Genomic DNA, 70,247 nt, shown 5'->3' with positions numbered 1-70,247 from the left:
CCGTTCGCCCAGTGCAGTGGGAAAGGGCCCTCCCACTGCTCCTGTATAGACATCGGGAATCCCATGGCCTCTGATTTCTCCCAATTAATGCGAAAACCCGAAATACCACCATAGTCCCTAACCACCTCCAAAAGGGCCGGCAAGGAGTCTCTTGGATTAGTAAGGAATACCAAGAGATCGTCCGCAAACGCGGCATATTTGAAAATCTCCTTTTTCCCCGGCGCCTGAAATAACACCCCTCGGATCGCTCGGAACGTTTGAATAGTCAGTAATAGAGGCTCCAGGGTCAAGAGAAAAAGGAGGGGGGATAAGGGACAGCCCTGTCGGGTACCCCGAAAGACCTGGAATTCAGGGGAAAATTGACCATTCACCATTAACGAGGCAACCGGGCCCGAGTATAGGAGTTGCAAGGCTTGATAGAAAAAACCTCCAAATCCCATGTCTCTCAATAGGGCAAACATAAACCCCCATTCCACCCGGTCGAAAGCCTTCTCTGCATCTAGACTAGCAATGAGGAAGGGAATATTGTGTCTGGTGCAGAGATCCATAGCAATTGTTAGCTTCTGGATATTAGTCAAGGCATAGCGTTTTTTCAGAAAGCCTACTTGGCCCGGTTGAATCATCTGTGGCAAAACGGCACTCAATCTATCTGCCATAATTTTCGCCAACAGTTTATGGTCCACATCTAATAAAGAGATAGGGCGATAGGAAGCAGGGTGCAGGGTATCCTTCCCAGGCTTGGGAATTAGAGTGATGTGGGCCCTATTCCCATGCACCGGAAAACTTCCCTTCGAGATTAGTGCTGTAAAAACTAATGGCAACAAGGGGGAGAGGGGCTCTGAAAGACACCTATAAAAGTCTGCACTATATCCATCCGGCCCTGGGGCCTTAAACCTTGGGGAACTCCGAATAACCTGTCGAACCTCATCCTCCATAATGGGTCGGGTAAGCCCCTCTTGCTGAGCCTGGGTCAGGATAGGGAGGTTTAACGCTGCACTAAATGAGTCCCATTGACTTGAGTCCCAGCCCTCAGCCCGATACAACGCCGCATAATAATCCCGAAAAACTTTTAGGATTTTAGGGGTTTCATGAACTATGTGGCCTTGTGGCGTACGAAGAGCCGTGATAGGCCGGGACCCTCTATTAGACTTAACTAAGTTGGCCAGAAGCTTCCCAGATTTGTTACCATATCTATAGAGCCTATGTTGGTGATATAGAATGCTGTGTTTAGCCCTCTGGTGTAGCAGCGAGTTCAAAGCTGATTGAATGGTTCTATAATCACTCTTGGTTACCGATGTGCAAGAACGATTTAGTGCCCCTTTAGCCTGTTGCAATTTCTTTGTCAGGGTCAATAATTGATTATTTAACACTTTTTTCCGATGTGATATATACGAGATAATATCTCCCCTAAGGACAGCTTTAGCAGTGTTCCAGAACAGTACTGGATCACTGCTATGTTGGGCATTTAGGGTTGCAAAATCTGTCCATCGTTCCAATAAAAAGGTTTGAAATGCTGTGTCCTCTGCCAGATAATAAGGGAAGCGCCAGCCCCTACAGTCACTCACTTGAGGGAGCACTGCCAGATCCACCCAAATTGGGGCATGATCTGAGACAATAATGTCTCCAATTCCTACTCCTGAAATTTTGGAGAAGGAATGTGTGCTGACTAACCAATAGTCGATACGGGATTGTGTGGAATGAGCTCTGGAGACATGTGTAAAGTCCCGCTCAAAAGGGTTTAGAGCTCGCCATGCATCAACCAGGTGCAAACTCTGTTCAAGGAGCTGTATCCCCGACCCTTGACCCCCGTCCGCCGCAGAGTGGCAGAGCTATCTAATTCGGGGTCCCGTAAAGAATTGTAATCTCCCCCCACTACCAGGAATTTGTCCATATATGAAAGTAACATTTTATGTATATTCTGAAAGAAAGGCATTTGCTGAGAATTCGGGGCATACAGGTTGCACAACACCACAGGCATCTGATTAATTGTTACTTCTAAAATAAGAAAGCGACCCTGAGGATCTTTATGTTCAGTAGGGATGTGAATCGTTTTTTGACGATTTAAAATATCGTCTGATATATTTTAAATCGTCAAAAATCGTTAGGGCCACGATACAATACCAATTCCCCCGATTTATCGTTAAAAAATCGTAAATCGGGGGAAGGGGGAGGGCAGGAAAACCGGCACACTAAAACCCCCTAAAACCCACCCCCGACCCTTTAAATTAAATCTCCCACCCTCCCGAACCCCCCCCCCCAATGCTTTAAATTACCTGGGGATCCGGCGGTGGTCCAGAATGGCGGCGGTCCGGAACGGCCCCCTCAATAGAATTGTGTTGTCTTCAGCCGGCGCCATTTTTCAAAATGGCCGCCGCGGCGGCCATAGACAAAAACGATTCGACAGAGGAGGTCGTTCCGGACCCCCGCTGGACTTTTGGCAAGTCTTCTGGGGGTCAGGAGGCCCCCCCAAGCTGGCCAAAAGTTTCCTGGGAGTCCAGCGGGGTTCCGGGAGCGATTTCTTGCCGCGAATCGTTTTCTTACGGAAAATGGCGCCGGCAGGAGATCGACTGCAGGAGGTCGTTCAGCGGGGGTTCCGGACCGCCGGCTGAAGACAACACGATTCTATTGAGGGGACCGTTCCGGACCGCCGCCGTTCTGGACCACCGCCGGATCCCCAGGTAATTTAAAGCATTTGGGGGGGTTCGGGAGGGTGGGGATTTAATTTAAAGGGTCGGGGTGGGTTTTAGGGGGGTTTAGTGTGCCGGCTCACGATTTTAACGATTTTTCACGATAGTTTACACACCCAAACGGCAACAATACGATTCCCTCCCCCTCCCAGCCGAAATCGATCGTTAAGACGATCGAGGACACGATTCACATCTCTAATGTTCAGAAAGAACTTGTAGCGGGAGATTTTTGCGCACCAGGATAGCTACCCCCGCTGACCTCGTGGTGGCGGAGGCATAATACACCGAACCCACCCAAGACTGACATAATTTCAGGTGCTCCACATCTGTAAGTTGGGTATCCTGCAAGAATGCTATATCCGCAGCCTGTCTCTTCAAGGCCTATAATACCTTCGACCGTTTGACAGGTGTATTAATACCACATACATTCCAGGATATCAATTTGAGATTACGCATAGCCATTTACCCCATATCACGCCATAGAAAAGTAATTTGAACAATGAGAATTTCCCAACTCCAAGGGAATGATGACCACCCCAGCTCTGGCCATCTCCCTGTGAATGTGATTTCCCCACGCCACATGCCACTAAAATGTTTGAAATCTGTATCATGCCAGCACCTTGTATCTTTCCCTGACCCTCCTCCCCGCTCCATTCCTCCCCCCTTCCCCTTTCCCCCCCCCCCCCCCCCCCCCCCCTTCCCCTAACTAGACTCCCCAGAAGTCTCATCTCAACTAATTCCCCACCTAAGAGATCCTGTTAAGACACTCGGGCTCCTCTGCCCCCTCCCCCCTTTCTTCACCCCCCATCCAGCTTGCAGCAACATAACAAGGGATGGGACTCCATAGAAATAACATAACATAAAAGTTGAACAAATAACAGCTTTTGTTCCCCCCTATAAACAATTTCACAATACAATATTGAAACACCTATAGTATACCAATATCCCATTGCAGCACAAAGTGGAGACCTGTTCACACCGCTCCAGCATGTGCCAGAAACTTGGAAAAAGAGAGAAAAAAAAACCAGTGAACAGACTTAACTGTCAAATATTAAGTAACCAAAGGGTGCAGGTCCCCCTGCCCCCATAAGCAATAGATTAGGCAATGCTTGCCATGCCGGTAGAAACTTCTCAGCTTAAGTAGCTGGCTGCCTGTCCTGTACATTTATCCAGTATCCGACCCAGGGCTGCGTCCGCCCGGTCTCTCTCCAGCCCCACGATCCAGGGTTCCAATGTAAGCTTTTAAGTCAGCGACCTCACTAAACCATCTGGGTCCTCCAGGTGTACTTACACGGACCTTCGCTGGGTATACTACCACAGCTCTCTGACCCAGATTAAACAACTGTGTACACAATGGGGAGAAAGCCCTGCGCTGTGCAGATAGGGCCCCTGAAAAGTCTTGGAAGATCAGAATCTTCTTTCCCTCATACAACAACGCTTTCCCCCGACGGCTGGCCTGCAGGATCGCTACTTTGTGAGCATAATTTAACAGTTTTATTATTACTACTGGTGGTTTTTCTTGCTGAGCCCTTTTCTGCCCCAACCGGTGAGCTCTTTCTATTCTCAGGGGACCATGCTCGGTGCCCAGAGACAGTTCGCGAATCAACCAGTTTTCTATTTTTTGGGGCAAATCTCGATCCGCAATTTCCTCTGGGAGGCCTACCAGACGTAGATTGGACCTCCTGGACCTGTTTTCAAGGTCTTCAATACGCGCTGTGTGTCGGGTGATCTCCGCTACCTCTGACCGCGTGGCCTGGGCGCCATCTTCGCCGTCCGAAACCCGTTGCTCTAGGGCTGAGAATCGCGCTTCATAGCCAGCAAGCGCTGCGGTCACCTCGCCGAGTTGCGACGAAAGTTTTTTAAACTCTGGCTCCAGTGCCTCTACTACCGCGGTGCGAAGATCTGCCCAGCTCGCTGGTGCCGGTAGGTCCGCCATGCTGTGTTCCTCCTCAGAGGCCAAGTCAGTAGGCCTGACTTTTTCTTTTGCCGAATCCTTGTCCCTGCGCGCCGTGCGGGTCGACATCTGGCTACCGTTCCGCTCACCAATAATAGCCGCTGGGATATTGAGAGACTTCCACGCAAAAATGAACAGCAAATAGGGCCGGATGGGGTTAGATTAGAAATCAGGGAGCCCGAGAGGGTCGGCTACATCCGCTCCCTCTCACGTGTCACGTGATCTCTCCCCGATGCTTTTTAATATATTTATAAATGACCTGGAAATGGGAACAAGTGAGGTAATCACATTTGCCGACAACACAAACTTATTCAAAGTTGTTAAATCACAAGTGGATTGTGAGAAATTGCAAGAGGACCTTGTAAAACTGGGAGACTGGGCATGCAAATGGCAAACGAAATTGAATGTGGACAAGTGCAAAGTGATGCACTTAGGGAAGAGTAACCCAAATTATGGCTACACAATGCAAGGTTCCACATTAGGAGTCACCACTCAGGAAAAGGATGCAGGTGTCATTGTTGAAAATACCTTGAAATCTTTTGCTCAGTGTGCAGCAGCAGCCAAGAAAGCAAATAGAATGCTAGGGATTATTAGGAGAGGAACGGAGAATGAAACTGAAAATGTCATGCCTCTGTACTGCTCCATGGTGCGACCTCATCTTGAGTAGTGGGTGCAGTTATCGACCCACAGTTATCGACCCTTCATCTCAAAAAAAGTTATAGCAGAATTAGAAAAGGTACAGAGAAGAGTGACCAAAATGATAAAGGGGGTAGAACAATTCCCCTCTGAAGAAAGGCTAAAAAGGTTAGGACTCCAGCTTGGCTGAGGGGAGATATGATAGAGGTCTATAAAATAATGAGTGGAATGGAATGGAATGAATAAATGTTAATCAGTTATTTACTCTCAAAAAGTACAAAGATTAGGAGATTCACCATGAATTTACTATTAAGAGAAAATAGTTAAGCTCTGGACTTCGTTGCCAGAGGATGTGGTGAAAACTATTAATGTAGCTGCATTCCTGGAGGAAAAGTCCATTAACTATTAAGGTGGAGCTGCAAAAATCCACTGCTTAGTCTTAGGATAAGCAGCTTGCAATCTGTCTGCCCCTTGGGACCCTGCCAAGTACTTGTGACCTGGATTGGCCACTGTTGGAAAAAGCAAGTTTGCTTACTGTAATGGTGTTTCCGTAGATAGCAGGATGAATAAGCCATGCTGTCTGGGAGCACTCGCGACCCAAAATAGGCGGAGTTTCCTCAGTGAGTCACAGAGCTTTGACTCTGTGCGGCTGTGCGGTCGTCTTCCCACACGATTCCCCTCTTCTCAGTTTCTTTGTAGCCAAGCGAGAGGTAATAATTAAGTGTCCTTTGTGGGACTGTCTAGGGAGGGATCGCAGGGCTAATTCATCCTGCTATCTACGGAAACACCGTTTACGGAAAGCAAACTTGCTTTTTCCCGTTGATAGCAGGGCTGAATTAGCCATGCTGTCTGGGAGTCCCAAGCTCCCGGGTTGTGTCCATTTGGTAAGTCTTGAAGGACAGGACAGCAACCCATAGTGTAGTAGACAGTCTCATCGGTTTTGAAGAGTCAACAAGACTGCTGTGCCCAGCGCTGCATCGGAGGTTGCTTGCTATTGTAGACAATAGTGTGACGTGAAGATATGGATGGAGGACCAAGTTGCTGCTTTGCAGATATCCAATAATGGAACCTTGTTCAAGTAGGCAACTGATGCTGCAGTGGTGCGTATTTGGTGCGCCTGAGGCTTCTTGTGAAGTTTGATTGATCGTTTGTTGTAACAAAACAGAATGCATTGTGATAACCAACTAGAGACTGATTGACCAGGATCATTTGGATTAAAGGAACGGAAGAGCTGAGAAGGTCTTATGGGAGATTGAGTCCTTTGTTTATAGTAAGCCAGAGCCCATTTACAGTCCAGCAAGTGGAGTGATCGAGAGAAACTTCTCCACTTGCTGGACTGTAAACGGGCTGAAAATGGGCAGAGTGATGGTTTGATTGAGATAGAATGCAAAGACCACCTTGGGAAAGAAAGTGGGATGAGAACGAAGGGTAACTTTGTCATGGTAGAATTCTAAATAAGGAGAGTAGTGAACTAAGGCTTGTAACTCACTTACTCTCCTAGCTGATGTGATGGCCACCAGGAATACTGTTTTCTGTGTCAGGTATTTAATGTGACTTGTGTCTAAGGCTTCAAAGGGAGGCAGCATTAGCTGCTCCAAGACAATGTTCAGGTCCCATGGTATAGGTGGCTTTGTCACCGGTGGTCTGAGGCGAAGCATGCCCTTCATGAATCTGGAGATGGGCAGGCCATTATGAAAATGATGAAAAGCTGCAATAGCACTGATATGTACCCGAACTGACGAAGTGGCCAGACCCGCTTGGTAAAGCGTATGAAGATACTCCAGTAGTTGGATGGCGGTGGAGGAGAATGGATCTAGGTTCCGTGGTTTACACCACGTCTGAGGCCATTTGCCAGCATAGCTACGTCTGGTTGAAGGCTTCCTGGATGTGATAAGGATATCTTCTACCTGCGAAGGTAGGCCAAGATGGTTTAAATTTGCCTTTCAATCTCCACGCCGTCAGATAGAGGGATTGATGCATTGGATGGAGGAGGAAGCCTCCTTCCTGTGTTAAAAGTCGCGGATGGTTCTCCAGCGGAATTGGTGGGCATTTGGAAAGTCGCATGGGATATGCATACCATGGTTGTTGCGGCCATGCTGGAGTTATGAGGATCATGTCTGCTATGTCTTGAATGCATTTCTGAATTGTCCTTGATATTAGCAGAATGGGAGGGTAGGCGTATAGTAAGCCCGTCGCCATGGGATGAGGAAGGCATCCGGGGCGTATCGAAGTTTGCTGGGGTAGATGGAACAAAAGATCCGCATCTGATGGTTGCTTTCAGTGGCAAAGAGGTCAATTGTTGGGCAGCCCCATTTTTGGAAAATGGTGAGGGCCACGTCTCGATTTAAAGTCCATTCGTGTGGGTGAAAAACCCTGCTTAGGCAGTCCGCCGTGACGTTGTCCAGACCCGGAAGATATGTGGCCTGGAGGGATATCTGGGCTGTACTCGCCTATTGGATTATTCGAATTACTTCTTGACACGGTGTCCATGAACCTGACCCTCCTTCTTTGTTTTTGTAAAACATGGCAACTTGGTTGTCTGTGTACACCATAAGATGTTTTCCTGGGACTTGAGAAGAGAAGGTCTGAAGCGCGCTCCAGATTGTGCGTAACTCTAGGAGATTGATTTGGTATGTGGATTCTTGTGGAGACCAAAATCCTTGAGTTTTTAGGTCGTCAAGATAGGCTCCCCAACCTTTCCTGGAGGCATCCGTTGTGAGTGTTAGCTGATGAGGGGGCAACCTGAAGGGAGCTCCTGAGGATAGATTGCTGGGAGAGAGCCACCATTGAATGTCTGCTTTCATTGGTTTGGTGAGTTGAACTCTGGAGTTGAGGGGCTGCAGGAACTGTGACCATTGAGTTTTGAGGCCCCATTGCAAGTGGTGCATGTGAAGTCTCATGTGGGGAACTACATGGATGGCTGCTGCCATATGGTCCAAAAGTTGAAGAACTTGGTGTGCCGATGCTTGATTTTGGCTGCATAAGTTCTGCGCTAGGCCGGAAAGCATTTGCATTCTGTCCTGAGGAAGGTAGGCTCTCTCCTCTACGGTATTGATGAGAGCTCCTATGAATTGCAGAATTTGCGTAGGTTGTAGATGTGATTTCTCGTAATTGATGAGGAACCCCAGTGTCTGGAGACAGTTGATCGTGCGTACTATGTGTGGGTGTAACGTATTTGGATCCGACGCCACTAGCAACCAGTCGTCCAGATATGGGAATATTTGGATCGATAGTTGTCTGAGATGAGCCACTACCACTGCTAAACATTTCATGAATACTCTTGGGGCCGAGGACAGGCCAAACGGGAGAACTTTGTATTGGAAGTGCATGTTCTGAATTTGAAAACAAAGGTAGCACCACAAAGATGGGTGCATGGGTCTATGGGAGTATGCATCCTTCAGGTCGATAGAGCATGGCCAGTCATTGGGCTGTAACAGAGGTAAGATGTTTTTGAGAGAGGTCATCTTGAACTTCTCTTTCTGGATATGTTTGTTGAGGTTTTGTAAATCCAGAATGGGGCGGGGAGACCCCCCCCCCCCCCGACTTCTTTGGGATGAGGAAGTATTGGGAATATAATCCCTGATTTTGTTGTTGAAGAGGGATTGATTGAATAGATTTCTGAATCAGCAGATTCGTAATTTCTGTGTTGAGGGATGATGTGAGAAGATGTATTCCGAGGAGGAGGTATATGGGGAAGGGATGGAAGAGTCAAGAAGTTCAGACGATAACCTTCCTTGATTATGTTGAGTACCCATTAATCTGTGATGATGGACTCCCAGTTGATGTAAAAGTAGCACAGACATCCTCCTATGAATGCTGGTGATGGTGGCTCTCTGGCACTCAAAAAGCAGGCGGTTGCTTTTGCGGAGCTGCAGCCCTGTTTAGGTTGTCGCTGTTGGCATCGCCTGCCCCTTGACTGATGGTGTTGCGACAAAGGTCTTGGTTGACCATAGTGCTGAGACCTATAAGGTATAAAAGGTCTAGAGGGTGCTCTTGGATAGGACCTCCTGCGATAGGATGGATAGAATCTTCGAGGGCCCGTGTGTCAGAGGGGGTGGTGAGAGAAAGTACCACCATGCTCTGCTCCTTTAGATGGGACACCGTTTCTCCAAACTTGTCACCAAACAAGTTATCTCCCATACATTGAATATCTGCCTTTTCGTGAACATCCTCACGAATTGCACTCGCCTTTAGCCAAGCAAGACGCATGGCTGCTATGGCAGTTGAGGAAGCTCTTGCAGAATATTCGAATGCCTCATAGACTGACCGAAGTAAGTGGCGGAGACCTTCTTCTGTATCTAGGAAGGCTTGTGGTAGGGTGTTATCCTCAGCCAGACAAATAGGGCGCAGTCTTTGGAGACACTCATATAGGTATTGTGTCATGTAAAACTGATAATGTTGTATTTTTGTGGACAACATTGCTGAATGGTACACTCTTCGGCCAAAATTGTCCATGCATTTGTGATCCTATCCTGGGGGTGCGTCGGCATGGATCTTGGAGCGCTTTGCTTTTGCTAGTGCAGACTCAACTTCGATGGAGTTGTGGGGAAGTTGAGTGGAATCGTAAATGGCAGAATTTCTCATTCTGTATTTTAAATCTGTCTTACAAGATGCAGCAGTGGTGGAAAAAGGGGTTTCCCACATCTTGTGCAGGACCCACCATCAAGGACCGAATGAGGAAGTAAGGCTGTTGGTTCTGCTGGTATCTCGAATATTTTGAGAATTCTCAGCATCTCAGCTCTGGGATCAGGAATTTTGCCTGTCTCCACCTGAAGAATATTTCCCACGTTTTCGATAAATTTTGCTTATGAGAGGTCCTCCGGTGGTGAATACAGCTCTGGTTAACCTTCTGGCAGGTCAGAGGGCATGCCCGTGGAGGAATTTGGGGAGGATGAGGTAATTTGTGAATCCGGGCTGTCTGGGAGAGCCGGTGAGGGAAGGTTGGCTGAAGCAGGAGGTCTAGGAGCAGGTGATGAAGGTGGAGTGTGGTGAGGAGACTCCACCAGTGGATCAGACTTTGCATGCTCAAGATCTTCAAAAACGAACTTAATGCTTGCAAAATTTTCATCATGGCCGTGGATGCCAGGGTTCCTGATTGTGGGGGTAATTGCCCCAGCGTTGAGGATGGTCTTGTAGGTAATGCAGCCAACAAGATATCCTATGGAGTCGTTCTTCTGAGTTGAGGAGTTGGTGGAATAACCGGAGATGGTCTGTGCAGCTGAGGTGATAACCTTTTGCTGCGAGACACCGAAGACAAATCCGAAAAAGAACCTCCGCTGATTGATGCATCCCTTGAAGACTGGGAATCAGGGTCAGAAAGGAGCTCAATTATCTACATCTGAACTTTCACGTCGACGTTTAGGTGTTGTAGAGCGTCCAGAATGAGTAGATGAGGCTCTATGCGTGTGTTTGTCCCTGTGAGACTTCTTGGGAAGCAGTAGCTGTAGTTTCTGGCATGGTTGCGTCTGTATCGTCGAAGCATACGTCGCGGTATGCGCTGGATACTTGGCGTGCGTCGTTTGCGTCGAGTATTTTTTATGTGCCGTACGCGCCATGTGCTTCGAGTGCATCGATGGAGTTGACTGCATCGAAGTTGGCCCGTGCGTCGAGTGCGTCGGCTTTTTCTGATGCTTCGATTGCGTAGAGTCCTTCGGTGCCGGGGAGCGGGGTCGACCAGGAACAGGGCCCTGTGGCTCGATCGATGCACTCGTGGCTCTTTTGTCCCTCTGAGGTACCTCTGCCGGCGTACCGGATTTTTTGGGAGGCTCCAAGGGTCTGTCAAACCCAGGCCTGGTACCTGAATTGGCGCGGCACAGCTTACTTGGGCCAAGGGATGAGGCCCTCTTCATGGACGCCTTCCCTTTCTTTGCCAGTCCCGGCAATGACTGTGTGGAGCCCGTTCTTAGACGCTCCATATTTTCAGCTCGCTGAGCCCTTGGGGACATAAGACCACAGTCTCTACATATACGTTGCTGGTCCCTATGCCTGGAACTCCATGCCACCTGAACTCAGACTGAAGCAATGTGCACAGAAATAAAAAAAAAAAAAAAACCCAAACATGGTTATTCAAAGAAGCCTACCCCTAACCCCACACATCTCAATTCCCTCTGGATCATTTCTACATAACCTCACCTTCCCACCCATCCCAATCTATTTACAAGTAATGTTTTGAACACTCTAGATACCTTTTCACCTGCCTCTGCCTTACGCCACTTAAGACAGTGACACAGGATTTGTAAATAGTTCTCTACTGTTATATTCTGCCATTGTAAGCTGCTGTTCTTATTTTTAGTTTTTTATGATATCCTACGTATGCATCTATCCCTGTCTCTCTATGCTTTTCACGTTCACTTCTCCCTGTTCACTGAGCCCTATTTTTTGTAACTGATTTCGCTTTCTTTTCTCCCTGTTTTGCAATATAAACCGGCATGATGTCTCTGACGAATGTCGGTAAAGAAAAGTCATAAATAAATAAATGAGGCTTGGTCGTGGTCCGGGCCTAAACAAATGTAGCAATAGTTATGTCCATCAGTGATGAACATAACTTTGCTACACTGGCAGTATTTAAATCCAGATGGCTTTGGAGCCATCTTAGATCGAAAAAATCGCAAAAAAGATCTCCAAACAGGAATAAAAGGTCTGAGAGGAAAGCCCCGCGTGCGAAATGGCTCGTGGAAAAAAAGAAACTGAGAAGAGGGGAATCGAGCGGGAAGATGACTGCGCAGCCGCACAGAGTGAAAGCTCTGTGACTCACTGAGGAAACTCCGCCTACTTTGTTTCGCGAGCGCTCCCAGATAGCATGGCTAATTCAGCCCTGCTATCGACGGGAAACAGGATACAGGGCTTGATGGACCTTTGGTCTGACCCAGTATGGTAAGTCTTATGTTCTTGTTTATCTCCACCAACCCTAGAATATTGAGTATAGGAGGCCTCTGTGTTTCATCTTTCCCCAAACCTAGAATAACAGGCATTCACGTCTTACTCAACTCCTTACAAAAACGGATAGTTTTAATGTCCCTTAATTACAACATCTTGCTCTGTTAGCCTCATTTGTCACTGTAGGACATTCTGGAAGTGGAGGGAGATGAGTGACAGCAAGTTGGTTGGTTCCAATGGAGCTTAGTGTGGCCACATGCTGCTCACCTACTGTGCCAGAGTAGATATGGGATGGTACAGTGGGTGGCAGTGGAACCCTGCATGTGACATATTCAAGTGTGGCTGGAGTGCAGGGCAGGAGCATCATGATGTAATCAAGCCTTGTTAAAGCTGCTCTCTGATTGGTCAGTGGCATTGGAAGCCTGTGCCAGTTGATTGTAGAGGAATGCAGAATGTCTTATAGCGAGAAGAGAATGGTAGTGGAAACCCAAATCCAGAGCCAAAGCTAGCCTATGGCCAATGTGGCCATGGCCATAGATGCCATCCACCAGAGGCGCTATTGTGCAGAAAGCATTGGCCTCTCCCCCCTCCTGTATCAGCAATGAGGAGCACAGCAGCCTACATGGCTCAAAAAACTTCCAGCGTCCTCCTCCCTTTTCCAACTCAAGCAATGAAGATCAGTGTGGCCCCATCCTCTTTCCTCTCCCTGCACCAGCAATAAAGAGCACTAGAGCAGACTGACCCACAGGGTAGCAAAAAGCATCTCCTCGTTCTGGCAATGAGAAACTGCTCAGCCTGCACCCCATGGGGCCTCATTGGCCTCTTCTGTTCCCCCTGTCCCAGCAGTGAGGAAAGACGCAGCTGGTAATATCGTAGGAAGCATCGTTCGTCTTTCCTCACCCTCACAGAGAGAAGTAGCATGGCCCAAGAAGCATTGACCTCCCTTCTCATGCTTTAGCCTCCCTCCCCATAGTCGGACGTAGGAGCAACAAACCTGGAGGCTAGAAGAAAGAGGAAGTCTGGTGGGCCCTAAGGGCTGAGGAGGAGACTGCTGCTGCTGCTGCTCCTTTGCTTCCAGAGGTGAAAATAACGAGCATATGTATGTGTGTGATTGTGCATGTGCGAGCATATGAGCCTGTGTGTATGACTGAAAATATGCGAGAGTATATGAGCATGTGTGCGTATATGATTAAGCATTTGACAGCATGTGTGTATGACTGAGTATGTGAAAGAGTATATGAGCATATGTGCGTATATGATTAAGCATTTGACAGCATGTGTGTATGATTGAGTATGTGAAAGAGTATATGAGCATGTGTGAATGACAGAGCATGTGAAAGAGTATATGAGCATGTGTGAATGACAGAGCATGTTAAGTGTATATGAGCATGTGTGTATGATTAAGCACAAGAGCTTATGAGTGTGTATGCGCATGTGAGAGAGCATATGAGTATGTGAGAGTGAACAAGCATGTGTGTGTATGGGCAGGTGAGAAAGCTAACGAGCAAGAGGGTATTATTGAACATGCAAGAGAGCAAATGTGTGTGTTTGAGCATGTGAGAGAAAGCAAACGAGTAGGTATTATTGAGCATGCAAAAGAGAAAATGAATGTGTGTGTGTGTATATAATTGAGCATATGAGAGAGTGTGACTGAGCATGTATGTATGACTGAGCACGTGAGAGAACGGACAAGCATGTGTGTGTTTGGTTGGCCATGTACACAATAATCCTCTCCCTGCTAATCCATGAACATCTCAGGAAATCTAGAAATCAAAATTTGCCAGGTATGGACAGCAGATTTATTTTATCCTTAGTTTTAATTATTAGGTGTTTGGTGTATCAGCTGTTTTGAAATATTTTATTAGCATTTGGAAATGTTTCATATGAATTTTTAATTTGCATGTTCTAGTCATCAGTTTTTTTTTAATATTAGCATTTTTATTAGTATGGTTTTACTGTTATGATTTATATTTTTTTATTTTGTTTGTTTTATGAGGAATGATGATGTTTCTGTTTTTCCATAGCTTTACTGCATAGAGTCTGGCTTGTTGCAATTTCCAGTTCAGTTTTTGTCTGCATGTTTCTGTTTATACTATATGGTCTCTTTATTCAATATTTGGTGAGGGTCTGTGTTCTGCATGTGTGAACAAGGGGAGGTTTTCTGCTAGAGTGTAGTTTCTGTGCAGGGATCTATAGTAGCCTAGCTTGTTTTGTTTTCCTAATAGGAGGTGCATTTGTGTTTTAGGACCTGGTGCAATAATTACAGTGTTGTCTTTTCATAGGTAGGTTGTTACTGTTTGAGTGCACTGAGGGCCAAGCCTACTTATAACAACACGTTATTGTTATTATTTATTTCTTTTATATACCAAAGTTTGTTTGCACATCACATCTGTTTACAGTGAAACAGCTTAATGAAGATTTGGAAAGAGAATAGGTAAAAAGAAAGTTACATTATAACATTTTAGGAGAAAATACAACAAATTAGGCGAGATGGCTTATAAGTACAGGGTGCTAGTAATACAACAACAAGGCTTTTATGTATTTATAAGGTGTTTTAACATAGGGAAAGATGTATTAGCAAAACTATGTACAGGAGTTATTGACTTGTGAAGTCTGGATAGGGGTGCTTTATTGTCTGGGTTGGGGGGGGGGGGGGGGAGCTATGTAAAGGCCTTGGTGAATAGCCAGGTTTTCAATTTTTTTTTAAGGTTTGTGTGTTAGATTCTAGTTTTAGGTTTGGTGGCGTTGAGTTCCAGATGGTGGGGCCGGAAAGTGAAAGGGTGCGTTCTCTGGTGGAGATAAAGTGAGTTGCTTTGGGGGATGGGGTGTGTATGGGTTGTGGGCTGATCTGGTGGCTCTTCTTGGGGTTTGGAAATGGAGGGAGGAGTTTAGCCAGTGAACATTTTGATTGTGTAGGGTCTTGTGTATAATGGTTAGACTCTTGAAAAGGATTCTGTGTTGGATTGGGAGCCAGTGGAGGTCTTTTAGGATTGGTGTGATATGGTCATTTCTACGGGTGTTTGTGAGGACTCTGGCTGTGGCGATTTGAAGCATTTGGAGTGGATTTAGAGTTGAGGCTGGGAGACCTAGTAGGGTGTTGCAGTAGTCAATCTTCAAGAAGATTATTGCTTGAAGGACGATTTGGAAGTCATTTTGGTGAAGGAGAGTCTTAGTTTCTTTAACATGTATAGTTTATAGTAACAGTCTTTCATTGTTGTGTTTATGAATTTTTTGAGGTAAAGTTCTCTGTCTAGGATGATGCCTATGTCTCTTACGTGTTGTGCGATCATGTGATTGGGAAGAGTGGGTTGGATGTCGTTTAGGGTTTTTTCATGTAGTTTGTGGCTTAGTAATAGGAGTTCGGTTTTGGAGGTGTTTAGGGCAAGATTGAGTTGGGTGAGTAGTTGGTTGATTGCCGTGAGATAGGTGTCCCATAGTTGGAGGGATTTGGGAATGGATTCAGTGATGGATATTAGAGTGTGTGAGTCCTAAGTCGGATAAGAGTTTGCATATGGACAGCATATAGATGTTAAAGAGTGAGGATGATAAGGAAGAACCTTGTGATACGCCGCTGGTGAGTCTGATAGGTTCAGATTCGTTATTGCCTATTTTGACCTTGTATTGTCTGTTTTCAAGATAAGATTGGAACCAGAGTAGGGCAGAGCCTGATATGCCAATTTTGATGAGTCTGTCGATAAGGATTTTATGACTGGTGTCAAAGGCTGCTGAGATGTCAAGCATTGCTAGAATGTAGGATTGGCCTTTGTCTATTCCTTGGAGAATAGTGTCAGTGAGGGAGATTAGAAGTGTTTCCGTGCTGAAGAATTTGTGAAAAATGAATTGTGATTGCTTTAAGATGTGTTTTTCTAGGTGTTCGGTTAGTTGGGTGTTAACTACCTTTTCGAGTATTTTAGCTAGGAAGGGGAGGGTGGATATGGGTATGTAGTTTGTTGGTTCGGCAGGGTTTAGATGGGTTTGACCATGGCTTGTTTTATTGCGAATGGGATGATTCTATGTGTGAGGGATGTGTTGATAATGTCAGATAGTGGTTTGGCTACTATGTTTGGTTTGGATTTTAGGTATTTAGTGGGGATGCATCGGCGGGGTGAGTGGCAGGATTTATTTTTTTTTTATGATTGTTTCAATTTCTGAGGAGGAGGTGGTTTCGAAGGCATCTAAGATGGCATCAGGGTTTTTTGGAAGGATAGGTTTGTTTGTGTTGGAAGTAGGAAATTTGACTGTGAGGTTTGTGATTTTATCATTGAAATAGAGGGCGAGAACGTTGCATTTGGTTTTGGATTCTTTGTCAGATATAGCTGGAGGGGATGTCATAGGTCGGCTACATATGAGAAGAGGGTTTTGGCGTTGAATTGGAAGTCATGAATTTTCTTACTGTAAAAATCACGTTTAGTTGTGAGGATGGTGGTTCTATAATTGTGCAGTGTTTGTAAGTGGTCAGACTGGGGGTGGGGTTGTTGTGCCATTTTTTTTCTATGTTCCTTAGGGAGCGTTTTAATTTTTTTAGTTCGGTGGTGTACCAGGGTTGTTTGTTGTTAAGTGAGGGGTTTACTTCTTTAATTATTAGAGGACAGTATTTGTTTGCTGTGTTGTTTGTGATATTGTTCCATGTTGAGAGGGCAGAGTCAGTGTTAGTAAGGTCTAGATCATTTAGAGCTTCGGGGAGAGATTCAATCAGGTCGCTTATGTTGCATGGCTTTCTGAATTGTATTGTGTGGTTGGGAATGGGGGGGGGGGAGGGGGGAGGGAGATGGGGGTTTTGTTTATGGATAGGTTTGCTTTTATCATTGCGTGGTAGTCCATGGGACAGGAGTGCAGGAGGGTGTTTCTGAGTGTTGTATAATTTATGAAGATTAAATCCAGTGAGTGACCTGCTTTGTGTGGGGGGGAGTTGGTGATTTGTTTGAAACCCATGGCATTAAGTGAGGTCAGGAGGGCTTCACAGTTGGTGGTTAGGGGGAGGGAGTCAACGTGTAAGTTGAAGTCGCCTAGGATGATAGTTGGGGTGTCCAAGTCAATGGTTTCGGTGATAAATTTGATAAGGGGGGAGGCATTGCTTTTGAGGAGTCCTGGGGGGGGGGGGGGAGTATACTAGACAGACTTGGAGATGGGAGGATTTGAAACCTATTTCAAATCCTGTAACTATCTTCGCTGTAACTAAATCCCTATCACTCCATGTCTACCTTTGCTTATCCTCTCCCCCCTTCCCGCGTAGAGCCTCTGTCCTGATAGCCCCCCCTCTCCCTAAAAAAACTAAGCTAAGTTAATCTCAGAGCTAATTTCTAATCACCTTTTTCTCTAGGTTTCTTCTCTAGGTTTACTTAAGTTTTTCGTTTTGATTCCTCCACCAGTTATTTATAACTTATTTTTGATTATCTTGATTATTCGTCTGGTTATTATACATGTTGTTGTAAGCTCATGCTGTTGTATTTTGTGTCAAGGGTGAGGGTGCACGCTTTCACATGGCTGTAAGTGCCAAATGGCCTGGCTACCGCTCTGCCCAAATCCTGCAACCCACCCCCCACCGAGTCATGTCTCATGGTAGGGGAGAGTATGTGTGTTGGGCTGAGGTGGGGCCTGTGAGTACCCCTATCAGAAGAGGGGAAGGAGACTAGGAGAAGTGGAGGCTTGCACATATTTCAGTTGGGGGGGGGTTTCCAAGGTTGCTTCATAAGTGAAGTCTGGCGATGTTTCCCCTCTCCTTGATCGTTGCAGGGGTAAATGGAGGAGGAAAGAAAAAGGGAACTTTTTGGGAGCCATTTTCTGGCATCTTGCTTCTGATCTGGGTGTAAAAGGTAACCTAAATCCTGCTCTCTCTCTATTACCCAAGCAGCCGGAAGAGTCCACGGGGACTACTGCTCACTTGCCAGTGTAGCCTAGCTGTGTCAGATGACCTTGTTTACAACGGCGTAAGAATCCTGTTTTGGCCAGGGCCCAAAGAGTGGGGGCAGGTGGCAAGGCGTTAATCCCCCACATTATACAGCTTCTCGCCCAAATGCCAAGAAGACGCCGAGCTCAGCCCCTGGGTTTGGCGCTCGCTCAGAAGCGACGAGGGCCTGAGGGGAGGGAGAGCGAGAGAGAGAGAGAGAGCGCATCCTCGCGAGAAGAGGGGTGGTCTCATTAACCATGCACTTGGACTTGTTAAATGGAAAAACGTACCAGGAACTCGAAGCTTTTGAAGTCAAATGCAGTATCAGTAAGCAAGAGCAAGCCCTTCCCCTGTAATCTGATTGGCTGTATGCAAATAAGCCTGGCTACAGAAGCAGAGCTCCGCTTTTGTCAGGTCGAAGTGTCCCTGTGACGCTTTTCTTCCTGCCCCGCCCATCTCGCAGAAGGACCGGAAACAATGTGACGTTCTAGTCTCATTTAACCCATAATATCCCTGCACGGGCCAATCCAGTGACAACTGGTTTAATAGCTTAATGTGCCGTTGACCCCGACCCCAGCCCAAGGTTACCCGCACAAATTAATGCCGTAGACCTGCCACACCCCCATCGCTGGATTTCTAGCACAGATTCATGCCGCTCAGGTTATCCACATAGATTAATGTTGCTTTATAAACCAGTTTGTATACACTGATCTCTCTATCCCTGGGTTACCTGCTCAGATTAATATTGGTCTAGGCACAGATTTTCACTTCCGTGGATTACCTGCACAGATTAATGTTGTTTTATACACTCATCCTACACCCCCCCCCCCCCACACACACACACACAGAGTAATAATGGTGGTCTACTCTCTGAACTCCCTTCCCTGGATTACACGCAGAGATTAATGTTGTTTTATACACAAATTCCCTCTTTTCTGGGTTACCCGTACAGATTAATGCCCCTGTATACACTGATCTCCCTATCCATGGGTTACCCACATACAGTTTCAGCAGTAACATTAGACAGCTGTATGCTTTACTCAAAGCAGCACATTATTTGATTTGGAACCACATATTTCTCTAGTCTCTGGTTGTGCATTTTTAAATTTTAAACAAGTGCATAATCTTTGTCCTTTTTAGATCTTAAGGCTTTTAGGACTGTTGAACAAGTAAGAGTTATTGCACAAGTGGACTACTGCAATAGCCTCTGTATGAGTCTGTTAGTAAGATTTGTATGAAGATTTCAGGTTACTCAAAATATGGCAGCCAGAGATATTTTGGGGTGTTAAGGTAGGACTGAAGCTATTCCTTTGCTCAGTAAACTTCATGGGCTTCTTGTAATGGCCTGTGTCAGGTTTAACATTTTGGTGCTGTTTTTTCTGGTTATGAGAGGTCATAGGGTTATGAGGGCTGTATGTGATTTATTTATTTATTTTTATTTTTTTATATACCGAAATTCTTGTAAGGATACAAATCAATCCGGTTTACATAAAACTAGGATACCAACGGGCTTAAGTGATGGGCTTATGTGATGGGGTGAAAGACTCATGTGCACAGACTGGGAGAAGGACCTTGGGGTGATAGTGTCTGGCGATCTGAAGGCAGCAAAGCAATATGACAAGGCAATAGCTAAAGCCAGACGAAAGCTAGTCTGGCTGCATAGAGAGAGGAATATTCAGTAATAAAAAGGAGGTGATAATACCCTTGTACAAGTCCTTAGTGAGGCCTCACCTGGAGTACTGTGCTCTGTTCTGGAGACCGTATCTAAAAAAGGATAGAGATGGAATGGAGGTGCTCCAGAGAAGGGCAACCAAAATTGTGTGTGGTCTGTATCAGAAGACTTATGAGGAGAGGCTGAAGGACCTGAATATGTACACCCTAGAAGAGAGGAGGTGCAGGGGAGATATGATGCAGACCTTCAGATACCTGAAAGGTTTTAATGATGCACGACCCTTGAACCTTTTCCATTGGAAAGCAAAGCAGTAAAACCAGGGGTCATGAAATGAAACTCCAAGGGGGATGGCTCAGAACCATCATCAAGAAATATTTCTTCACAGAGAGGGTGGTGGGTGTCTGGAATGCCCTTCCAGAAGTGGTGAAGACAAAAACAGCAAATTTAAAAAAGGCATGAGATAAACACTGTGGATCCCTAAAGGCTAGAGGTGGAGATGAAGAAAAGGGTGTGTGGGGATAACTTGCAAGGAATGGCAGCAACTGCAACATCGCTCTCCGCTTCGACAGTGGGGGGGGGGGGGGATAGTCAGGACCCTGACTTTTATGGCCTGGGGTACCAATATGCAGACATTAAGGAAAAAGTGCAGGCCTGCTTCTACAGCCAAGTCCAAAAGCAAAGCACGTTCAAGCAGCAGCATTGTCTGAATTATCAGGGAGGCTGCTCACCCTGTAAAAATGTTGCTAGAAGTCATTTTGTTATGGATTTGATAGTTACTTGGTTTTGATTGTTAATATTACTACTCTTGGCATAAGGCTTGGGGGGAACCTGCACAGAGCAGCACTTACTTTCATAAGAAGCTTGCTGGGCAGAGTGGATGGACCATTTGATCTTTTTCTGCTATCAATACTATGTTACTGTGTCTAGCTTATTTGAGATAAAGATTGGATTTGTAATAATTCCCTGAATCTTTTCGATCCACTCAAGGTGAATTGTTGTGGATTTCATCAGAGAGATTCAGAAGCATAAAATCAGGGCCACAGCCTTCTCAAGTGCTGCACCTGGTAGAATGCAGCTCCATTGCATATCATGTCAGAATGGAACTAAAAGGCCTTAAATAGTAAATGAAGGCAGATAAAGACCACAGGGCCACCCAGTCTGCCCAGCAATTTGTTTTTGGTAGTAAGTGCCACTCTGTGCAGTTATGCCCCTGCCTATTGTTAAGGGTAGTAACTGCTGCTCCGTGCAGTTTACCCACACGCAGAAGAGTTACTCCAAAGGTTAATATAGGTTCACCCCATTTTTAAATTTCCATCCTCTAGTCTATAGGGATCTATGTGGCTGTCTCCCCAGATGTTATCTGGTTTCTCTGATGGCCAGGCTACAGTGGCTGGGGTGGATTCCTCAGATTCTTCGGGGTTCCGGCCTTTACTGGGTCTTGGTAGTCATGAGGCTTTGATCTCTCCACTTTGTGATTTATTTCTGGTAGGTGCCTGGGGTTAGGGTGGCTTGGTGGTTTCTTAATTGGGTTGTTTTTGATTTATGTATTTTTTTTTTTAATGTCGTGGGCAATTTTGTACAATTGGGAATGCAGTATAGAAACTATTACATGAAATGATATATTACATTGAAGTGTCCCATACCCAAAGTGGCACCATGGAATATTGCAGTAATATTATTACGTTGCAGTGTATTGTACCTAAAGTAACACTATAGGAGTACTGCAGTAATAGTACACTTGAATGTGCCATACCCAGAGCAGCACTATAGGAATAGTGCAGTAATATTACATTCCAGTCTATCATACCTAAAGCAGCCCTATAGGATTGCTGCATCCAAGGCAGCACTATAGGAAGACTAAAGTAATAGTATACAATTCTCTCTCTATATCAGTACTGACTATTGAGCCAGGGCTGCATATTTTTATAGTGGTGCTATAGAAATAATAAAAAGGAGCTGTTCAAGGGCCGAGGCTTCAGATTTTTGGGTCCCTCCTGATGCATTGTGGTTCCTGTAGTGCTGCGCTTTCAGGGGGCGGTTCTATAATGAGGCAGGGTGAGGCGGCCACTTCAGGCGGCAAGATTTTGAGGCGGCAAAATTGCCCCCCTGAAACCTTCCTGCCACAGCCGCCTCACCCACCATTCAGGCAAACAACTCTGCAGGCAGGAAGACCTGCAGCGCTGTCGGCGTGGAGACAAAGAGAAGAGAGACCCGGAGAGATCCGGAGCCCAGGTCGGTGGCGGCCAAAGAAAGGGAAAGGAGACCGCGGCCCGCTGCCGGATCCCAGACAGGCAGCAGCAGGGAAAAAAAAAGGCGGTGGGCAGCCTCCGGTGTTCAGGTCGCCGGCGACCAAGAAATTAAAAGAAGAGCGCGCGGGCGCAGCCAAGGTAAAAAAAAAAAAAGTCACTGCGGGAGCTGGTGGTGGCCAACGAACAAGAAAGGGGCCACATGCGTGTGCCGCCACCACCAGAGCCCAGGCTGGCGCTGGCGGAGAAAGGAAAAAGAAGCTGTGGGTCATCGGTGCTGGCCAAAAAAGAGACCGCGGGCTGCCGCCAGAGCACAAGCTGAAAGCAGCCAAAAGAAAGGAGGGTGCAGCGCAGGCTGGATGCGGCGAAGAAATAAAAAAAAGAGCTGTGGGCCGCTGCCGGATCCCAAGCCGGTGGTGGCTGAAGAACAAGAAAAGGTACCATTTGTGTGTGTGTGTGTGTGTGTGTGTGTAAGGAGCAGCTAGCTTGGGGGGGGGGGGGCAGGGATGCAGCTTGTGAGTATGAGAGGGGGTGTGTATGCATATGAGAGGGAGGGTGGGAGTGTCTGTATGAGAGAGGGTGTGTCTGTATGAGAGGGTATGTGGGGGTTGGTGTGTGTATGAGTGCGTTTGTGTGTATGAAAGGGATGTGTGTATGAAATGGATGGTTGGTGTGGATGGGTCTCTGTATGAGAGGGGGTGTGTCTGTATGAGAGGGTATGTGGGGGTTGGTGTGTGTATGAGTGCGTTTGTGTGTGTATGAAAGGGATGTGTGTATGAAATGGATGGTTGGTGTGGATGGGTCTCTGTATGAGAGGGGGTGTGTCTGTATGAGTGAGTGTGTGTGTATGAGAGGGTGAGTGTGTACGTATATATGAGAGACTGTGTGTGTGTGTATGTTTATGTATATGAGAGGGTGGGTGAGAGCGGGTGTGTGTGTGTGTGTGTATGAGAGGGTGTGTGTGTGTGTATCGTGTGTATGGAAGAAGGAGAGAAGTGAATGAGTGTATATGTGAGTATGGAAAAGGGAGGGGGTCGGGGGTGTCATCTCATCCCTCACCTCATGCAGCAGATCGCCTTGAACCGCCCCTGTGTGTTCTGGTGGCAGAAGGAGGCTTACAAATAGTTTACTTGGATTAATTCAAATTAACTTACCAGGACTGGCCAAAATCTCCCTCTAGATACAAAATTGTTTGACAGTGAGTTAGCCATGGGATACCACCTCTGCCTTAGTGCACTTCCATAGCAGTCACTGAGAGTTCCAGCAGTAACAGTTTGGTAGGGCTATGGGTAATGGTAACAGAAAGCCAGGGGCCTCACCTTTGTGACACTGCTGCAGTGACACAGACTGAAGTGAGATGTCTGACTAGGTGTTGTTATTCCATCCTGCTTACTGGCATTACTTTCCAAATTCTGTCACGTCTGTGCTGGAGACTCCAGCAAAATGGGTACCTCAGTCACACACGCAGCCCACAGACAGACCCTCACCAAACACAGACAGGCCGATGAGGTATCGGCACGCGAAAATGCTAATGCACCTCTCCAGTGCATTTAAATAGGTTGCTGCGGTAAAAAAGGAGGCGCAAGGGGAAATAGTGCGCCCCTAGTGCCTCCTCGGCAGCGGGCGCCCAGGAGAGGGGGCTACCAGCGGGTTAGGATAATGGACGCTCAATTTTACCAGCATCCGTTTTCCTAACCTGTACACAGCCACGGGTTAGGAAAATGGCACTCGTTAATTAAGCGTTCCTTTTCCTAACCTGACTGCTGGCACACTTTTTAAAAAGATATTTTTTGACAGTTCTCCTTTTTCAGTTCCTCCAACTTAATATCGCCACGATATTAAGTCGGAGGAACTACAGAAAAGAAGTATTTTCTGCTTTTCTGTACACTTTTTGGGCTCCTCAAGCATTAACGTTTGCTCCAGGGCAGGTGTTCATTTTTGAGGGTAAAAACGTGCACATTGGGAGCACTTTTTTTCTTTTTTGCCTCATCAACATGGATTTACATGTGATGAGCACTATTAGTTACGCGCTTGGTTGGATGCACGTTTTGGTCACGCTAACCCCCATTTTTGCATCGTCCAAAATGCGCATCCAATCGCGTCTTGAGCCGTGCACTGCAGCCAGCGCACGGTATTGCATTCGGCCTGCGAATGAGGGCCCACAAACTAGAAAGAGAAAGGTGTTGACAAAAACTGAACAGGAAACCCCCAACGATGCATTACTGGAGAAACAGAAATGCATTTTCTCTTGTACTGTGCAAAGTACAAAGATATACAGCTGCACATTTCCTAAAACTAAAAGAGTAAATCAGAGAGGTCCCACAAAAGGGAGGAGCAGATAAAACTGTCTAATCCTGGGAGCAACAAAATATGTGGGAGCCCTCCCACAGGGCCAGAAACATAATCTGACTGGAGACAATACCGACCAGCAGCATAATCAGGGAATCATCCCTTCTGTACCCTGTAATTTTATTTTACTGTGATTAGCACTATTGTGTATTTTTTTTCTCCTTTAATTTTACCACTTTCTGTATTACTTTGGCAACACTTGTACAAATCGTCATGCCAATAAAGTTTGCTGTTTTCTGCCAGCTCTGAGCGGGGTGAGGAAAGCTGCTTGATCTCTGTGCTGTGGCTCCGCTCACTGCATGTGTGGGTGGGTGGGTGGTGGCTGCTCAGGCAGGTTTCTGATTGAAGGTGCTGTGTTTAATGTTAAAGGGATGTGCTCCTCTTGCTAAAGCCTGATTCATGGCTAACAGCAGAGCCTGCCTCAGTGAGATCAATGTGCTGTAATTACACTATTCAGCTACTTCGGGGAGGGGAAAAGGCTGACAGGCATGGGGGCAGCCGAGATGCAGCCCCACGTTACTTTGATTGACAGCTGGGCCGGTTGTGGGAAATGTAGTTTTCGGGCCAGTGATCTGCCAGCTCTATATCGAGTCTCAAGCCTCGTGCAGAGATTCATAGCCCTCACATTTCTACCTCAAGTGCAACGACAGGCGGATCAGTCCAATCGAGCGCAGGATTCACCAATTCCATCTAGACAGCAGCTCTCGATGTAGAAAACGGACTACGACTCCCAGAATGCCGAGCCTCTCGGCTCTAGCTCTAGCATGTGTGATGTCATGGACCCATGTGGGAGCTCTGACATCTGATTGGCTGGAGCAACCATTGGACAGCAACCAATGAAGAGTTTGCACAGAAGCAGAGGTTGAAAAGCTCTTTTAAGGTGGCTCTGGAGGTCCCTGATTCATGCAACAGAGATGAGAAGGAGCCTCTGGGTGACTCTACAGGACCGCAGTACTCCCCATTTCATCCCCCTTCTTCTGAGGAGATTGAATAATCACTCACTGCATCTGGACAGTAATTGCTGACAGATTGAGAGAATGCCATATATATAAATGCATAAGGGGCATATAATGGCGACTGTGTGGAGGGAGCTCACAGCTCTTCCAGCACTCCCTTCTATAGGGAATGGTACAGAAGGGTGAGGGGAGCTCACAGCTCCTGCAGCCCCAGCCTCTTCCAGCAGGAGGTGCTGTAGGAAAAAAGTGAAGGAGTTGGCTGTGGGGAGCTCACTGCTCAAGCAGGAGCTGCTGGTTATGGTGAATTTCATGGATCCTTCTTCTAATAAGAAAACCCCACTATTTGGTAAACAGTTTAACAAATGTGTTTTTTAATTGATTGAATAGATTATCATCAAGCAAGAGAAGATTTATGCTGACAGACAGGCTGATGGGACCAGCTCCCCCCCCCCCCCCCCAAATCAGTGACCTCACATCCAAACCAAACCAAAAATAAACGTTCAGGTAGAAAATCCAAGATGGGTTTCTAGATGCACAGACACAACTCTTTTGCTAATAAGAAATGCATTATTCACCTAAGGGCGGATAGCCAGACTCCCATCACTGAGTACTATAGGTCACCTTAGAAGCACACATCCAAAGGATTATTATGGTTAGAGCTTGCTGCCATTTATCAGCCCTCCTAGTGGCATGCCATTTGTAAAGGGGTGGGGTGGGATGGGGGGTGGAGAGCATGTGGTCTGGGGTCCAGCACTTTTCAGAGTGACCTTGGAAGTCAGCAGTCTTAAACTGGGAGGAGTTCTCTGTACAGGGCAGATTCTGCTCCAGCAGGGAGCACCTGGCACAAGGGCTGTGTATGGTTCAGAAGGAGGCCCTGTAGTGTGGGATTTGGGGAGGGGAGGGGGAGAAGCGCCAGGCAGCAAAGGGCGTCTTGTAGTGCTGGGGGCCGTCTCTCTCATCACTGTCTCCCTCTTCAGTCAGGTTCCAGAGGGGATGCTATGGAGTCCCAGCTGGCACTGACTGGTACAATCATAGTAACAAAATAAATGACAGCAGGATAAGGACCAAAAATGGCCCATCCAGGCTGCCCAGTAGCGATTGAATGTACAGACAATGATTTAGCACATGTTCTGCCTCATCCCTGACAACCGGATTAGTCTACCTCATATCTCTAATCATATCTGGTTATGTCCCCTCCCTTTCCTCAGGGTCCAAGCTCCTGAAATTATTATATGTTTCTCAACTAAATTGTAAGTGTCATTTCTGATAGCAATCCACCTTTTCGTGGGCAAAAGGCGGAATATCAAATGTTTACAAATAAAAATACGATGCCCACGGTAAATAATTCCCACCCACACCCACTTCTTTTGGATGCCTTTTAGGGCTGTAACTGCTGCTGCTCCGTGCCATGGAGCCCCAGTCATGGAGGGGCTGCTCTGGAGTCCTGGCTGGCATCACCAAGTACAGTCACAGAGAGGGGGGGGGGGGGGGTGCTGTGGAGCCCCAGCTGGCAGCACCTGATCCAGGTACAGAAGGGGTGCTGTGGAGTCCTGACTGGCATCGCCAGGTGCAGGCACAGAGCGAGTGCTGTGGAGCCCCCCCCCCCCCGGCACCATCACGGAGGGGGTTGCTGCGGTGCCTCAGCTGACACTGCCTGGCAGGCTGGCAGAGAGAATAGTGCGGAGCCACCTTAAGAGCGTGCTGTGCAGTCTTCTCTGCCGTCTCCTGCCAGAAGCCTCTTCGCCCTGCAGCCAGGGGCTGCTGAATTGTGACCAGCTTCTCCTCTGACCTTCTGCTCCTGGGCTTCTTCCTCTTTTCAGTCAGATTACTGGCAGCGGGAGAGGGGAGCGGAACCCCACTCCCCCACTTGCAGGAGGTTTATTTCTGAGATAGAAAGGATGTCTGTGCAAAACACAGCCAAAGAAAACGGAAGAGAAAAGGAAAAGCAACCTGCAAGTCTGGCCACAGGCTTTCCTTCAGAAAGATTTTCTAATGTGTAATTTTGCTTTTTTGGAGAGGGCGCACGGATTCTGCAAAGGTTCGGTGATAAGGGGCTGTTTGCAAAGTTTTTTTGAGTCTCCTTGGGAAACTGAGAAGTGGCTTGGGATGTACCCCCAAGGGAGGCACCCGGTAAGTGTCAGAAAACTCTGAGCTCCAGGTGGGGGAAAGGAGGGCAGAGAGAGGGAGAAGAGAAAGCTCAGGGATGGGGGTGATTCAGAGAAGGAGAGGAGGAAAGCGGAGGAAGACATAAGGCAAGAGAGAGAGAGGGTGACGGTGGGGGAGACACAGGGAGAGAGGTGAGAGAAGCAGGAGGAAGGAGAACGGGCAGAGAGAGAGACGGTCAGTGTGAGAGAGACTGACCCAAGAGAAAAGGAGGGAAAGGGAGGGTGATGGGGAGACAGGGACGGAGTGGTTGCTGTAAAGTTGGGTCCAGGCTTGCATTTGGGCTGCTTAGGGGACAGAGATTATTAACTACAGGGTTAATTGCTCTTTTTATTGCTGTAGGCTCCTCTCCAGTCTGGGCAGCCCTTCAAGTTTTCAATTTTGGAAATGTGTGATCGAATTAAGGAAGAATTCCAGTTTCTGCAGGCTCAGTATCACAGGTAAAGCAGGAGACATCCTGAGGTTGGAAATAGAAGGAAAAGGGGGGAACAGAGCTTGAAAAGACAAGCCAGATATCAGAGCCAGTGAACTCACGTTACAGGAAGAAAAGAGAAGGTAGGGAGGAAGGCAACAGATGCAGAGACTTTAGAGGGTAATGGAGGGTACAGTGAGATACAGAAGCTGAACTCTGGGGGCGATGGAGGCCTCAGTGAGACAGGAGCAAAGACTGAGCTCAGGGGGTGATGGAGGCAGCAGTGAGACAGGAGCAAAGACTGAGTTCTGGGGGCGATGGAGGCAGCAGTGAGACAGGAGCAAAGACTGAGCTCAGGGGGTGATGGAGGCAGCAGTGAGACAGGAGCAAAGACTGAGTTCTGGGGGCGATGGAGGCAGCAGTGAGACAGATGTAGAGACAGAGCTCTGGGGGCAATGGAGGCAGCAGTGAGACAGGTGCAGAGGCTGAATTCTGGGGGCGATAGAGGCAGCAGTGAGATAGGTGTATAGCCTGAGCTCTGGGGGCAATGGAGACAGCAGTGAGACAGGTGCAGAGGCTGAGTTCTGGGGGTGATGGAGGCAGCAGTGAGACAGGTGTAGAGCCCGAGCTCTAGAGGTGATGGAGGCAGCAGTGCGACAGGTTCAGAGGCTGAGTTCTGGGGGTGATGGAGGCAGCAGTGAGACAGGTGTAGAGCCCGAGCTCTGGAGGTGATGGAGGCAGCAGTGAGACAGGTTCAGAGTCTGAGCTCTGGGGGTGATGGAGGCAGCAGTGAGACAGGAGTATAGGTTGAGCTCTGGGGGCAATGGAGGCAGCAGTGAGACAGATGTAGAGACTGAGCTCTGGGGGTGATGGAGGCAGCAGTGAGACAGGAGTATAGGTTGAGCTCTGGGGGCGATGGAGGCAGCAGTGAGACAGGTGCAGAGGCTGAGCCCTGGGGGCAATGGTGTAAGAGGTCTAAATAGTTGTAAGTTCTTTCTGAGCAGCAGTTTATATCAGGAGAGGTTGTGGTAAGGAAGCGTAAGGTGTACTCTGAGTGGGTGGGAGTCCAGGCCTCTCACTTCTCTTCACTGGGGAGGGATGGCGTTTCCACACTGAGGTCTTGGAAGCTGGCATTTCCAGTTCGGTCTGTTAAGACAGGAAAAGATAATGAAGTGTGTCCTATCCCTTGCTAAATGACTCCTCTCTGTTGGGTTTTAAGGCAGTCTTTAGGGGAAATGAAGAATCTGCAGGGCATGGCCAGTTAATCTCTAGGGATTAAGTTCTCTGCTAGTTTTAGGAAAGAGTTTGCCAGGGCATGAATTCCTTGAAAGGTAGTGAGGATGGATAGCAGGAAAACAAGGTGATAATGTTTCTGTGCAGGGTGTTGAGGAGACCTGGAGGCTGAAACTCTGAAAGGATTTAGACAGCTGGGCATAGTGCAGAAAAAGGCAACCAAAATAGTGCAGGTTCTGCACCAAAATATCTATGAGATGAGATTTAAGGACCTAAGTATGTATATTCTAGAGGAAAGGAGAGTTGGGGACATATGTTGACACATTCAGATCCCTCAAAAAGTATGAATTGGGCACAAAAAGCAAACCTTTTTCAGAGAAATGAATTCTTTAGAACAAGAGGAGAAGGTAAGAGGTCCAAGGAGGGTGAGATTCAGGAGCAGTGTCAGGAAATATTTCTTCATGGAAAGGGTAGGATTCATGGACCAGTGTTGGAAACAGAAAATAATTCAAGTAAGGCTGGGAGAAACACAGATAATCTGTAGAAGGGAAGGAGTGAGGATGACACCAGAGGTCAGCTGGGGTGTACGGCATTGCACTAGGAGCAACACTAGGGAGGCTAAATGTGCCTAATGAATCTTAATTGCTGACACATTCTGTGTTTCCTTGTGTAGTGAGTGTGGGTCTCTGGGAGGTGATTACTTGGTGGGTAGTGAGTGTGGGTCTCTGGCAAGGGATTACTTGGTGGGTAGGGAGTGTGGGTCTCTGGGAGGTGATTCCTTGGTGGGTAGTGAGTGTGGGTCTCTGGGAGGGGATTCCTTGGTGGGTAGTGAGTGTGGGTCTCTGGGAAGGGATTCCTTGGTGGGTAGTGAGTGTGGGTCTCTGGGAGGGGATTCCTTGGTGGGTAGTGAGTGTGGGTCTCTGGGAGGTGATTCCTTGGTGGGTAGTGAGTGTGGGTCTCTGGGAAGGGATTCCTTGGTGGGTAGTGAGTGTGGGTCTCTGGGAGGAGATTACTTGGTGGGTAGTGTGGGTCTCTGGGAAGGTGTTACTTGGTGGAGAGTGAGTGTTGGTGTCTGGGAGGGGAGTCCTTGGTGGGTAGTGCAGGTCTCTGGGAAGGGTTTCCTTGGTGGGTAGTTAGTGTGGGTGTCTGGGAGGGGATTCCTTGGTGGGTAGTGAGTGTGTATCTCTGGGAAGGGATTCCTTGGTGGATAGTGAGGGTGGGTCTCTGGGAAGGGATTACTTGGTGGGTAGTGAGTGTGGGTCTCTGGGAAGGGATTCCTTAGTGGGTAGTGAGTGTGGGTCTCTGGGAAGGGATTCCTTGGTGGGTAATGAGTGTGGGTCTCTGGGAAGGGATTCCTTGGTGGGTAGTGAGTGTGGGTCTCTGGGAAGGGTTTCCTTGGAGGGTAGTGAGTGTGGGTCTCTGGGAAGGGATTCCTTGGTGGGTAGTGAGTGTGGGTCTCTGGGAAGGGATTCCTTGGTGGGTAGTGAGTGTGGGTCTCTGGGAAGGGTTTCCTTGGAGGGTAGTGAGTGTGGGTCTCTGGGAGGTGATTCCTTGGTGGATAGTGAGGGTGGGTTTCTGGGAGGGGATTCCTTGGTGGGTAGTGAGTGTGGGTCTCTGGGAAGGGATTCCTTGGTGGGTAGTGAGAGTGGGTCTCTGGGAAGGGAATACTTGGTGGGTAGTGAGTGTGGGTCTCTGGGAAGGGATTCCTTGGTGGGTAGGGAGTGTGGGTCTCTGGGAAGGGATTCCTTGGTGGGTAGTGAGTGTGGGTCTCTGGGAGGTGATTCCTTGGTGGGTAGTGAGTGTGGGTCTCTGGGAAGGGATTCCTTGGTGGGTAGTGAGTGTGGGTCTCTGGGAGGTGATTCCTTGGTGGGTAGTGAGTGTGGGTCTCTGGGAAGGGATTCCTTGGTGGGTAGTGAGTGTGGGTCTCTGGGAGGGGATTCCTTGGTGGGTAGTGAGTGTGGGTCTCTGGGAGGTGATTACTTGTTGGGTAGTGAGTGTGGGTCTCTGGGAGGTGATTACTTGGTGGGTAGTGATTGTGAGTCTCTGGGAAGGGATTCCTTGCTGGGTAGTGAGTGTGAGTCTCTGGGAAGGGATTCCTTGGTGGGTAGTGAGTGTGGGTCTCTGGGAGGTGATTACTTGGTGGGTAGTGAGTGTGGGTCTCTGGGAGGAGATTACTTGGTGGGTAGTGAGTGTGGGTCTCTGGGAGGAGATTACTTGGTGGGTAGTGTGGGTCTCTGGGAAGGTGTTACTTGGTGGAGAGTGAGTGTTGGTGTCTGGGAGGGGAGTCCTTGGTGGGTAGTGAGTGTAGATCTCTGGGAAGGGTTTCCTTGGTGGGTAGTTAGTGTGGGTCTCTGGGAGGTGATTACTTGGTGGGTAGTGAGTGTGGGTCTCTGGGAGGAGATTACTTGGTGGGTAGTGAGTGTGGGTCTCTGGGAGGAGATTACTTGGTGGGTAGTGTGGGTCTCTGGGAAGGTGTTACTTGGTGGAGAGTGAGTGTTGGTGTCTGGGAGGGGAGTCCTTGGTGGGTAGTGAGTGTAGATCTCTGGGAAGGGTTTCCTTGGTGGGTAGTTAGTGTGGGTGTCTGGGAGGGGATTCCTTGGTGGGTAGTGAGTGTGTATCTCTGGGAAGGGATTCCTTGTTGGATAGTGAGGGTGGGTCTCTATGAGTGTATTCCTTGGTGGGTAGTGAGTGTGTATCTCTGGGAAGGGATTCCTTGGTGGATAGTTTGGGTCTCTGGGAGTGTATTCCTTGGTGGATAGTGAGTGTGGGTCTCCTGGAGGGGATTCCTTGGTGGATAGTGAGGGTGGGTCTCAGGGAGGGGATTACTTGTTGGATAGTGAGGGTGGGTCTCCAGGAGGGGATTCCTTGGTGGATAGTGAGGGTGGGTCTCTGGGTGGGGATTCCTTGGTGGGTAGTGAGTGTGGGTCTCTGGGAAGGGATTCCTTGGTGGATAGTGAGTGTTGGTCTCTGGGAGGGGATTCCTTGGTGGGTAGTGAGTGTGGGTCTCTGGGAAGGGATTCCTTGGTGGGTAGTGAGTGTGGGTCTCTGGGAAGGGATTCCTTGGTGGGTAGTGAGTGTGGGTCTCTGAGAGAGGATTCCTTGGTGGATAGTGAGTGTTGGTCTCTGGGAGGGGATTCCTTGGTGGATAGTGAGGCTGGGTCTCTGGGTGGGGATTCCTTGGTGGGTAGTGAGTGTGGGTCTCTGGGAAGGGATTCCTTGGTGGATAGTGAGTGTGGGTCTCTGGGAGGGGATTCCTTGGTGGGTAGTGAGTGTGGGTCTCTGGGAAGGGATTCCTTGGTGGGTAGTGAGTGTGGGTCTCTGGGAAGGGATTCCTTGGTGGGTAGTGAGTGTGGGTCTCTGAGAGAGGATTCCTTGGTGGGTAGTGAGTGTGGGTCTCTGGGAAGGGATTCCTTGGTGGATAGTGAGGCTGGGTCTTTGGGAAGGAATTACTTGGCGGGTAGTGAACATGGGTCTCTGGGAGGAGATTCCTTGGTGGGTAGTGAGCGTGAGTCTCTGGGACATGTTGCGGAGGTACACCCTTGGCCCAAGGTGGTGTTGGCACCACCTTTGGGGGAAACCCCCACAGGTCCCCACTGTTGGGAGGCGAAGCCGGATGGGAAGCGGAGGCCAGCTGGTGCTTCGCCAATACCAGCTCTCGTTCCCCGCAGGTTGAGCCCTTGGGTGCCATGACCGGCTGGACTTAGGTGGGCCTCCGCGTGGATGATCCCATAGGTTGGCAAAAGTGTGTCACACCAGAGGACAGCAGTTGTCGAGGTGGTCCAGCTGCGGAACGGCACCTGGCGAGACTGAGAGTCTGAACCAGGAGACTAGCGATTGGGTGGCAACTTGATGTGGAGAAGAGTCTATATGCGAGGTCGGAGGCAAGCAGCAAGGCACAGGGTTGAGGCCAGGCAAGAGTTCAGAGGCAGGCGGCAATGCACAAGAAGTTCAGGCGAGAGGTCAGAGCCAAGGGAATCTGTCTGAAGGGAATTAGGAGGCAGGAACTGGTACTGGAACTGAAGCAGGAACTGGTACTGGAACTGAAGCAGGATCAGGAACAGGTACTGGAACGCAGGCAACGAAGAACACAGCTGAACAGCGTGGAAAACTGTTGCCAAGGCAAGCTCTGACTGCCAGAGCCTGCCTTATATAGGGAGGTTTGCAGACGTCATCAGAAGGGCCCGCGGGTGGCTTTCTTGCCACGGTCCCTTTAAATCCAGAAGAGGTCCAATGTACCTGGGAGCAATACGTTGAGACAGAAGTTTTAGGTGAATGTGGTGTGTGCTAAGCCACACTTTGTCACCTGGTTGAAACTAAAGAGCTGGCCTACGATGAATGTCGGTGGACTTCTTGGCACTATTAGCTGCTTCTTGAAGTCTTTCATTGTATGAGTCCAGAGGGGCGTGTAAAGCCTCAGCAGTGCTCTGAGCCACAGGCGATGCAACTGCCAGAGGCATCGGAAGAGGTGACCATGGCTGCTTCCCATAGACAATGGAGAAAAGGGGAAGCTCCTGTGGAAGTGCTGACGTGCAAGTTATGGGAAAACTCGGCCTACAGGAGTAACTGAGACCAGTTGTCTTGTTGTTCATTGGAGTAAGCCCGTAGAAATGCTTTGTGCTTGGCTTGGCCATTAGCTTGTGGATGGTTAGCTGTAGTTAGATCCAAAGAAACACCAAACTTCTTGCAAAGGGAGCGCCAGTAAAGGGCGATCAATTGAGGACCTCTATCCAAGGTTATGTGTTGCGGAAGCCTGTGCAGGTGAAATATATGAAGAAAAAATAAACGTGCCAACTCGGGAGCAGAAGGTAGGCTGGGCAAAGGAACAAAATGTGCCATCTTGGAAAATCTGTATATTACAGCCCAGATTATGGTGTTACTGTGGGTCTTTGGAAAGTCGACTAAGATATCCGTAGACAGGTCAGTCCAAGCTTCCTTGGAGGCCGGCAGAGGTTGTAGTAATCCCCAGGGTCGTCCCATGGGTGGCTTCTGTTGCGCACACGTGGGGCAGGAATCCACATAGGCTCAGGTATCTTTTATCATAGTGGGCCACCAGTAATAAAGTTGGAGGAACGACAAGGTATATACACGCCCAGGGTGCCCAGCTATGTGGTCATTGTGTGCCCATTTTAATACTCGCTCGCAGAATCTGCGTGGTACTACCATCTTCCCAGCAGGGATAGTCAAGGCAGCCGAAAGATAGATGCGAGCAGGATCTATTTATTCTGGGGTTCTTCCGGAAAATCCTCGGGTTCGAAGGAGCGGCACAGTGCATCAGCCCGTTGGTTGTTTTCTGCATGCTAATATCTCAGATCAAAGTCGAACTGAGTGAAAAAGAGAGCCCAGCAGGCCTGCCGGGCATTGAGATGCTGAGCGTGTCGAAGATGCTTGAGATTCTTGTGATCTGTGAATATTGTGAAGCGATGTTGTGCGCCCTCTAACCAAGGGTGCCACTCTTCCAAGGCGAGTGTAATAGCAAGGAGTGCACGATCACCTATAGTATAGTTGCACTCCGCAGCAGAGAACTTGTGGGAAAAAAAGGAGCAAGGGTGTAGAGTGCACTTAGAGGAAACCGCCCCTACTCCGACAGAGGAGGCATCCACTTCTATGACAAAAGGGCGAGTCGGGTCCGGATGTCGTAAGCAGGGACCGTGTAGAAAGGCCTTCTTCAATGCTTGGAAAGCTGAAATGGCTTCAGGAGTCCAGTTCCTGGTGTCCATCTCCTTATGAGTGAGCGCCGTAAGGGGCGTGGCGTTGGTAGAGTAGTTTGCGATAAAATGGTGGTAGTAGTTCGCGAAGCCTAAAAATCTTTGAAGTGCACGTAGGCCTACTGGCTGGGGTCAATCGCGAATGCTTCGGAGTTTGCTGGGGACCATGGTGAAGCCACGCCTAGAGACGATGTACCCTAGGAAAGGTAAGCTCTCCTTTTCAAACAAGCTTTTATCTAGCTTGGCATTTAGGTGGTTGTCTTTTAAACATTGGAGCACTAGACAAACATCCTGGCGATGGGTAGATAAGTCCTTAGAAAAAACAAGGATGTCGTCCAAATAAGCTACTACTTTGGTGTACAGGAAGTCCTGGAATATCTCATTTATCATACGTTGGAACACCGCTGGAGCATTACAAAGGCCAAAGGGCATGACGAGATATTCATAATTCCAGTCTCTGGTGTTAAACACGATCTTCCAGATACCTTTAGGTCAGATGCGGATGAGGTTATAAACTCCTCTCAAGTCTAATTTGGTGAATATAATAGCTCCTTGGAGACGATCAAATAGCTCATTGATCAAAGGCAGAGGATATTTATCTTTACGAGTGATGGCATTTAGGCCTCGGTAATCTATACAAGGCTGTAATGGCCCATCTTTCTTGGCGATGAAAAAGAAACCTGCACCAGCGGGCGAATTGGAGGGTCGGATGAATCCTTTAGCTAAATTTTCTTGGATATACTCCGTCATGGCCTTAGTTTTTGGGACAGAAAGCGGGAAGGTCCTGCCCCTAGGAGGCGCTGTCTCCGGCAAGAGATCAATTGGACAGTCAAACTTCCGGTGGGGTGGAAGGACGTCCGCCTTCTGTTTGGAAAATACATCCTCATAGTCAGCATAAGGTGCTGGAAGGCCGGGAACTGTGACTGCTATCGGCAGCGATGAGGGTGGTTGAACCCTTTTTATACAAGAGTTGCAACAGTGAGCACTCCATTCAGATGATTGCAAGGTAGTTCAGTTGAATTGGGGTGAGTGTTGCTGGAGCCAGGGTAAGCCAAGAACCACTGGGTGGATGGACTTGTCAAGAATATAAAACTCGAGTTCTTCCTCATGGAGGACTCCAATCTTGACCCCAACAGGGAAGGATGTGTGATCCTCCCGGGCAGAGGATCTCCATGAATGGAGGCAATGAGTAATGACTTCTCAATATCTTTGGTGGGGATTCTCAAACGGACAGCGAGGTCCTTCATCAGAAAATTCCCGCCGGCTCCAGAATCAACCAGAGCAAATGCTGGAAAGGAATGAGAGTCCAAAGACAGGGTAAAGGGAAGAGTCAGTTGAAGGGCCGGACAAGTAGCGCCTAAGTTCAGGACCCCTACCGAACTTAGGCTCGACAGTTTCCCGGATGGATCGGGCATACTGATAATCGGTGTCTTGCGGCACCGCAGTACAAACAGAGGTCTGCTTGTCTCCTTCTGAGGCGTTCCTCTGAAGAAAGGCGTCTTCACTCTAGCTGCATAGGTTCTTTGGATTTGCTTACAGGGGAGCACCTAATCACAGGTGTCTCCTCGAGCGGAGGGGAGCGGGAGCGCTCCGTTGTAACACGATGAGGAATCCAAAGCTCTCGATTGCGTTCCTGCAGTCGGTGGTCGATACGACCTGTAAGGTCGATGAGGCCCTCGAGCAAAGTTGGGAGCTCACGGGCGGCAAGTTCATCCTTAAGGTCAGGCGAGAGCCCATCCAGATAGATGGATCGCAGGCAGTCCTCCTGCCAACCAAGTTCTGCCACAAGGGTGTGAAATTCTATAGTGTAGTCATTGAGAGACCGGCGTCCCTGCTAGAGGTGTAAGAGATCAGAACTGGCTGTGGCCTGCTGACCAGGATCATCAAAGGTCCTTCGAAACATGGACATGAAGTGGGAAAGCACCTGTAGAAGAGAGTCTGACCACTCCCAGAGCGGTGAAACCCATGCCAGCGCCTTGCCTTCTAACCGTGAAAGGATGAACATAATCTTCGTGGCATCATCCTGGAATACAGTTGGCTGAAGAGCGAACTGCATGTAACACAGCTTTGGATCACCATTGAAGCATGGGGGAGCTGGTAACGAGACCGAGGCTCTGACTGGGATTGCCTGTGACGACAAACTGGACAAGGCTGGAGTGGTGACTGCTGGGACCGGAGGAGAATCCAGTCGACTGCTTAGATGTTCAATAGAAGCTGCCAATGCCTCAAGGAGCCATTGCTGCTCTTGAATCTTGAGAGCTAGGCCTGGGATGGCCTGGATGGTGGGAGCCTCCGCTGGGTCCATGGGTCTTGGCAACCTGTTGTGGAGGTGGACCCTGCCTGAGGTGGTGTTGGTGCCACCTGTGGGGGTTTCCCCCACAGGTCCCCACCGTCAGTAGGCGAGGCCGGACGGGAAGCGGAGGCCAGCTGGAGCTTCACCAGTACCGGCCTCATTCCCTGCAGGTTGAGCCCTTGGATGCCGGGGCCAGCTGGTCTTAGGTGGGCCTCTGCATGGATGATCCCATAGGTTGGCTAAAGGGTGACACACCAGAGGATAGCGGTTGTCGAAGAGGTACAGCTGCAGATTGGCAGCTGACGAGACTGAGAGGCTGATCCAGGAGACTGGTGAGAGGCTGGCAACTTGGTACGGAGAACAGTCCAGACGAGAGGTCAGAGGCAGGCGGCAGTGCATGAGGTCAAGTCCAGGCGAAAGATCAGAGCTAGGGGAATTTGTCCGATGGGAAGTAGGAGGTAAGAACTGGTACTGGAACTGAAGCAGGATCAGGAACAGTTACTGGAACGAAGGCAACGAAGAACACAGCTGAACAGCATGGAGACTTGGTGCCAAGGCAAGCTCTGACTGCCAGAGCCTGCCTTATATAGGGAGGTTTGTAGACGTCATCAGAAGGGGAGGTGGGTGGCTTTCCAGCCACGGTCCCTTTAAATCCAGAAGAGGCACGCGCGCACTTAAGGCCGTCGGGTCGGAGAGGAGACAGCGGCGGCGTCTGACTGTGTGATGGAGGAGAGGCCTAGCTGGGCCCGGAGGAACTCCCCACTGCGCGGGGTGACCCAGGAGGCGAGAGAGCAGAACGTGTGTGGTAACCGCTGCCCGCCGCCGGAGAGGACGGTCCCAGACCAGGGAGCCAGCGTCGGGGGTGAGTGAACCCGGCTGCGGGACTGCGGCGGCCAGGCAGCGTGACAGGAAGAGATTCCTTGGTGGGTAATGAGTGTGGGTCTCTGGGAAGGGATTCCTTGGTGGGTAGTGAGTGTGGGTCTCTGGGAAGGTGTTACTTGGTGGATAGTGAGTGTAGGTGCCTGGGAAGGGATTCCTTGGTGGGTAGTGAGTGTGGGTCCCAGGGAAGGGATTCCTTGGTGGGTAGTGAGTTTTGGTCTCTGGGAAGGGATTCCTTGGGGGGTAGTGAGTGTGAGTCTCTGGGAAGGGATTCCTTGGTGGGTAGTGAGTGTGGGTCCCAGGGAAGGGATTCCTTGGTGGGTAGTGAGTGTGGGTCCCAGGGAAGGGATTCCTTGGTGGGTAGTGAGTGTGAGTCTCTGGGAAGGGATTCCTTGGTGGGTAGTGAGTGTGGGTCTCTGGGAAGGGATTCCTTGGTGGGTAGTGAGTGTGGGTCCCAGCGAAGGGATTCCTTGGTGGGTAGTAAGTGTGGGTCTCTGGGAAGGGATTCCTTGGTGGGTAGGGATTGTGGGTCTCTGGGAAGGGATTCCTTGGTGGATTGTGAGAGTGAGTCCTTGGGAAGGGATTCTTTGGTGGGTAGTGAGTGTTGGTGTCTGGGAAGGGATTCCTTGGTGAGTAGTGAGTGTGGGTCCCAGGGAAGGGATTCCTTGGTGGATTGTGAGAGTGAGTCCTTGGGAAGGGATTCCTTGGTGGGTAGGGAGTGTGGGTCTCTGGGAAGGGATTCCTTGGTGGGTAGTGAGTGTGGGTCTCTGGGAAGGGATTTCTTGGTGAGTAGTGAGTGTGGGTCTCTGGGAAGGGATTCCTTGGTGGGTAGGGAGTGTGGGTCTCTGGGAAGGGATTCCTTGGTGGGTAGTGAGTGTGGGTCCCAGGGAAGGGATTCCTTGGTGGGTAGTGAGTGTGAGTCTCTGGGAAGGGATTCCTTGGTGGGTAGTGAGTGTGGGTCTCTGGGAAGGGATTCCTTGGTGGGTAGTGAGTGTGGGTCCCAGGGAAGGGATTCCTTGGTGGATTGTAAGAGTGAGTCCTTGGGAAGGGATTCTTTGGTGGGTAGTGAGTGTTGGTGTCTGGGAAGGGATTCCTTGGTGAGTAGTGAGTGTGGGTCCCAGGGAAGGGATTCCTTGGTGGATTGTGAGAGTGAGTCCTTGGGAAGGGATTCCTTGGTGGGTAGGGAGTGTGGGTCTCTGGGAAGGGATTCCTTGGTGGGTAGTGAGTGTGGGTCTCTGGGAAGGGATTCCTTGGTGGGTAGTGAGTGTTGGTCTCTGGGAAGGGATTCCTTGGTGGGTAGTGAGTGTGGGTCCCAGGTAAGGGATTTCTTGGTGGGTAGTGAGTGTGGGTCTCTGGGAAGGGATTCCTTGGTGGGTAGTGAGTGTGGGTCTCTCGGAGGGGATTCCTTGGTGGGTAGGGATTGTGGGTCTCTGGGAAGGGATTCCTTGGTGGGTAGGGAGTGTGGGTCTCTGGGAAGGGATTCCTTGGTGGATTGTGAGAGTGAGTCCTTGGGAAGGGATTCCTTGGTGGGTAGTGAGTGTGGGTCTCTGGGAAGGGATTCCTTGGTGGGTAGTGAGTGTGGGTCTCTGGGAACGGTTTCCTTGGTGGGTAGTGAGTGTGGGTCTCTGGGAAGGGATTCCTTGGTGGGTAGGGAGTGTGGGTCTCTGGGAAGGGATTCCTTGGTGGGTAGTGAGTGTGGCTCTCTGGGAGGGGATTCCTTGGTGGGTAGTGAGTGTGAGTCTCTGGGAAGGGATTCCTTGGTGGGTAGTGAGTGTGGGTCTCTGGGAAGGGATTCCTTGGTGGGTAGTGAGTGTGGCTCTCTGGGAACGGTTTCCTTGGTGGGTAGTGAGTGTGGGTCTCTGGGAAGGGATTCCTTGGTGGGTAGGGAGTGTGGGTCTCTGGGAAGGGATTCCTTGGTGGGTAGTGAGTGTGGCTCTCTGGGAGGGGATTCCTTGGTGGGTAGTGAGTGTGAGTCTCTGGGAAGGGATTCCTTGGTGGGTAGTGAGTGTAGGTCTCTGGGAAGGGATTCCTTGGTGGGTAGTGAGTGTGGCTCTCTGGGAAGGGATTCCTTGGTGGGTAGTGAGTGTGGGTCTCTGGGAAGGGATTCCTTGGTGGGTAGGGATTGTGGGTCTCTGGGAAGGGATTCCTTGGTGGATTGTGAGAGTGAGTCCTTGGGAAGGGATTCTTTGGTGGGTAGTGAGTGTTGGTGTCTGGGAAGGGATTCCTTGGTGAGTAGTGAGTGTGGGTCCCAGGGAAGGGATTCCTTGGTGGATTGTGAGAGTGAGTCCTTGGGAAGGGATTCCTTGGTGGGTAGGGAGTGTGGGTCTCTGGGAAGGGATTCCTTGGTGGGTAGTGAGTGTGGGTCTCTGGGAAGGGATTTCTTGGTGAGTAGTGAGTGTGGGTCTCTGGGAAGGGATTCCTTGGTGGGTAGGGAGTGTGGGTCTCTGGGAAGGGATTCCTTGGTGGGTAGTGAGTGTGGGTCCCAGGGAAGGGATTCCTTGGTGGGTAGTGAGTGTGAGTCTCTGGGAAGGGATTCCTTGGTGGGTAGTGAGTGTGGGTCTCTGGGAAGGGATTCCTTGGTGGGTAGTGAGTGTGGGTCCCAGCGAAGGGATTCCTTGGTGGGTAGTGAGTGTGGGTCTCTGGGAAGGGATTCCTTGGTGGGTAGGGATTGTGGGTCTCTGGGAAGGGATTCCTTGGTGGATTGTGAGAGTGAGTCCTTGGGAAGGGATTCTTTGGTGGGTAGTGAGTGTTGGTGTCTGGGAAGGGATTCCTTGGTGAGTAGTGAGTGTGGGTCCCAGGGAAGGGATTCCTTGGTGGATTGTGAGAGTGAGTCCTTGGGAAGGGATTCCTTGGTGGGTAGGGAGTGTGGGTCTCTGGGAAGGGATTCCTTGGTGGGTAGTGAGTGTGGGTCTCTGGGAAGGGATTCCTTGGTGGGTAGTGAGTGTTGGTCTCTGGGAAGGGATTCCTTGGTGGGTAGTGAGTGTGGGTCTCTGGGAAGGGATTCCTTGGTGGATTGTGAGAGTGAGTCCTTGGGAAGGGATTCTTTGGTGGGTAGTGAGTGTTGGTGTCTGGGAAGGGATTCCTTGGTGAGTAGTGAGTGTGGGTCTCTGGGAAGGGATTCCTTGGTGGATTGTGAGAGTGAGTCCTTGGGAAGGGATTCCTTGGTGGGTAGTGAGTGTGAGTCTCTGGGAAGGGATTCCTTGGTGGGTAGTGAGTGTGGGTCTCTCGGAGGGGATTCCTTGGTGGGTAGGGATTGTGGGTCTCTGGGAAGGGATTCCTTGGTGGGTAGGGATTGTGGGTCTCTGGGAAGGGATTCCTTGGTGGATTGTGAGAGTGAGTCCTTGGGAAGGGATTCCTTGGTGGGTAGTGAGTGTGGGTCTCTGGGAAGGGATTCCTTGGTGGGTAGTGAGTGTGGGTCTCTGGGAACGGTTTCCTTGGTGGGTAGTGAGTGTGGGTCTCTGGGAAGGGATTCCTTGGTGGGTAGGGAGTGTGGGTCTCTGGGAAGGGATTCCTTGGTGGGTAGTGAGTGTGGCTCTCTGGGAAGGGATTCCTTGGTGGGTAGTGAGTGTGGCTCTCTGGGAACGGTTTCCTTGGTGGGTAGTGAGTGTGGGTCTCTGGGAAGGGATTCCTTGGTGGGTAGGGAGTGTGGGTCTCTGGGAAGGGATTCCTTGGTGGGTAGTGAGTGTGGCTCTCTGGGAGGGGATTCCTTGGTGGGTAGTGAGTGTGAGTCTCTGGGAAGGGATTCCTTGGTGGGTAGTGAGTGTGGGTCTCTGGGAAGGGATTCCTTGGTGGGTAGTGAGTGTGGCTCTCTGGGAAGGGATTCCTTGGTGGGTAGTGAGTGTGGGTCTCTGGGAAGGGATTCCTTGGTGGGCAGTGAGTGTGGCTCTCTGGGAAGGGATTCCTTGGTGGGTAGTGAGTGTGGGTCTCTGGGAAGGGATTCCTTGGTGGGTAGTGAGTGTGGCTCTCTGGAAATTTATTTCTTGGTAGGTTCTGGTGATGACAGTCTCTGAATCTTAGATTGGCTTTGAAGATGAATTTCAGGGAGGGCTAACAGGAAGTCTCAGGGTGGGTGTTAAATTATTATCTATGGAAAGGTCCAAAGAGTGGTGCTGGATCCGAATTGTGAGGATGAATCTTCTCTTTGCAGCCTGAAGCTGGAGTGTGAGAAGCTGGCAAGCGAGAAGACTGAAATTCAGAGGCATTATGTCATGGTAAGGAGCCAGACTCTTACAGGTGGGGCTACGGCTACATGTTTGGGATCCCCCTGGCAGAGAGCTCAATGGGTTTCCACCGATGAAAGCTTGCCTCAGAAAAAGCAAGTTTGCTTACCCTAAACGATGTTTCCGTAGGTAGCAGGATGAATTAGCCATGCTGTCATGGGATCTGTCAATCAGGCCCGGGAGGCGGCGCCCTGCTATCCACGGGAAAGGGATGTTCATTTGTAGGATCTGTGTAATACATGGCAAAGCGGTAATGTGTTTGGCAAGATGGAGACCGCTGGTAATCTGCTCTACCAATTGAAACTAAAATCCTTTGTTTGCATTGTCACTGCCCGGCCTAACTTCAGATTCTTTGGGGACAGATAATTGACCTGCTCTGGGCTTTCCCCCACAGGAGGTAAATTCGGGTGGCAGCAAACAGCCTTGTAGCCACCTCTCTGCTGGAGGCAGTTGTTGCTGGTGGGGGTGGGCAGGAAGATACAAACTGGCGTCTTTGGTCAGTAAGGGAGGAATACTGAGCAAACTAATCCCATCTGCCTGGCAGGTTGCAGGGCTGAAACCCCTTGCCCATGCGAAGATCTCACCTGACAGTGCTTCGTGTCCTCAGAGCAAGCCAAACCTGGACCCATTTAGTGCCTGCCAGTGCGGAAGTTTTAGTGGAAAAGTGCATGACTCGGCCGGCTAGGGTGAAAGGGGCACAGCCCACCCAGGCTTATGGTGGGAGGACAGGGAACTAGGAGTCATTGATTCAAATCCTGCTTCTCCCATTGCTGCTCCTTACCTCAGAGATGCCTACCCTGGGGCCTGATTTACTAAGCTTTTTTTTTTTTCCTCACAGACACAGACCGGGAAGGGAAACCTGAGTTAATCATGGCCTTAGATTGTAAGCTTTTTTTTTTTTTGGGGGGTGCGGGCTCGTGGTCAGCATCCTGGTTTAGAGGGTTATAGTGACACCACCACTGAAAATGAACATGGCTGGCGAAGTCCATTAGTTCAGATTTCTTCCCGTGGCCCATTTCTGGCACTGCGCAGAACCCCAAAATGAGACTGGCCGGAGTAGGCATCTCCTGGCGACTGAGCGGGCCACGGGGCTGGAAGTGAAACCGAGGCTCTTCCATTTCCCCTGCATCACAGACCCCTTCAGGATACCCCACTACTGGAAGCCACCAATTGCAGGGGACATTAGCTGGCACCTCCTGGGGCATTAACCTCCCTGCTGGATCCATTCAGGGCAGATTTTCACGCCACTGGCACCGCACGGGGGGCTTGGAAGGATCTCGGGACGGGCGGGGCGGGTCCCGTTGTGAGGTCACTTAGCACCACAGTGGTGGAGGCTGGTGTGAGCATCCCTTGTTGCCAGCGGGCCCTGACTGCTCTCTCCACTTTTGCTCTTGCTTTCGCAGTACTACGAGATGTCCTATGCACTCAACATCGAAATGCACAAGCAGGTGAGTTAGGTGAGCAGCGAACCACTCCCGCCCCAGGGAAGCCTGGCCTGCTGCCACGGATTATTCCGGGGACGCCTGGGCTGCCCGCCGACCAAAGCTGTTGTTGGTTCTCCTCAGCTGGTCTGCGTACGGCACAGCAGCAGAATGTGAGTGCTGGTCAGCGGCCTGCCCAAGGAAGCCAGCGCAATAGAAGGATCACCGGGCAGGCTCCAGGCATTAGGGATCAGTTCTGACAGCTTAGGGAGGAGACAGCACTGACAGGGTTAATTCCCTAGTAGAAGCTTTCTCTGGACCTGCCTGGGAGAGGGCCCTGTGGCCCAGCTCTCCCAGGCAGGCTTCCAGTGTTGTGCTCCTGAGACCTGGCTCAGTGCAAAAGAATTGCTCAACCTTTCTCCCAAAACACACAGTGAGAGAACCTAGGGCCAGGCACTCACCAGGAACTGGTCCCTGGCCTCCTAATAACTGCTTGGGCCTAGGATAATCCTTTAAGGCAGCTGCAGTGGGCACGGGTAGACAGAGCCTGTCATTTGAGGCACTGGAGGGCTCAGGGGAAGGATGGATTCAGGGAAACCGAGACCATCACTTGACTGGAGGGCTCAGGGGACAGGTACAGGGATACAGAACCTGCCAGCTCAAGCACCGGAGGACTGAGGGGATGGTTGCAGGGATACAAAGCCTGTCACCTCTAGCACTGGAGGGTTCAGGGATGGGCACAGGGATTCAGAGCTGTCACCTCTAGCAGGGGAGGTCTCAGGGGAATGGCACAGGGATTCAGAGCCTGTCACCTTTAGGACTGGATAGTTTCTCCATATTGTCACCCAGTAGTGGATAAGAAGCCTGTACACTCTTTTGAATAATTTTATGTAGATTGTGTGCTTGAGAGACCCTGATGAACGTGTGAAATCTTGCAGCAGGACCTTGGATCTCTCACTGGCACAAATGTGGCTACATGCCTGTTTTATCCCTGTGATCTGCGGTTCAAGGTCCAGGAGCCTGACAGGGTGTGTGCAGGTCCACCCGGGAGCATGAGGTGCAAGCATTAGGCCAGAAGTATATAATTCCTGCCTTCCAGCGTGGGCAGCAAACTGATCTGCATTTCCAGACAGCCATAATGATTGTCATCGGGATAGCTGCCTGCATTTAGGCCGGGACCAGTTCTGTTTGTGATCCGGGTGGACTGGTGCGGTGCAACTCACAAGCATTCAGCCAGTGGGAAGAGATGTTGGAGCTTCTGCAGGGGAAATCTAGCTGCTGCTAAGCTGGGCTGGGATCCTTCCTTTGTCGTTCTGGGACGTAAGGAGGGAAAGATCCCCAGAATGCTGGCGTTGCATGGTCCGGTGCTGGCAGGAACGTGTGAGGGAGTGCAGAGGTCGGTTTAAAGACCCGCATTCATTTCCCTCGACGGATGGTACCCCCCACCTGCTTTCTTCTAAACGAAAGTTAAGCTGACTCCTGCGCTAGGAAAACCCCAGGAGTAGCAGGCATCATTTTAAACTTCCCAGCAGCAGGAGAGCAAGGCCTTTGGATGCGTGCATCCTGAGAGGTGACAGCAGGCTTCCCCTGGGAGCTCTGAATCCCAGGGCTCCGGGGCTGCACCCGACTGCCGCCCTGCAGCTTGGAGAGCTCTGGCGCAGTTTCTTCCCTTTCAGCTCCTAGGGATCAGCCTCCTCGGTATCTTATTGCTGAAAGCACGAAGTTCAGATGTGGTGACGGCTGCCGGATTCACAGCACTGGAAACTCGTGGGGGGGGGGCCCCACGGGACAGACACAGCAGATACGTAACTGCCACCGCAGTGTGTGTGGGAGGCCTGCACTGCTGCTGCTCGTGTGTGTGTGTGTGTGTGTGCTTGTATATGTATATGTATATCTATTTATCTATCTGCTACTGCTATGTCTGTCCTGTGGGGGCCTGAGCTTACAGTGCTGTGAATGCAGCAACCATCGGAGATTACCAATGGTAGCAGTGCGAGCTCCCCCCCCCCTTACTCACTGGATTTCATTAAGGGCAGAAGAGTGTCACAGAGACCCAGAGGTGCCTGCAGGTTGTGGGAGCAGTTTAGGGATTGCTTTGAACCCTTAGAGTAACAGACGAGAGTGATTCCAGTCGCTGCTTGTTTCCCAGGGGTCAGCGGAGGAAGGGAGAGAATATCTCTGAGGTGGAGGATGCTGGACCTGGGGGGGTGGGAGGGAATAGTCCTGCCAGGGCTAGGAACGTGCCCTAAGATTCATGGAGTGAGAAGAGCTTGCGGGCAGCGGAAGACCTGTATATTTAATTTACGGTGCTTTCCTTTTTTCCGGGTGCCTGCAGCATGAGCTCCTTTCTTTTCCGAGGGATCTTTACCTGAACGTCACTGTTTGGCAGAGATGTATGTATTGTGGACAGTGGGTGACGGGGCTTAGGGCACCATGTGGGAATTAAGAGCGCTCTTTGAGAAACTTTTCCCATTTCTGTAAAAAGCTCTGCATTTCACCCCGTGGGAGCTCACTAGGGGCCCGCAGGCTTAACCACGACTCCTTTCTCTCGTAGGCCGAGATTGCGAAAAGGTTAAGTGCCATCTGCGGCCAGATCATACCCCTCCTTACACAAGAGGTAAGAGGCGCGGCCGCTTTGTGTGGTGGGGGCAGACAGGAGAGAGATATCCCCCCCCCCCACCAGTATAGCTGGAGCTGACCCCATAGTGGCTGGAGAAACTCACTGCAGCCGCCGCCCCTGTGGCCCCCCCCCCCCCCCCGAACCCCAGCAGAAATGAGGTAATCCCAACGCGAAAACAAAAGGGAGAGCAGACAGAGGGACCGGGAGGGAGGGCGCGAGAGAGAGAGAGCTGCATGAGAAAAGAGAGCCACCACAGTGTGAAGGGGTCCCGGTCCCCCGAAGCTCGGTCCGGCCTCACCGCCAGGGCTGCCTGGGGCGGGCGAGGCCTTTCCTGGAGGTTGAAGGTGTTCAGGCCTGTGGGATGCCAGCTGAGCGTACCCGAGTGGAGGAAGATGCCGTCCCGGGGAGAGGGGCAAGAGTGCTGGAGGAACTGGAGCGTGGGACCGAAACGCAACGGCTGTTCAACAGGCTCTTGGCGTTCACCCTCCTGTGCCTTGTGTCTTCCAGCACCAGCAGCAGGTGGTCCAGGCCGTGGAGCGTGCCAAGCAGGTGACCATGGGGGAGCTGAACGCTGCCATTGGGGTGAGCACAAGCACACAGCAGGGAGGTTCCCCCTTCTGCCGGCCCGGGCTTGTAATTTAGTTAATCTTCTCCTACACGTTAGCAGCTCGGGCTCTGCCCTGCGCCACGTGACCCCCGTGCACCAGTTTCTGCGGTGAGCCTCAGTAATAGGTTTATAAATGGGATTATGTATTTGGACACATACTGGGGTGAAGATTCAAAGGCTTTGGCACCTTTTTAACTGGTAAAATAGAGTTATTTTTGCCAGATCTGTCTAATTAGATTGTCAGCTGCTAGAACGTTTATGCAGACTTGTAGTCTTGGGGAGGCATTTCGAAGGGTATTGGAAACCTCTGGGATTGATATTTTAAAGATCTAGATGCCTAATTTAAGGAATGCCAGGACTGGCCTAAAATCTCCAGAGACTGGGTGATGCATCCCTGAAACAGCGCTCCCTGCAGGGTAGGGTAGAAAAGGGGTACGTGCAGCATAGGGCATGGCTACGGGGGTACAAGCAACGTAGGGTACAGCTATGGATATTCGCAGCATAGGTATGGGGTACATCAAGCATGGGACACAAGTATGGAGTACACAGTTTAGGGTCCAGGTATAGGGTACACACTGTATAGGGCAAGGATAGGTTTAATGCAGCTTAGGGTGCAGCTATGAGTTACACACAGCACAAGGCAGGGATGGGATACATGTAATGTGTAGGGCACAGGTTTGGGGTAAATTGAGCACAGGACGCATGAATGGGGTACATGCAGCGTAGGATGCAGGTGTGGGGTACAAGTTTATTTTATTTTATTCCTTGATTAATCACAATTTCATTACACATGTAAGGATGTACAATTAAAAATAATTACAATTAACATTAAATAAATTAAATCATAAAACCCAAATCATATTATCTAAACAAGTTGTAGAACAATTTATCAATAAATACAATAAATGAAACAAATAAAAGACATAGAAAAAAATATTAAAAACATAAAAGCCATGTAGAACATGGGTGTGGGGGTCATGCAATGTAGAACGCAGGTGTGGGGTACACGAGATATAGGGCAGTGATGGGGTACATACAGCCTGGGGCATGCTCAGCATAGGGTGCAGGTGTGGCATACACGAAGTGTAGGGTGCAGGTGTGGGGTACACGAAGTGTAAGGTACAAGTGTTGGGTACCGCAGTGTAGGGTGCAGGTGTGGGGTACACGTAGTGTAGGGCAGTGATGGGGTACATGCAGCCTGGGACACAGGTATGGGGTGCACGCAGTGCAGGGTAGGGATAGATATATATACACACTGTGTAGGATACAGGGATGGGTACACACAGTGTAAGGCAGAGATAGGAGTACATGCAATGTAGTACACAGGCATAGGGTGCACACAGTGCAGAGTAGGGATAGATATATACACACTGTGTAGGATACAGGGATGGGGTACACACAGTGTAAGGCAGAGATAGGGGTACTGCAGTGTAGATAAAAGATATAGGGTACATGCAGTGTAGTACACAGGCATAGGGTGCACACAGTGCAGGGTAGGGATAGATATATACACACTGTGTAGGATAGGGGGATGGGGTACACACAGTGTAAGGCAGAGATAGCGGTACTGCAGTGTAGATAATAGATATGGGGTACATGCAATGTAGGACACAGGTATAAGGTGCACACAGTGCAGGGTAGGGATAGATATATACACACTGTGTAGGACACAGGTACAGGGTGCACACAGTGCAGGGTAGGGATAGATATATACACACTGTGTAGGACACAGGTACAGGGTGCACACAGTGCAGGGTAGGGATAGATATATACACACTGTAGTACACAGGTATAGGGTGCACACAGTGCAGGGTAGGGATAGATATATACACACTGTAGTACACAGGTACAGGGTGCACACAGTGCAGGGTAGGGATAGATATATACACACTGTGTAGGACACAGGTACAGGGTGCACACAGTGCAGGGTAGGGATAGATATATACACACTGTAGTACACAGGTATAGGGTGCACACAGTGCAGGGTAGGGATAGATATATACACACTGTAGTACACAGGTATAGGGTGCACACAGTGCAGGGTAGGGATAGATATATACACACTGTGTAGGACACAGGTATAGGGTGCACACAGTGCAGGGTAGGGATAGATATATACACACTGTGTAGAGTACGGGGATGGGGTACATGCAGTGTTGGGCATAGGGATGGGGTATCAGCTGGTATGTGACATATGGATACTGACGTTTTTACAGATGGGTAAAGACCCGGCCAGTCCTAAGGTGGCCACTTGGGGACCAGATAGCCACAAACTTTCTTTCGCATCCCATTTCATGCTGGTAGCAAGGGCTGAGCATGAGGGGTGGGGGGTGGGGGGTGGGGCAGAACGGTTGCTGCCGTGTGTCCTGTTATAACACCCAGTACCCTTCACTATCTCGCTTCCAGCAGCAGCAACTGCAGCACCTCTCCCACCACTCCACTGCTGTCCCGGTGACCCCCCACCCCTCGGGCATGCAGCCTGCTGGGCTCACCGCTGGGACTGCCACCTCGGGGCTGCTGGCACTGACAGGAGCATTGGTAAATCAGTCCCAGCTCAGCACGAAGGAGGATGGAGGTAAGACTGCAGCCCTGCCACAACAGGGAAGGTACCAGCTCGGGACAGCAAACATGAGGCTGGGGGCTGGGACACCCGAGAGGTTACAGGATGGCGGGGCTGAGACCCAGGGCTAGCAGGGGAGGGGATACTTGTCAAAGATAGCAGAAGTGAGCCTGGAGGCTGGCACAGCTGGAAAGTTACTAGTCCCAGCGTGCACCAGGTATCCAGTTCATGGGGTAGGGTGGCTTCACGGGTTTCAAGGAAGTCGCCTCTCTCTTGACCTAAAATTATATTTCTGCAAATTCCCAGGAACCTAAGTGTTGGGTGAGTCCTGGCAAATCTGCTTTCTGGGACTAGCAGCCTCGGCTGCCGCCGCTGGCCCTGGCAATGCCCGTAGGGTAATATATATCTGCTGTTGCATCCACCGCCACAGACACAGCTGTGGCATCCGCGTGTGTCTTGAGGGCGTTCGCACGACGACACGACCTGCGGCTTGTGCGGGCGTCTGTGACACACCAGCGGTGTATGGGGCTTTTACGCTTCAGCCCGGTTAGCCACCCTCTCTCAAGATTTGGCCACTGGGGACCAGAATGCGCTCAGCTCGTACCGCATCCCGTGTTCCTGGATGAGATAAAAGCGAACGCGCGGTCCGTCTGTTGCATAAAACGAAGGATTCCTTGGTGGCTGAAAGGGGGGGGGGGAGCTGTGTCTGCGCGCGGGGGGGTCTGCTGTCACTAACTGTGTTGTCTCTGCTTTCCTTTGGTGCTTCCGGGGTGCCCCTGGGGGATGGACGCCAGCACCCACACCCTGCAGGGTAAGTCGCTCACTCCTGAACCTTCCACCTCTCTGTGCCGGGCGGCGTGAAACTCCAGAGAAACGTTCCGCAAGCAGCTGGCTTGCCTGAAACTTCAGCTCCAGCATCAGAGTCATTTAGAAAGAGAAAGGGGGTACTGGGCCAGGAAACCACCTGCAGTCTGTGCTCTGCTTTTGGATCAGCTCGCTTGCCTCCGTGTGTTAGAGAGGGGGCAGCTTTGGCTCAGAGTCTCGGTGTTTTAGGCCTTGGAAACAGGATTGCATTTCTGGCCTCTCCACCTGTGTACCGCAGCGGCCTGGGGTTGGGGGGGGTGGGGGAGGGGAGGGTAATACTGTGCCCCTGGGGATGCAGACAGCCTCTCTGCAGGAAGTTCTGGTGAGTGGAGGGGAGACCCCCCCCCTCCCCAGGACAGAAAAGAAAGTTCTAGAGAGGCAGGATCTGCCTGATTCCCATCTGCGCTCTCCACCTGCAGCTGCCCCTGCTGTGAGACATCCCAGAGTAGTGTGCGTGTTTACTATTTGTAAAACAAAAAAAAAATCTGACTGATTGGGGAAATCCAAGCTTAGTGTGAGATGCTGGGAGATGGGGAGCACTCTCTCCGCCCACCCCCTGGGCAGGAAATCTCACAAAGGCAGTGCGGTGAAGAAGAGACAACGGGGTCCCTGAGGAAAAAAAAAAAAAAAGATATAGTTGCGATGGAGAAGGTACAGAGAAGGGCAACCAAAATGATAAAGGGGATGGAACAGCTCCCCTATGAGGAAAGGCTGAAGAGGTTAGGGCTGTTCAGCTTGGAGAAGAGACGGCTGAGGGAGGATATAATAGAGGTCTTTAAGATCATGAGAGGTCTTGAACGAGTAGATGTGACTCGGTTATTTACACTTTCGAATAATAGAAGGACTAGGGGGCATTCCATAAAGTTAGCAAGTAGCACATTTAAGACTAATCGGAGAAAATTCTTTTTCACTTAACGCACAATAAAGCTCTGGACTTTGTTGCCAGAGGATGTGGTTAGTGCAGTTAGTGTAGCTGGGTTCAAAAAAGGTTTGGATAAGTTCTTGGAGGAGGAGTCCATTAATGGCTATTAATCAATTATACTTAGGGAATAGCCACTGCTATTAATTGCATCAGTAGCATGGGATCTTCTTAGTTTTTGGGTACTTGCCAGGTTCTTATGGCCTGGATTGGCCTCTGTTGGAAACAGGATGCTGGGCTTGATGGACCCTTGGTCTGACCTAGCATGGCAATTTCTTATGTTCTTATGCTAGGCCTGGAGCTCTCCCACAGGCAGGCAGCAGGGAATTGGGGGGGGGGCTGTCGTGTCCCATGGGCAGGTATGGGGGGGAGGGTCCAGGTGACGCTCCCAGACCAAGTACAGGGATCGCCATGGATACAGCTGCAGAAAACAGATCCTTTCTCAACCATCCACTGAGGCGAGAGTGCCGGAGGGGCTGTTACAGCAGAATTGCCCCCTTACAGTGCAGGAGGAGACACCGAGGCTGACTGCAAAGGAGTTTGCTATAGAGAGGGATTACTGTGTGTATGGCTCTTCGGGCATGGGACCTTCTCTGGGTGTTTCCACCTTGCCCTCATCTCTGGTGTCCCTACAGAGCAAGTCCCCATGTCCCTGTGAGAGCCCCCGCGGAGCGGAGAACGCCAGCATGGCGGGGATGAAACAGGAAGAGAAGGAGCTCCCGACGCAGTCTGTGAGTAGATCTGGTGCTGGGGAAGGCGGCTGCGCACGCTGCTCCCGAAGCCGCTGGTTTAGGCCTGGTCATAAACCAGCGGCTGGGGGCAGAGGGGCATCGCAGCCTGTCCAGCCCTTCTGTTGACTGGTTCCACTGTGGGCCTTGGAGGGGAATCATTCCTCTGTCGTGCTTCTCTAAGAATTAAAAAAAAAAAAAAAAGAAATGAATGATTTATTCTAAGATGGCTGCGATTGCAAAAGGCACAGTGCTTGATAATAAGTGAGGCTGAGCCAGGCCGATGCCACTGGCTGAGTCTTTGCTTGTGTGTGAGTGGTTCATCAGAGTGCTGCTCTGCTCCTGGCTGCAGTGACGCTCTTATACGGTAAGAGGCACTGAGCAGTGGTCAGGTGATGGTTTTAACAAATCCAATGGATGGATTTTTTTTTCTCTCTCCCAGGACAGTGATGGGGACAAGAGTGATTACAACCTGGTAGTGGATGAGGTGAGTAACTTTTTTTTTTTAGCTGATACTGCCTGACGGGTAGGAGTTTCAAAAGCAGCCTTGATTCCCAGAGATACAGGCTTGTGGAGGTCAACATTCAGAGGGTTTACCCAGCTAAGTTTAGGCCTTAGCTGAATAACCACGGGTAAAATGTTAGACAAATAAGTTCCGGTGCAGAGTTAAGTTAAGCCAAGCAACTCATTTGGCTTAAGTCTGCTCAAGCCGGAGAGGACTCCTGAAGTTAGCTAAGATAAATGTATCTGTTTAAATAGGACTTAACTGGCTAAATTCAACCTAGGTCCTAATCAGCAGCCTGCTGCGGAATATCTGCACAAATCTATCCAGGTAACTTGAGCTGAATAAATTGTTGGCTGAATTTGGACTTGTGTGTGTCGGAGCCCCCCCAAAGAAGACAGGAAGAGAGGGTAGCAGACACCCCAGAACAGGGTGGTTGTAAAGCTGTGCTGTGTCTTCCCTCCTCCACTTCAGTGTGCTCTCTCCCCTGCCTCAGGATCTGCCTTCAGAGTCTGGCAGCCCTGCCCCCGCGGCGCCCGGTGGGAAGCTGGCGCCCTTGCGTAGGGAGCCCCAAGGCAGTCCTGCCTCGCTGACCTCAAGCCGCAGCACCCCTACCTCGAAACAGAAGGACCCACATCTGGTAAGCAGTCGGATTTCTGCTGGGCAACTCCCCCCCCCCCGGGGAAAACATTTTAATACATTACCGGGGGGGGGGGGAGACAGTTTCCAAAATATGTTACTGGATAATTAAGGAGTCGCCCGGGTAAAACCGGAGGCAGGAACCTACCATTCACCTCTTCGGGTAAAAGCTGCATAGGGGGGGCAGGGAAGGTGGAGCTGGCAGACCACGCACCACGGGATTTCATTTTCAAAACTCAGCGCGTGATTTATGGGGCCAACTTGTCTGTAGGTACTGAAGTATCCTTAGTGCCAGCCGGCCCCCACCTTTTCAAAGGAGAAACTCCGCTAGGAGACCCCCATGTACATTTTTATAATTCCCCCCTCCCCCCCCGCCTGAGGGTATAAAAATCTTTGCATATCTACCAACCTAAAGTCAGACGGGAAAAAGAAAGGTGAAATGTAGCACTTCCCAATGAGCCACCTTCAGCTTTAGGTGAGAATGGCTGACTCTTGTGTCCTGTGACCTTGGTCACTGACCTCGGCTGAGGGAGGATGGCCATGCTGGACGCAGGCTGTGACTATGCTCGCCTGTGGTCAGTTTTGTGACCGTGGTTACTTGACCGTCCTGTGGCCACGCTTTGTAATCTCAAAAAATAAATTGCTCCTTATGGTGCAGCCGTAACCAGCACAGGTGAGAAAGAGAACCGATATGACGTTCAGCATCTGATGTCATGTCAATCAAAATAAAAACTTCAGTTCCCACAATGCAGTGGTGCGCTAATTCTGGCACCTGAGGGGTGAGTTTGTAGTTAATTCTGGCTGGCCCTGGTCTAATGCACTCTCTCTCTCTCTAATATGTGACCCATGTTGTTACCCACTAGCGGACAGAGCTACTAAAAAAAAAAAAAAGAGACTTAGTTTCTGCATTTCAAGGCTTCCCTTGCTCTCTGGTAATGCGCTTCCTTACGCCTCCAGCTTGTAGATTTCCCTCAGCAGCCAGCACCAAGGAACGGACCCCCACTGAAAGTGGTGCTCTGAGCGTTATTCTGAAGTCCTACCGTTCAGGCAGAGTCTGCAGGGACCCTGGGGACACAGAACAAGCCATCGATCTCAGAGCTAAATCAGATTCTGAGATTAAAACATCAGCGTGAAAAGCACGGGGAAGAATTTATCGATTAGGTGATTGTTCTGGTTTGTGCATCAGCAAAAAGAGAGAGAGAGAGAGAGAGAGTGGTGGAGGAGTGAGGGAGAGATAAAGAGGAGCAGCGGCTTCTTTATGTAGTCAGGATGGGGCAGCTCTGAAGCGTTTCCTGGGGCAGGGAGGGGAGGGGAGGGGATCGGTGGCAGAGAGGGGGAAGGGGGCTGCAGGTTCCAGTCCCTGGACTGGGCAGCCTTCCTGGAAATGCAATAAAACGTGCAGACTCAGATGGTCTCAGAACATCCCAGCGTGTGAGAAAGGAGTCAGGACCTGTGACTGGATCTCGGAAAAAGGAGAAGGGAGCAGGGCATCCCCTCGGTGCACATGGACCCGCAGCCTCCCTTCCTCGCTGTCGTCCGCACACTGACGTTGTTTTTTTACCTGTGGCTTCGCTTCACAGAATGATCCTGCAACTCACACTCCCATGTCCAGATCTACCAGCTCGTCTCCCCACAGAGACTCATCCACTCCTGGCCCCGGGCCAAGCTCCACCTCGCGCCTCCGCCAGATCCCCACCAAGCCCCCCACCACCGATACCATCAGTAAGTTTCTGCATGCGCCACCCATCCCTGTGCCTTACCCGAATGCCAGAGCTGCTACATTTCTGTTCCTGCCCATTCGTTAGAAATGATTTTTTTTTTTTTTATAAGTTAAATTTTATTGAACCACAATGGCAGATGAAATTTAATGTGGACAAGTGCAAGGTGTTGCACATAGGGAAAAATAACCCTTGCTGTAGTTACACGATGTTAGGTTCCATATTAGGAGCTACCACCCTGGAAAGAGATCTAGGCATCATAGTGGATAATACTTTAAAATCGTCGGCTCAGTGTGCTGCAGCAGTCAAAAAAGCAAATAGAATGTAAGGAATTATTAGGAAGGGAATGGTTAATAGAACAGAAAATGTCATAATGCCTCTGTATCGCTCCATGGTGAGACCGCACCTTGAATACTGTGTACAATTCTGGTCGCCGAGAAGGTACAGAGAAGGGCAACCAAAATGATAAGGGGGATGGAACAGCTCCCCTATGACGAAAGGCTGAAGAGGTTAGAACTGTTCAACTTGGAGAAGAGACGGCCGAGGGGGGATATGATAGAGGTCTTTAAGATCATGAGAGGTCTTGAACGAGTAGATGTGACTCGGTTATTTACACTTTCGAATAATAGAAGGACTAGGGGGCACTCCATGAAGTTAGCAAGTAGCACATTTAAGACTAATTGGAGAAAATTCTTTTTCACTCAACGCACATTAAAGCTCTGGAATTTTTTGCCAGAGGATGTGGTTAGTGCAGTTAGTGTAGCTGGGTTCAAAAAAGGATTGGATAAGTTCTTGGAGGAGAAGTCCATTAATGGCTATTAATCAATTATACTTAGGGAATAGCCACTGCTATTAATTGCATCAGTAGCATGGAATCTGCTTAGTGTTTGGGTAATTGCCAGGTTCTTGTGGCCTGGTTTGGCCTCTGTTGGAAACAGGATGCTGGGCTTGATGGACCCTTGGTCTGTCCCAGCATGGCAATTTCTTATGTTCTTATGAACATCATATATTACACATGTAGAGATAAGTCACAAAATCTCCAAACAGAGCAGAAATGATTTACTTTTTTAAAATAATTACAAGCGGAGAGAGAGAGAAAATCCTTGCTCGAGTAGAATGTGCCAGGTAGCAGAGCTGAAAGCTCACTGGTGGGACAGACGGGCGGAGGTGGGGGGAATGATCGGAGGGACAGCTACGGCCTTTAGTCAGGTGGAAGGGCTCGTCCGGTTCTGGAGCCTGCTGCTGGGGCTGAAGGAACCACCCCCAGAATTCCTGTGGCGGGTGGAAACGCGGGCCTTTAATCCGTATCCTCCTCTTCTCTTTTCAAGGCCTCAGGAGTCCTCTCAGCGTATCCGGCACTTACCCACCATCCTACGGGATGCTGTCTCATGCTGTCCTGAACGGCGACCTCTCAGTCCCCAGCACATACCTGAGCCTGCACCTCTCTCCTCAGGTTGCGGGAGCAGTAATGTATGGCAGGTCGCCCATGGTGAGTCCCAGGCGCCGTACGGCGCTCCCACAGCGCTAGAGATTGAGTGTCCGCCATGCACCAGAAGCACAAGTACCTACGCTAATGCTGCCCAAGGCAGGGAGACATTTCACTATCTTTACGCTTCTCTCCTGCAACTTCCCAAACCCCAGGGAGAAGCCGAGTGAACCCTCAGGTATCCCGGAGAAGGTGGGAGAAGTTATGAATTCTAGAAGGGAGGGATGGGTGGAGGGAGGGCAGGAGAGAGCAGTGAGGGACAGGTGGCCAGGGATGGGTGGGAGGAGGGTGGAAGCGGTAAAGGATGGGTGGTGGGAGGGAGGGAGGAGCAAGGGATGGTGGGAGAGAGGGCAGTTAGGCATCTGGTGTGATATCTCCACCCCGCTGTGCTTTGCACCTCTTCCACACCCCTCTTAAACAAGTTATTTTGCTTTTCAGGTAGCATTTGAATCTCATCCACATCTGAGACCCTCGTCTGTCTCATCTGCTCTGACCTCGGCTCCTGCAGGCAAACCGTAAGTATGAACCCCCCACCCCCCCCCCCCCCCCGGGTCTGAGCAGCGCCAGTACTCCCCCCCCCCCCCCCCGAGAGCACAGCTGCACATCAGCTGCTAATTTCAGTTCAAGTCCTTGCGGAAGCTCCAGGGCCCAGGCATGAACGTGGAGAAAGAGGCCGGCGCTCCCAGCAGCGGCACAGGCTGGGCCTGTACATGTGAAGTTTGCACCGCACCTGTATCTGGCCCGTGAGGGTGTGTGTGTGTGTGAGGAGACCTTACTAGTCCTTTAGGATCCGTCATGGAACACTCTGGGGCCGATGCAATAATCTTCGCGACTTTTCAGCGCCCGCTTTCTTATCGCACGCATGGCGCCCGCAATATGTAAATTAGGGGGTCGCGCTAGGAAAGAGGCGCTAGGGTTACTTGCGCGACTCCGCCGCGGCTGCCAGTTATGAAGACCGACGCTGGTAAACTCAGCCTTGGTTTTCATAGCCTGCCTGTCTGCCAGTAATGAAAACGGCCGCCGAGTTTATCGACAGCCGTTTTCATTACTGGCAGATGGTCGGTTATGAAAACCGAGGCTGAGTTTACCGGCGTCAGTCTTCAAAGCTCGGCGGTCTGCCGAGTTATTTTATTTTTTTTATTTTAGAAAAGAAGTACAGAAAATCAGTTTTTTTAATGCTCAGATATTAACACCTGCTCCAGGCAGGCGTTAATATCTGAGTGATAAATATGCGTCTGAGATGCACATTTATCTTTTTGCATTTGGAGTGAATGAGTAATAGTCTCATTCCCATGCATTTGCATGTGATGAGCGCTAACTCATTCACTCGTGTTAAATAGGCGCTAATCCCCCTATTGAATTAGGGGGTGGATTAGCCCCTATTTAACCCACGACCGACAGCAGGTTAAACAGTGCGCTCGGCTGAGCGCACTGTATAGCATCGGCCCCTTTGCCTTAAAAGCATCATCTAGTCATCTGCATTGTGTATTTTTATATCAGTCATAATCTTGTGCCCCCAATTTATAAACTAAATTCTGCCTGTTCTCTGGGCTCACTGTGCTCATATATCCCTCCCAGTCCACCTCCAGTGTGTCCTGTGTATACCCCCCTCCCCCCACACACACGTCACTTCTGCCTCTGGTTTCTGCTGTTTATTCCTCTCACTGCCTCTTTACATTTAGTGTCTCCTCTCCTGTTTTCTCTCCACCCAGGGCCTACTCCTTCCATGTCAGTGCCGACGGGCAGATGCAGCCAGTCCCCTTCCCGCCCGATGCCCTCATTGGCTCTGGAATCCCGCGCCATGCCCGCCAGCTGCACACGCTCAGTCACGGAGAGGTGGTGTGTGCCGTCACCATCAGCAACTCCACACGGCACGTGTACACGGGTGGGAAAGGCTGCGTGAAGGTGTGGGATGTGACACAGCCGGGCACCAAGACTCCTGTGGCACAGCTGGACTGCCTGGTAAGGGAGTGGTCAGGAAGCAGCTGGAGAGACTTTCTTTCTCCCCATGACACCGCAGTGCAGTCGCTCCACTGGCGCCCCATCCAGTGGTGCATACAATATAAACTGGCAGTGATAATACATAGCCTCCTCAGTAATATCCCTCCTCTCTGGCTAAGTGCAACTCTCAGGATCTACGCCCCTGCCAGAATGCTCCAATCCTCCAGCCAATACCTCCCTGACGACCCTTCCCCGCGATCAGCACTTCCCTGTACGTACCAGGATCAGCCCAGACAGTGGGTTATCTTCCCCCTTCCAGCAGATGGAGTCAGATAGAACTTTGAAGGACGCTTTCTTATAAGGTAGTGCACCCTCTCCTAATCCCCAGTATTCTCGTGACTCCAGCAGATGACAGTGGTGGCTTTTCGTTCCCCACTGAGATGACTAGAAAGCTATTTTAGGAATTTTCTCTATTTTCCTCAGCTTTCCTTTCTTTTGGATGAATTAAGTCTAATTTAAAAAAAAAAAAAATCTTTGAATTTTGAATTTTCTGAGGGAATTATTTGGAGAGCTTTCCTGTAGCCTCTGCTCCTGGCTCTCCCCACCCCTCCCATCTCTGTTATCGGGATAAGTTTGTTTTTATTTCCTTTTGACAGGTTATTTCCTCTCTCCGGGGTGCAAGTCGGTGGTGCCGACCTCTCCCCCTGTGGCTGCTATCCGACCCGCTGCCCCTGAGATGCCGTTTTCCTCAGGGCAGCCGGCACAGAGAGGCGTTATTCCTCTGTGCCTCTATCTGTGGGTCGTTGAGGGATAGAGAGCAGGACTGAAGCGGAGGCTATTACCCGCTTCTTACAGCCACCAACCTGGTGAGCGTGAGGAAGAACAAGCTGAAGCGGAGGTTTTTCCCGCTTTCCGCAGCTTTAAACCTTGCCTGTTTCTCGTGTTAAGAACAGCTGGTTCCCTTGCGGCTCCGTCGGGGCTCCCCATGCCTCGTTTATCCAGGTGCTGCGCTTGTGGAGAGCCCGGGTCAAGGCTCTCCCGCAAGGGAATTTGCACAGCTTGCCTCCCTGGTGAGGAGGGACCCTCTCAACCACCGGGCCGCTCTGGTTCTCATCTTCTGCTGCGCCTCGACGCGCAGGGGCCGGCCCCAATCCCGCTGACCGCGGGAACGGCGGCCATTTTGTCTCCAGACTCCACTGCTCCGGTGCTAACAGGAGAAGAGCAGGACGCTCCTTTTTCATCTCAGCCGCTGGTTTTGACACCTGTTCCACCTCTGGAGCCTTTTCCTCTGTCAAGGGATCTTCCCACTCTTCCTCCATCGGGGCCACCTCAGTTTTCCACAGATTTTGTTCTCCTGCTTCACAATGCTTACCTGGCCAGAATGGGCCAGCACCAGGAATTTTTGGTGGACCCTCCTCCTCCTAAGGTACCCAGAATGGCTGATTCCACTGAGGTCTTGGGAAATGCCCAGACCGTGGGGAGTGCCTAAGGGTCAGCGGTCCCGGGACCAGGGGTACCTCCGACCACCTCAAGCGCTCCGAGGGTCCTTTTATTACACCCCTCTGCGGGGGGGTCTGTTCCTCAGAAGGACCTGGATCCGGATGAGCCTTCAACTACGGCTGAATTGGAAGGGGATGATCCTAGAGTCATGCGGATCTTCCAGAGGGATGAGCTGGACCCCCTCATTCCACATATCCTACAGGAATTGGACATTGAGGCCCCTCAGTAGGGGCATTGAGGCCCCGCCTGAGCCTAATCCACCAGCGAAGAAAGAGGACCCCCTTCTGGCTGGTCTACATCCGCCGTGTAGGTCCTTTCCTTCCCATCCCACGTTCCTTCAACTGTTATCCAGGGAATGGGATTCTCCGGAGACCTCCCTCAAGGGAGGTCTCCAGAGAATCCCAGGAAGGGGGCCAAGGCGTCGAAAACTACCTTTGCTCGCTGGCTGAAGGAGGCAATCTCGGTGGCCTACATTGGAGCGGGTCGACAACCTCCGGCGGGTGTCAAGGCCCATTCTCTTCGAGCTCAGGCTGCTTCCTGGACGGAGATGCAATCTGTCTCGTTCCAGGAGATTTGTCGAGTGGCAACTTGGAAATCTTTACATACCTTTGCTCGTCATTATCATCTACACATACAGTCGCCTACTTTTGGCTCCTTTGGCTCTAGGGTCATTCGAGCAGGGCTTTCCGGGGCCCTCCCTACGTAGGGAAGCTTTGGTACATCCCACTGTCTGGACTGATCCTGGTACGTACAGGGAAAAGAAAATTATTCCTTACCTGCTAATTTTCGTTCCTGTAGTACCAAGGGTCAGTCCAGACGCCCTCCCTGACTGTTTATTGGGTTTGGGATTGCCTCTCTGCTCAAATTGTTCTTCAGTGCCTTTTTTCCTTTGGTTGGTTAATGGTTCATTCTGCAAGTTTGTTTGACACTGTTTTGTGCCTTTTGCACACTGTTATTTGTTACTTAATTCTATTTGTTCTTGATCCATCCTGATTTTCCTCTTTTTGCTTTGATATACTCCATACTGAGGATTAGTAGAGGGTGCACTACCTTATAAGGAAGCGTCCTTCAAAGTTCTATTTGACTCCATCTGCTGGAAGGGGAAGATAACCCACTGTCTGGACTGATCCTTGGTACTACAGGAACGAAAATTAGCAGGTAAGGAATAATTTTCTTGTCTCACCTGTGATGTGTGAACTAGCTATCTCTACAGCCAGACCCATTCTCTGGAATTCCCTCCCTTTCTAGCTGTGCAACCTGCAAGATCAAAAAAGCACCAATAACCTATCCATTCACCCCAAATCCCAAAGAGCATCATGGTCCCTCTACCAGTAAGCAGCAGCATTTATTCAGCAATGATTCCATTTTATTAGTCCTTATTCTTATATTTGTTATTTTTATGATGTCCTAATGTTTGTTCTTTTTATGTATGTTCTTATGTAACCTGCCCCGAACTTTTGACGATGCAGATTATAAGTAACTTTTATTTATTTATTTAACGTGTGGCTGCTCTCAGAAGAGAATGGGGGCAGGGGGGAATCAGACCAGATACAGCAGAACTATCCTCCCTTCCTCTCTGAGTGAAAGGCAGGAATTCTCTGGTGGCCTTAAGATACTGCAGAGCTCTCCTGGCATAGGAAACCCAAGCTGTTCTGTGAATCCATGCGAATGAATGTAGTGGTGGGTGAGGAGGGGTCCAGCATCCCAGTCTCATTTTGGCTTAAACCTTATGACTGGCAAGTTTTAATTCTTTCACCTTTCCTTTGCTCCTTTCGCAGAACCGAGATAACTACATCCGCTCTTGTAAACTCCTCCCTGATGGGCGGAGCCTCATTGTGGGCGGGGAGGCCAGCACATTGTCAGTGTGGGACCTCGCTGCAGTCACCCCTCGGATAAAAGCAGAGCTGACCTCTTCTGCCCCCGCCTGCTATGCTCTAGCCATCAGCCCGGATGCCAAGGTGTGCTTCTCCTGCTGCAGCGACGGAAACATTGTGGTGTGGGACCTACAGAACCAGACCCTGGTTAGGTAAGCCCACGATGTGTTCCTTGCACTGTACTGGGGCGTGACGGGGGGAGGGGAGGGTGTGGTGTGGCAGAATGTGGTATGATGGGGCATGGGGTGTGCTGGAGTATATGGAAGGGATGTGTGGTACGATGGAACAAGAGGTCTGTGCATCATAATATACACAGGATGTATGGACTATGTATGACGGGCTATGCTGAGGCGCACAGAGTATGTGGGACTCTGCTGGGGCATAGTGTGTAAGCTGTATTACAAGGGGGGGGGGGCGGGTGCATTTCAATTTGACGCAGGGTCTGTGCTGCGCTGGGACATTGGGTGTTCTGTGCCCCTCAGGTGTGTGGGACTGGGTCACTGTATCCTCAGGGAGCTGTGGTGGTTCCCCACCCCCTCCCCAGTTTCCCTCGGTGGGACAGGGATGGGTGAGAACAGGTCTGCGGTTCTTTCCCTACAGGCAGTTCCAGGGGCACACGGATGGAGCCAGCTGCATTGATATTTCCAGCGACGGCACCAAGCTGTGGACCGGGGGACTGGACAACACCGTGCGATGCTGGGATCTGAGGGAGGGACGCCAGCTGCAGCAGCATGACTTCAGCTCCCAGGTAAAGGCAGGAGGGTAGTGGGAGAGGCGCTGCTTAGAAATATCAGCGAGAGAGGGGCTATTGAGACAGTGCATGGAGGGGGCAGGAGAGTGGCGTTGTCATTGAGCCCTGGGGGAAGCAGTAGGAACATGGCTATCGCTGAGACAAGATTTGATGGGAAAGGGGGAAGAAAGCGAAGCCGCTCACCTGTCTCAGGTGTTTTCCGTGGATAGGAGGACAAAGAGCCACAGGCTTGGGTGATGTTATCTGATGGTGCTGAGTTGGGATTCAGCCTCTCCTAGCTCAGGACCTCTCCTAAGCATGCACGCCAGTGCCGCTGCCCGAGGCCCCTCACTCTTGAACTCGGCTGAAGCAGAAGGTAGGTAACTTTCCGGGGAGGAAGGCAAGGTTGGGAGGCTGTTTGTTCTGCTGTCCATGGAAAACACCTGTTACAGGAGAGCATCTTCGCTTTTTTTCTGTGGACAAGCGGGGACGAGAGAGCCACATGACTGGAACTCCCCAGCTAACATTCACCCATTAAACTTGTACTACAACCTGTCCGAGTTGTCTGTCTTTGTTGGAGCGGAAAGTAATTATGTCCAATGGCAGTGTCACCGGTTTTCTTATTTTCTGGTGTTTTTTTTTTTATTTTGTTTTGTCTTTTACATAACAGCGCGTGACCAAACTTAAAGTCAGATTTAGAGTGTTTGTCCAAACACTAATGTTTTGTTGATGTGTGTGCACTGAAGACCGTGTGGCAGCTTTTCCAGATGTCTGTGATGGACGCAGAGTTATTAAATGCTAGCGCACTTGATGGGTTTTGTTATTGCAAGGTCGATCTTCACTCGCGAGGTCGATCTTCGCTCGCAAGGTCATAACAGTAAGCCACATTGCGAAAGCCATCTGAATAGGGTTTGCTTCTACATGGGTAACCCCCGGCCTATCCGGGCATAAGAAACAAAGAGCTGTGTTCTTGGAGTATGCACAGCTAAGGCATTTCCCGTCCACAAAGGGAGTTAAGGCAGATCTTCAGCGGGGGCGTTCAATATTTGAGGGGTAGTGCATACTAGCTGGGAAGGTGGGGAAAATTATTACAGAGCTGTATCAGTTGCTTAACACTGGGGAATTCCAAAGGAGTGAGACGTTTTTCAGCCTGGGAGGCGGATATGGGCACCCGTTGGTCAAAAGAAAAGTGGGAAGAGTGTTTTCGCAGCCTGGGTACGGTTTCTGTGCCAGCAGCCATGATGGAAAATAGGTATAAACTTCTCTCTGGGTGGCATTATTCCCCGGCTCAGATAGCACACTGGCTTCCCTCGGGCATCTCCTTGTGCTGGTGGCAATGCTTAGATGAGGGGGACCTACTCACATATGTGGTGGAGTTGCCACAAAATTCAACATTTTTGGAAAGAGTGCCAGAGGCTGGCAGAAGAGATCCTAGGAGTTAAAGTCCCTATGCCTATGGAGATTTGGCTACCAGGCAAGCCATATCCTGGGCCTCAGTCATGAGAGACAATGTTTCCTTGCGTTTCTGGTGACGGTAGCCCGGATGGTGGGTGGCAGCACGGTGGAAGGAGGTGGCGGTGCCAGGTAGAGTCCCAGTGCTACAGAAATTATATCAAGTACAGTATTTATTTATTTATTTATTTTTTGTTTTTTTATACCGATCTTCCTACATTAGATGCAAATCAAACCGGTTTACAAAGAACAAAAACTTGCCAGACAGCCTTACATGGAACAATGAACATTTAAGCAACTTTAAGTAATAGTCAATGAGAAGAAAAACTAAATATACAATTTAAATTACATAGTAATCAAGGTAGATAAGAATTGGATTGGATTACATAGTGATGAAGGTCATAAGTGATAAAAGTCATTTAGAGAGATGGACTGCCATAAGACAGGACAGTATGCCCAAGTACTATAAAATTTGGTCCATATGGTCCCAAGTATCAACGCCGGACACGCACGTAACTGGAGTATTTACTAACCATGCTTTTATTTTGATGGGTGATGTTTTATAACAAGTGAAATAATGATTTCTAGTTGATTTTCCAGTCTATAGCGACAGGCCTGTCAAACTAAAAAGGACATCGGGAGAAGTAAGGGAGGGGTAAAGAGGGGTCAGGGTAAATTATTACAAGCATTATATTTATTTATTTATTTATTTTATTTATTATTTTTATATACTGACATTCGATCTGAGATATCACATCTAGGAAGTAGTAAAGGTTCAGGAAATTATGTTACTGAGCAATTGTACGATGGCAATGTATCCTAACAGTTTGGATAACTGTTACTGTCTCAATACCTTTAATAAAAATGTTATTTAAAAAAAAAAAGAAAGAAAGAAAGAGCTGTGAGGATTTCCTGCACATTTTTTGTCCTGCGCAGATGAAGATGCAGTGCTCTTCTGTGGTCCAAGGTGTGGAGCGCCTTTTTCTCCAGAGTAGTAGGGGGCGCTGGATAAAAGGAAGGCAGTACGATGGCCTGATCGATAGGAAAAGCAGAAGCAACCTTAGAAAGGAACTTTGGCTGTGGTTTATTGTCGACCATCTGTGCGTAAGGCAGACTTTCCGCAAGCAGCTCGCTCGCTCACTGTGCAAATGCGACAGCGGCGATGAATGCCGTCTTTCAAATAAGGAATCTGATGTCCGTCGTATCCAAAGGCTCATCGACTGGCCCAAGATGAAGTCTAGATCCCACTGGGCTGCAGGTGTCTGCACTGGAGGATGGAGGTTCCTGAGGCCTTGCAGGAACCTGGAGATAAGAAGGGGTTGGGATACTGGATTGCTATCCATGAGGTGATGAGCTGAAATGGACTCTGACTGACTGAGGTAGTTTTCAAGCCAGTCTTAGATAAGGGAAGTATCGCGAGAGATGTGTAATGGAGCAGCGATAAGGATTTTCATGGTGGAGGAAGAGAATTGCATCCATTTACTAACATAGGACTTTCTGTGGAAGATTTCCTGGGCTGCCAACAAGAAGACTGCTTGTAATGGTGGCAGAAATGCATCTTGACTTTCAGCATCCATGCGGTCAGGGCTAGAGTGGGGAGGTTGAGGTGAATGAAGGTTCCTTGGTTCTGCATGAAAAGCTTCGGAAAGAGGGGGGGGGGGGGGGGGGGGGGGGGGGAGAGGTGAATGGGCAGTTATATTGATTATAATCGCAGGAGCCAGGTGAACCACATATGCCTTGGCCAAAATGGGGCTATAAGGATCATTGTGTCCCCGTAATTTTGCAGCTTCAGGATCATTCTGCATCATATCGGCAGTGGAGGAAATGTGGACATTAGATCTTTGGACCAAGGAATTGCGAATGCATCAGCGGTGAGTGCTTGAGGTGAAGGGATCTTCGAGCAGAAAAAGTGGTAGCTCCCAGTTGACTTGCAAAGGGAAGAGATCCAGATCCGGTGTTCCTCCATCATGGAAAAATCTGGTGAGCCACACCCAAATGAAAAAAAACCCCACTTGTGAAGTTGTAACTGTCTGTTCAAGGTGTCTGCTAATTGATTGCATGTGCCCGGAAGATAAACTGCAGTTCAGCAGATATTTCTTGAGCCAGCCCAGTGCCGTATCGTCACTACTTCCTTGCACAGCTGGTAGAAGCCTGTTCCTCCCTGCTTGGTGACTAGATTGACCGTTTCTTCACTATCCAAGATCTGAAAGTGACCATGGTTTTGAAAACTGCTCTGAGCTCCAACAGATTTATGCGCTGTCTGCACACCTGGGCATTCCAGAAACCTTGAGTAGTCATATGACTGAGGTGAGCTCCCCAACTGCGAAGAGTCGCATCTGTCATGAAGATGAGGTACCTATTTGGTGTATGAATGCTCTTGCCAGCAGGAAAGTTTCTGAGGCTCAACCATCGTGTCAGCAAGTAGATTAGATTGCGGGTTATGGAAACTCTCCTGGACAGAGGATGAAGAAAGTGATTCTAATGCATGCACAAGTGGCGTTGGACTGCGTGCGCATGAACAGGGGTGCTAGAGGGAGAACGTTCACGGTTGATGTTGATGTGCACCAGCAGGCAAAGAAAAGTCCTGGCATTCATCCATGCTCTTGTCACAGTGATGCGAACCAGATTTTTCACATTGACTCCTCTCTGCAGCAGAAGCTATTCTCTTTTGGTTTTTCATCTTGCAAAGTGCCCCAATGAACTCTAGCTGCTGTGCTGGAAGCAAAAGGGACTTTTCAAAATCTACCACAAAACCCAACTGATTCGTGGTGGGGATTACACGAGCTGCACTGAACAGCGATTTGTTTTGAGGACATGCATGATACGAGCCAGTCGTTGAGATATGGAAAGGCCAGTACGCTCCTTCTTCGTAAATGTGCTGCTCCTACTGCCATTCATTTTGTGAACACCGTGGCGACTGATGAGGGACCAAATAGTGGTATTTTGAACTGAAAGTGCTGATTCTGAAGAGTGGGGAAGAAAGATCCAGGGGACGAGATGGAATCCAATTCTTCAGAATGCGAGCCTGTAAGATGAGAAGTCACAGGCCTAGGGTTCATATTGTTAGTGTCAGGTCCCAAAAGATATCCGGGTTTTTTTTTTGGGGGGGGGTTATTAATAATTTTTATAAAGATATCCTGTTTTGCAGTCAAGTTGATTTAGTGCCTTTAATCAGTACATCTGACATATAAATGCTAAGAAAGAATTCCCCTAGCTTCTGTACCGTCGGATCGTGAATCATATGCAGGAGAGGCAGGGAATGTCTTACCTCCCATTTGAATGTATGACCAGGATTGGAATAGGGTGGAGAATATATAGGGGGGCTACCTATATGGCTGCATTTCAAATGTTTCTGGAAGGACTATGAGGTTTAGCAATCCACTGAGGTAGAGATGTTGTTATCATTATCATTGATGTCGAGACATTGATGTTCCCAGTGCCCATATGTGCTTAAACTCCGAATGTGGATGCTTTCTTGGCACTGAATATTCCTTCTGTGCTGGGGGATAAGAGGTAGATTTTAAAAGGGTTACGTGCATAAGTTATGTGCGTAACCCTTTCAAAATCCCCCTGGCGCGCCGAGCCTATTTTGCATAGAATCGGCGGCGCACGCAAGCCCCAGGATGCGCATAAGTCCCGGGGCTTTGCTAGGGGTTGTGTTGGGGGGCGTGTCAGGGGGGAGCGGCGCGACATTTGGGGTGTTCCGGGGGGCGTTTCGGGGGCGTGGCCGAGGCCTCCGAAATCGCTCCCGGGCCGGGGAATCGCGCGACAGCGGCCAGTTGGCACGCGCGAGTTACGCCTGCCTGGAGCAGGCGTAACTTTCATGATAAAGGTAGGGGGGGGGGGTGTGGATAGGGCTGGGGGGGTGGGTTTGGTAGGGGAAGGGAGGGGAAGGTGGGGGGAGGCCAAAGGAAAGTTCCCTCCGAGGCCGCTCCGATTTCACGCGGGCTACGCGTGTATCTTATAAAATCCGGCGTACTTTTGTTTGCGCGGGCATACATTTATAAAATCTACCCCTAAATGTTCCTTCTGTGTCATAAGAAGCTGTCTGAGCATGGAGCATCTGTCCCGTTTTGTTGGCGTAGAGCGGCAGTGCCGAGTTGTCGGCACGGTATAGCAGTGCTGCTGTTGGTACAATGCACTGGCGCCATGGTATCAGTGCGGTGGGTTGGAGCCATGGTATTGGCGTGATGCACTGATTGCCGTGTTTGTGGCATAGGGAGCTCTCAGTGTCGGTAGCTTGGTGCTGCGTTTTGGTGAGCCAGAATTACTTTCTGCGCCATACCCTGGCACAGACAAGGAATTGTGGCTATGACCTTTGTGATCGGTCAGGTCTATTATAGGAAACAGACTAGGTGGTTGCTTAGATGCAGCATGGCCCTTCCTACTCGAGATTATGGGATTTATGATGCTTATGCGATTTTTCAGGAGAGGATGGCTGCTTCCTTTTCTTACTTATGATTTTTTTAAGACTTACATCTAAGTGACTCATATTTCATCTTGAAGTCCCTATAGCGGCGGGCATGAGACAACATGCTTCTGTACGGCCTGCAGTTCTTAGCATTGTGGTCAGGACCTAAGCAGATTAAGCGTAGGGTATGCTGATCCGGACTAGCCATCCTTTTTATGATATTTGCAGAGCTTGAATGGCTGTTCACGTCGCCAGGATCTTTTGTCCTCTTGAGATATGAGAACTCAAAACTATCCCAACTGTTAAAACAACAACAACAAAAAAAAGCCTGAGACAACAGTGACTCATGAAGAGACCAAGTGACACAACTGTTTGCTTTGGTGGACAGAAGACTGAGGGTACTTATGCGGAGGCGTTTGCACGAAGGTAGTGCAGATGCTCAGGCAAAATGTAGAATTCCTAAGCTTGCCCTTGGAGGAGGTCACCTAATCATGTGGCTGGCTTGTCCCAGTTGCCCATGGAAAAAGCACTTGCTGAGGCAGGAGGGGAGGACGGGGAGAGAATAGAGGGGCAAAGAGCACTTGTTGAGGGGAGAGCTCTGGCTGAGAGAGGAGAGCAGTTACTGAGAGAGGATCTGATTAGGGGAGGGAAGGGGAGAGCACTCAGGATTCAGGGTGTTGGGCTGCAGTACTCTGACATCTCTCTTGTCTCAGATCTTCTCGCTGGGATACTGCCCCACGGGAGAGTGGCTGGCTGTGGGAATGGAGAGCAGCAACGTGGAGGTTTTACACGTTTCCAAACCTGACAAGTACCAGCTGCACCTGCACGAGAGCTGCGTCCTCTCCCTCCAGTTTGCCTCCTGTGGTAAGAAGTAATTTCATGTAGTTGCATGTGATTATCAGAGACTGGAGTAGGAAGAGCAGATCCTGGATTTTCTGGTGCATAAGGTGCTTCTCTAGAATGCCTCTGTGATTCAGAGCAGGGCGCAATCCGAGGGGTGTGCTCTGCATGCAAGGGACATGTTCATGCATGCTTCAAGGGATGCCTCTAACCCATCATTTTTCTCCCAACAGGTAAATGGTTTGTGAGCACTGGAAAGGACAATCTCCTGAATGCCTGGAGGACCCCTTATGGAGCCAGTATATTCCAGGTGAGGGTTCCTGTGGAACCAGTAAGTTTCCAGTCTTCACCCTCCATCGATCCTCCTATACTCCTGGAAAGGGTCTGCTGAAGATCCCCCTTTAGTCCCAGCCAGGGCCCCCCTGTGCTTCCCTTTTATTCCAGATCTGGCTTCCCTGTGGCCTCTCAGCTGTCCCTCACTTCCGGTTCTTGTCCTTTTCAGTCCAAAGAGTCTTCATCGGTGCTGAGCTGTGACATCTCCCTGGATGACAAATTTATCGTTACTGGCTCTGGGGATAAGAAAGCCACTGTCTATGAAGTTGTCTACTGAGGCCCATGAAGGATTACCAACGCGCCACCCCTGACTGGTTAACAGCCGGACGTTTTCTGGGCAGCGGCCGCACTCTCTTCCTTCTGTCTAGTTTCCAAGGAGGGGTACTCGCAGGCCCCCCCCTCCCCCAGCCCAGAGTTGGTGAGACCTTGAAGCCGAGGACAGAGTAAAATGCAATACTCCTGAGATCGATGGCCCATGCCAGGCCTGTTCTGCCTGGCGCTCGCACTCAGTGGATCAGCAGCTTCTCCAGTGTCCTGGGCACGGACTGGGGAAAGAGTCGGCATCTTGCTGCCTAGGAAGGTAAGAGTGGGGAGGGGGTTTCAGCAGTGCTCCTGGATGGGATGATTGGACTTAACATTTTCAGAGGTTAATTAACTTTCTTACCAATAAACATATTTAACTGTGTTTTGTATCCACCTTTGCACAAGCTTCCTGCTCCAGGCACAGCTATTCACATGCTCGGCTCCCTGCTACACCCTGAGTGGAGAATTCAAAGCTACCCAAATTGTGAGCTAACTCCATGCCAACGTCGACGAGGGAGGGACAACCACCGTGGCTGTCAGTCTACCTGTCTAATTGCTGCTGGGAGATTGGGGATGGTTCAAGTTCTTCTGACCCCTCTACCCATACTTAATGGGCTGGTGCCCACTGGGA

At 49.9% G+C, this 70,247-nt stretch overlaps 1 protein-coding gene across 3 annotated transcripts; it reads left to right on the top strand.

Moving 5' to 3' along the window:
• Positions 1 to 26,985: 26,985 nt before the first annotated feature.
• Positions 26,986 to 69,998, top strand: LOC115097688 (transducin-like enhancer protein 2). Of its 3 annotated transcripts, none has more exons than XM_029613641.1 (20): positions 26,986 to 27,393; positions 27,769 to 27,866; positions 42,096 to 42,159; positions 43,572 to 43,616; positions 46,144 to 46,206; positions 46,717 to 46,791; positions 49,226 to 49,391; positions 50,171 to 50,187; positions 51,795 to 51,890; positions 52,330 to 52,374; positions 52,886 to 53,029; positions 54,609 to 54,750; positions 56,075 to 56,235; positions 56,671 to 56,747; positions 57,945 to 58,194; positions 61,452 to 61,699; positions 62,148 to 62,295; positions 68,854 to 69,004; positions 69,214 to 69,290; positions 69,483 to 69,998. In XM_029613641.1, exons 1-20 carry the CDS (start codon positions 27,256 to 27,258, stop codon positions 69,588 to 69,590), a joined length of 2,313 nt encoding a protein of 770 aa, XP_029469501.1. In that variant the 5' UTR covers positions 26,986 to 27,255; the 3' UTR covers positions 69,591 to 69,998. The 3 variants fall into 3 exon arrangements, with proteins under 3 accessions (XP_029469501.1, XP_029469500.1, XP_029469502.1); XM_029613640.1 differs by having other exon boundaries at positions 49,223 to 49,391; XM_029613642.1 differs by lacking the exons at positions 26,986 to 27,393; positions 27,769 to 27,866; positions 42,096 to 42,159 and having other exon boundaries at positions 43,573 to 43,625; positions 49,223 to 49,391.
• The last annotated feature ends 249 nt before the right edge of the window (positions 69,999 to 70,247 follow it).

This window comes from Rhinatrema bivittatum, chromosome 8 (assembly GCF_901001135.1).
Source record: "Rhinatrema bivittatum chromosome 8, aRhiBiv1.1, whole genome shotgun sequence".
Classification (NCBI taxonomy): Eukaryota; Metazoa; Chordata; class Amphibia; order Gymnophiona; family Rhinatrematidae; genus Rhinatrema; species Rhinatrema bivittatum.
Note: the sequence above shows the minus strand (reverse complement) of the source record. Positions and strands in the feature narration are given on the sequence as shown.

Bases quoted from the DNA above. Each gene is read 5' to 3' on its own strand.
- LOC115097688 (XM_029613640.1), top strand. From the start codon at position 27,256: ATGTGTAATTTTGCTTTTTTGGAGAGGGCGCACGGATTCTGCAAAGGT. The intron at 42,160-43,571 runs GTAAGGAGCCAG...TTGCTTTCGCAG, and splicing joins TTCAGAGGCATTATGTCATG to TACTACGAGATGTCCTATGC. The intron at 56,236-56,670 runs GTGAGTCCCAGG...TTTGCTTTTCAG, and splicing joins TGTATGGCAGGTCGCCCATG to GTAGCATTTGAATCTCATCC.